The sequence below is a fragment of the Vanellus vanellus genome (assembly GCF_965231255.1).
Source record: "Vanellus vanellus genome assembly, contig: HAP1_SCAFFOLD_185, whole genome shotgun sequence".
NCBI classification, from domain to species: domain Eukaryota; kingdom Metazoa; phylum Chordata; class Aves; order Charadriiformes; family Charadriidae; genus Vanellus; species Vanellus vanellus.
Genome location: NW_028126895.1, coordinates 139553 through 210103, shown reverse-complemented (window position 1 = coordinate 210103; position 70551 = coordinate 139553). Strand labels below are relative to the sequence as shown.

At 52.3% G+C, this 70551-nt stretch overlaps 3 protein-coding genes across 3 annotated transcripts; 2 read left to right on the top strand and 1 right to left on the bottom strand.

Annotated features, from left to right (window-relative positions):
- Positions 1-27364: 27364 nt before the first annotated feature.
- LOC309685671 (olfactory receptor 14A16-like) lies at positions 27365-28294 on the top strand (the record flags this gene model as incomplete). Its single annotated transcript, XM_082501401.1, has 1 exon — positions 27365-28294. The coding sequence occupies one exon, from the start codon at positions 27365-27367 to the stop codon at positions 28292-28294; it is 930 nt and encodes a 309-aa protein (XP_082357527.1).
- A 9616-nt stretch (positions 28295-37910) lies between these two features.
- Positions 37911-38846, bottom strand: LOC309685670 (olfactory receptor 14I1-like; the record flags this gene model as incomplete). Its single annotated transcript, XM_082501400.1, has 1 exon — positions 37911-38846. The coding sequence occupies one exon, from the start codon at positions 38844-38846 to the stop codon at positions 37911-37913; it is 936 nt and encodes a 311-aa protein (XP_082357526.1).
- Positions 38847-54333: 15487 nt separating this feature from the next.
- Positions 54334-67557, top strand: LOC309685669 (olfactory receptor 14A16-like; the record flags this gene model as incomplete). The annotated part of the gene is made up of 2 exons (XM_082501399.1): positions 54334-54403; positions 66953-67557. The coding sequence occupies 2 exons, from the start codon at positions 54334-54336 to the stop codon at positions 67555-67557; spliced, it is 675 nt and encodes a 224-aa protein (XP_082357525.1).
- Between the last annotated feature and the right edge of the window lie 2994 nt (positions 67558-70551).

The window sequence follows — 70551 nt, the reverse complement described above, 5'->3', positions numbered from 1 at the left end:
AGTTTTTTACCCAGCAAAGCGTGTGCCCATCCGAGCCATGAGCAGCCAGTTTCTCCAGGAGAATGCTGTGGGAAACAGTGTCAAAGGCTTTACTAAAGTCCAGATAGACAACATCCTCAGCTTTTCCCTCATCCACTGAGCGCGTGACCACGTTGTAGAAGGAGATCATGTTAGTCAAGCAGGACCTGCCTTTCACAAATGCCTTTGCTAATGTGGCCCTGAGTTCAAACTCTCTGTAATAGATTTTATCTCACAATGAGGGACTGCAAAACTAGAAAGGGCTACTGCAAATGTACTAAGAGAATTAGAAAAAGCCATTAATGAAGAGGCAGGCAGTATGACAGCCTTATAGAAAGAAATCAAATTTTTATCAAAAATGGTAATATAGAATGGCTTAGCTCTAGAGCACCTTTTAGAAGTACAGGACAGAGTAGGTGTGTTCTTGAATAACAGCTGCTGGGGTTTTTATGTCAGTCATATATAGCGGCCTTCCAGTATCTGAAGGGGGACTACAGGAAAGCTGGGGAGGGACTTTTCACAAGGGTAAAGGTACATTAAAAAAATGTAGGGGTAGGACAAGGGGGAATGTTTTCAAGCTGGAAGAGGGGAGATTTAGAATAGGTATTAGAAAAAAATAAAATAATCACATGAGGGTGGTGAAACACTGGCCCAGGTTGCCACGGGAAGCTGTGGCTGCCCCATCCCTGGAGGTGTTCAAGGCCAGGTTGCATGGGGCTTGGAGCAATCTGGTCTAGTGGGTGTCGTGGTTTGGCCTCAGCCAGCAACAGAGAACCACGCAGACGCTCACTCGACTCCCACAGCCGTGGGAAAAATCAGCAGAAAAGGGCAAAACTCGTGGGTTGAAATATTATAATTTAACAGAACAGACAAAGGGAAAAAGAAAGAAAAGAAAGAAAGAAAACCAATAACACCGGTGTCGTGGTTTAGGCCAAATCCACCACTGGGGACCCGAGGGACCCCAGACGGGACCGACAGATGCTCCCCTCTACCCCTCTACAAAGAGAGAGGCAGAGGAGGAAAAAGAGACTTAAGAGTTTAGAAGAAACTAAACTACTTTAATGAAATATTAATAATAAAATAAAAAGAAATAATGAAAAATATATACAAAACCGTATCAAGCTCCCGAGATGACAATCACGTCACCGGCTGGCACTGGGGCAGTCCCAGGCTGGACTCAGTGACGGACGGGAACTGGATTCCGGATCTGGATTCAGGATCGGGATCACAGGTAGACGAACAGAGTCCTCCTCAGATGTCGGCCATTGAAGGAAGAGCCCGTGACCCTTTGATCCCTCAGCTTTTATACTGAGCATGAGGCAGATGGGATGGAATACCCTGTTGGTCAGTTTTGGGTCACCTGTCCTGTCCGCTCCTCCCTGCAGGTGGGACCCCACTATGCTTTTCCGCTTCCGACCCTCCAACGTGGCATATAACCAAGTTGGTTGGCCTTGGGGGTTATAGCAATAAGTATAAGCAGGAGCCTCTCTGCATACCATGCCTGGGCATCAGCTATAAACAATTGGCCTTATCACTCTGAGAGAGTGAACATTGTCTGCACAATATGCAGTTAATTTCAGTTGTTAGAAGAGGCCCAGCTAAGAAGTGAAGTTACTGAACAAAATTGGTTCTGTTTTACCTCAAACCAGGACACTCATCTAAAGTGAAGCTAAGCAGCCTCAGCTCCACAGCTCATCCTCTGGATCTTTTGGAAAGATGCATGCCACGTTGCTTTTTGCAGTTGTCATGGAGTCCCCCAGCCTCCAGGACCTTTCCAAGATGATAGAGAGTGGCCTCACTGTGACATTCTCTTCCTTTCTCAGCACCCTTGCATGCTACCTCTTTTCCCACATACTGGTACTGGTTGACTTTGCCCAAATCACCTTTGATTTGATTCCCATCCAGCCCTGGCTCTTCTCCTCCAGAGTCTTGCCTTGAGGCACCAAGGCCTGGGAGACCTTGCTGGTGAAATATGAGGCAAGACACACATGGAGTATCTCAGTTCTATCTACGCTGGCTCCTACTCAATTCAGCAGTGTCCAGTCAATATCTATGTTTTCTTCTTTAATTGCTCCTGAGGTAGGCAAAGATCGTTATGATTCCCCTGAATTTGCCCTCAGGTTTCAACTGGGTTTTGATACAGACAAATGCTTGGAAGATGCTGTCCTTGAAGACCAGCTGTAGTGAGCTCTGCTGTCCTTCAGTGCTGCTGCTGATTGGATCCCCACTAAAACTGCCCAGAACAGTCCCAAGTCTGCTCTCTAATGCCCAGCATCTGCAGTCTTCTATTCTTGTCCCTCCCTCCCCTCGGGACCTGGGACCCCCCTGTTTCAGGGTCATGACAGCCAATCTTCACATCCCGCATCAGCTCTTCTTTGCTTGCAAGGATCAGATCCGGGTTTGTATTACCCCTGTTGACCCATCTGGTCGCTGTGCTAAGGTGTTGTCCTCAGACATTCCAGAAACTGCCTGCAGTGTGCACGCTGCCGTATTCCCCTTCCAGAAAATGCCCGGGGCACTGCAGTCCCCAGGGAGACTCGGGCTTCTACAGCCAGAGACTTCCTTGGCATGCTGAGCAAAGGCTATGCCCACTTCCTCACCCTGCCTGCAGGTTCCTGAACTCCCACTATGAGAGGCCACTTCTGCTAGCCTCTCCTCTGACCTTCCCTTACAGGGGCTCGTCAAACTTTTCACCTGGTCCACAGAGTAGCTCCATACATCCAGTAAACCTCTTCACTTTCAGTGAACCCCACCCCAGATCCTTCCTGCCTGTCTCTCCTGGAAAGCCGAATCATAGAGTCATAGAATGGCTTAGGCTGGAAGGGACCTTGAAGATCATCCAGTTCCAACCCCCCTGCCCTTGGCAGGGACATGTCCCACTACACCAGGTTGCTCAAAGTCCCATCCAGCCTGGCTTTAAACACCTCCAGGGATGGGGTAACCATAGCTTCTCCGGGGAACCTGGGCCAGTGCCTTACCACCATTGAAATGAAAAATTTCTTCTGAATATCTAATCTAAATTTCCCCTCTTCCAGTTTAAAGCCATACCTCCTGGTCATATCACTATGTGCCCCCTTGTAAAAAGTCCCTCCCCGGCTTTCCTGTAGACCCCCTTTAAGTACTGCAAAGTCACAATGAGGTCTCCCTGGAGCCTTCTCTTCTGCAGGCTGAACAACCCCAACTCTTTCAGCCTGTCCTCAGAGGAGAGGTGCTCCAGCCCTTGGATCAACTTTGTGTCCCTCCTCTGGACCCGCTCTGACAGGTCCATGTCTTTCCTCTGTTGGGGGCTCCAGAGCTGGATGCAGTAGGCTAGGTGGGCTCTCACCAGAGCAGTTCCCTTGACCTGCTGGCCACGCTGCTTCTGATGCAGCCCAGGATGCGGTTGGTTTTCTGAGCTGCAAGCACGCATTGACAGCTCATTTCGATCTTCTCATCAATCAGCACCCCCAGGTCCTTCTCCTCAGGACTGCTTCCAGCCATTCTCTGCCCAGCTTGGATTTGTGCTTGGGATTGCCCTGACCCAGATGTAGGACCTTGCACTTGGCCTTGTTGAACTTCATGAGGTTGGCATGGGCCCACCTCTCCAGGCTGTCCAGGTCCCTCTGGATGGTATCCCTTCCCTCCAGTGTGTCTACCTCACCACACAGCTTGGTATCATGACGGAACTTGCTGAGGGTGCGCTCGATCACACTGTCCATGTCACCAACAAAGATATTGTCCCAGTACCAACCCCTGAGGAATGCAACTCATCACTGCTCACCACTTGGACATCGAGCCATTGACCACAACACTTTGCGTGTGCCTGTCCAGCCAGTTCTTTATCCACCAAGTGGTCCATCTGTCGAATCCATGTCTCTTCAATTTAGAGACCAGGATATCGTGTGGGACAATGTCAAAGGCTTTGCACAAGTCCAGGCAGGTGACATCAGTTGCTTTTCCCTTGTCCAGTACCACTGTAACGCGTTCATAGAAGGGCACCAAATTTTGTCAGGCATGACTTGCCCTTGGTGAAGCCATGCTGGATGCTACCTATCACCTCCTTATTTTCTATGTGCCTCAGCAGAGTTTCCAGGAGGATCTGCTCCATGATCGGGCCAGGCACAGGGGTGAGACTGACTGGCCTGTCGTCCCCCAGGTCTTCCTTATTTCCCTTTTTGAAAACAGGGCTTATGTTTCCCCTTGGCCAGTCAGCAGGAAGCTCACCAGACTGCCACGACTTCTCAAATATGAGGGTCAGTGGCTTAGCAACTTCGTCTCCCAGTTCCCTCAGGACCCGCGGATGTGTCTCATCAGGTCCCATGGACTTGTGCACCTTCAGGTTCCTCAGGTGGTTTATACATGATCTTCACCTACAGTGGGTGGTTCTTCACTTTCCCACTCCTTGCCTTTGCCCTCTGCATCATGGGCAGTGCGGCTGCAGTCTTTGCCAGTGAAGACTGAGGCAAAAAAGTCATTGAGGACCTCAGCTTTGTCTCTGTCCCGGGTGACCAGTTCTTGCATTTCCTTCCGGAGAGGGCCCACATCTTCCCTAGTCTTTCTTTTCTCGCTGACATACTTAAAGAAGGATTTTTGTTTATCTTGATGCCCCTGGACAGATTTAGTTCAATCTGGGCATTAGCTTGCCTAACCTGATCCGGGGCTGCTTGAACAATTTCTCTGTATTCCTCCCAGGCTTCCCGCCCCTGTTTCCACCCCCTATAGGCCTCCTTTTCACTTGTGAGCATGTCCAGGAGCTCCTTGTTCATCCACGCAGGCCTCCTGGCTTTTCTGCCTGCCTTCTTCTTTGTAGGGATGCATGACTCCTGAGCTTGGAGAAGGTGAGCCTTGAATATTAACTGGCTTACTTGGGCCCCTCTTCCCTCCAGCGCTTCATCCCATGGCACTATACCAAGCAGATTCTTCAAGAAGCCACAGTCAGCTCTGCTAAAGCCCAGGGTGGTCAGCTTGCTGCGCACCTTCCTCGCTGCCTTGACAATCTCAAACTTGATCATTTCATGGTCACGGCAGCCCAGGCTGCCCTTGAGCTTAACACTGCCTACCAGCCCCTCCTTGTTGGTAAGGACAAGGTCCAGCAGAGCTCCTCTCCTCGTTGGCTCCTCTACCACTGGGAGAAAAAAGTCGTCGTCAATACAATCCAAGAACCTCCTGGACTGCCTATGGCCTGCTGTGTTACCCTTCCAACAGATGTCAGCAAACTTGCTGAGGGTACACTCTGTGCCCTCATCCAGGACGTTGATTAACATGTTGAACAAGACGGGCCAGTACTGACCCCTGGGGAGCACTGCTATTTACAGGCCTCCAACTAGACTCTGCGCCAAACACTATGCTATCAGCCTCATTCCCCACAGTATTCTTGTGTCCAGTTAGGACATTCTGGTCTGATTGGGTGGATAAGTACATGGGTAATAACTGAGATCAGTACTCGGGCTTGGAGGAACTTGGTGAACGCATAGTGTTCTGCCCAGAGGGATGTATCTAGTTGGGTTCCACCATGTTTCAAGGGCTTTTAATTACCAAAAGGAGATGACAAAATGCTTTTTTATACCATTTGTAGCTGACACTTCATTGAGGAGAGCAGACACTATATTAGAGGGCAGGGTTGCCATCCCAAGGGACCTAGACAAGGACAGGCCAACAGTAACATCATGTTATCCAACAAGGACAGATCTAAAGTTCTTTCGCTGAGGTTGACTAAGGGCCTGAAGTGACAGAGGGCAGGGACTGCCTAGGTTGGTATCAGCACTGCAGGAAAGGCTCTGGTGGTCCTTTGGTTTCATTAGGCAAAATATGGAGCCATCGGCAAAGGCCAAAAGCATCCTGGGTGGTAGGAACAGGAGCACAGCCAGTGGGAGTGATTACCGCCCTGGGCTCAGCACATTTGAGAACAGATCCAGAACACTCCCCCAGGTTCTGACCCCCTGCAATGCCTGAGAGACACTGGTAAACTGGAGCTCATTTAGTGGAGGGCCACCAAGGTGGTCAAGGTTGGAGCACTTGTGCTGTGAGAAGAAGCTGAAAAAGCTGGGCTCGTCCAGCTGGAAGAAAGGAAGATCTTGGGGGAACATGCAGCAGCATGTCCCAGTGGACAACAGGATGCCCATGAGCCAGCAATGTGTCTTGGTGGCCGAGAAGGCCAATGGCATCCTGGGGTGCATCAAGCAGAGTGTGGCCGGCAGGTCGAGGGAGGTCATCCTCCCCCTCTACTCTGCCCTGGTGAGGCCTCATCTGGAGTACTGTGTCCAGTGCTGGGCTCCCCAGTTCAAGAAGGACAGGGAACTGCTGGAGAGGTTCCAGCAAAGGGCTACGAAGATGATGAGGGGATTGGAACATCTCTCTTATGAGGAAAGGCTGAGGGACATGGGGCTTTTTAGTCTGGAGAAAAGGAGACTGAGGGGGGACCCTATCTATGCTTATAAATACTTAAAGGGAGGGTGCCAGGGGGATGGGAACAGTCTTTTGTCAGTGGTGCCCAGTGATAGGACTATAGGGAACAGGCACAAACTTGAATGTAGGAAGTTCCATCTTAACATGAGGAGTAACTTCTTTCCTTTGAGGGTGGCAGAGCACTGGCACAGGCTGCCCAGAGAGGTGGGGGAATCTCCCACTCAGGAGACATTCCAAACCCGCCTGGGCGTGTCCTGTGCAACCTGCTGTAGGTGACCCTGCTCTGGGAGGGGGCTTGGACTAGATGATCTCCAGAGGTTCCTTCCAACCCTGACCACTCTGTGATTCTGTGAAACTGGAGAGATGTGGATTTGAAGGGTGGACTGTTCGGTGGATGAGGAACTGGTTGGATGGTCCCATCCAGTAGTGGTCAACGGCCTCATGTCCAGATGGAGACTGGTGACAAGTGGTGAACCTCAGCGGTCTGTACTGGGACCAGTACTGTTCAATATCTTCATCAATGAAAAAGGCAGTAGGATCGAGTGCACCTTCATCAAGTATGCTGATGATACCATGCTGAGTGGTGCGGTTGACACTCCCAAGGGTCAGGATGTCATCCAGAGGGACCGGGAAAGGCTCAAGAAGTGGGCCCGTATGAACAGCATGAGGTTCAACAAGGCCAAGTGAAGGGTCCTGCACCTGGGTCGGGGCAATCCCTGATATCAATACAGCCTGGGGGATGAAGGGATGGAGAGCAGCCCTGGCGAGAAGGACTTGGGTATACTGGGGGATGAAAAGCTGGACATGAGCTGGCAATGTGTGCTCGCAGACCAGAAAGCCAACAGTATCCTGGGCTGCATCAAAAGAAGCATCACCACAGGTCGAGGGAGGGCATTCTGCCCTTCTGCTCTGCTTTGGTGAGACCCCACCTGGAGTGCTGCTCCAGCTCTGGAGCCCTCAGCACAGGAGAGACATGGACCTATTGGAGTGGGTCCAGAGGAGGCCACAAAGATGCTCCGAGGGCTGGAGCACCTCTGCTGTGAGGAAAGGCTGAGAGAGTTGGGGTTGTTCAGCCTGGAGAAGAGAAGGCTCTGGGGAGACCTTATTGTGGCCTTCCAGTACCTAAAGGGGGCCTACAGGAGAGCTGGGGACAGAGTTTTTAGCAGGGCCTGTTGCGATAGGACAAAGGGTGAGGGCTTTAAACTAAAAGGGGGGAAATTTACACTCGATATAAAGAACCTTTTAACAATGAGGATGGTGAGACACTGACCCAGGTTGCCCAGAGAGACAGGAGATGCCCCATCCCTGGAAACATTCCAGCCAGGTTGGCCGGGGCTTAGAGACAGCTCATCCAGTTGAAGGTGTCCCTGCTCATGGCAGGGGGGTTGCACTATTTGGCCTTTAATGGTCCCTTCCAACCCAAACCATTCCATGATTCGAAACAGAGCTCGTTTTTACTGGGAGGGGACCAAGTCTGTACTGGAAGGGTTTAATGAAATCAAGTTTTAAATGGCACTGTGCCCAGTCGTACTGGGAGGGGATGAGAGGATGCAGTTTATACTGGAAGCGTGCTCAGCCTGTACTTGGAGGGGTGAAAGAGGACTAGTTTGTAGTGGGAGGGGCCAAGTTTGTACTGGCAGGGGTTAAAGCAACCCAGTTTGTACTGTGACAGAGCCCAGACTGTAGTGGGAAGGGGCCAGGGGCTCCAGTTTGGACTGGGAGGGTGGCCCAGTGTACCCTGGGAGGGTCTAAAGGGATAAAGTTTGTACTGGGACAGGGCCCAGTCTGTTTGTACTGAGACGAGGCCCAGACTCTGCTGGGATTGGCTCAGAGGATCCCGTTTCTACGTGGAGAGGGCCCAGTCTGTACTGGGAGGAAACTGGGGGATCCAGTCTGTACTGAGATGAGGCCCAGTCTGTACAGGGCAGTGTTAAAGCGATCCATTTTGTACTGGTACACAGAGCAGTCTGCACTGGGAGCTGGGCTGGGATCCACTTTGGACTAGGAAGAGGCTCTTTCTCTGCTGGGAGGAATTAAAGGGATTCTCTTCATACTGGGACAAGGCCCCTTCTGTACTGGGAGGGAATCAGGGGATGCAGTTTGGACTGGGACAGGGCCCAGTCTGTCCTGGCGTAAGGTAGAAGATCCATATTATATTGGAGGTGGCCAGTTGGTACTGGGTGGGGACCGGGGAGTCCAGTTTGGACTCGGCATTGGCCCAGTTTGTACTGGGAGGGGTTAAAGGGATCCAGTTTGTGCATGGACGGGGCCAGGTCTTCTTGGGCTTGGTTCAAAGGGCCCCATTTTGGACTTGAAAGGGCCCAGTCTGTGCTGGGAGGTTGCCAGGAGATGCAGTTTGTACTTGGATGGTGCCCAGTCTGCATTCTGAGGGGATCAGGGGATCCCACTGACACTGGGATTCGGCGCAGTCTATACTGGGACACGTTAAAATGATCCACTTTGTACTGGACAGGACCCAGTCTGTACTGGGAGGTGTTAAATAAAGGCTGACAAGGCAGATATCGTGGTGGGAGTCTGTTATAGACCACCCAACCAGGATGAAGAGACAGATGAAATATTCTAGAAGCAGCTGGGACAAGTGTCACGATAGCCAGCCCTTGTCCTTGTGGGGGACTTCAACTTACTGGATGTCTGCTGGAAATGCAATAGAGTGGAGAGGAAGCAGCCCAGGAGGTTCCTGGAGTGTGTTGAGGGTAACTTCCTGACACAGGTGGGGAGGGAGCAGAGGAGGGAAACACCCCGCTGGACCTGTTGTTTGCCAACAGAGAAGGGCTTGTGGGGGATGTGAGGATTGGAGGCCGTCTTGGGCATAGTGATCATGAAATGACAGAATTTTCAATTCTTGGAGAAGTCAGGAGGGGGGTCAGCAGAACTGCTACCTGGGACTTCCGGAGGGTGGGCTTTGGCCTGTTTAGGGGTCTGGTTAACATAGTCCCTTGGGAGGAAGTCCTGAAGGGCAAAGGAGTCCAGGAAGGCTGGACATTCATCAAGAAGGAACTTGTAAAGGCACGGGAGCAGGCTGTCACCATGTACCAAAAGACGAGCCATCAGGGAAGAAGACCTGGCTGAACAGAGAGCTTTGGCTGGAACTGAGGGGAAAAAAGGGGTTTATGACAGTTGGAAGAAGTGGCAGGCAACTCAGTTGGACTGCAAGGATGTCATGAGGTTATGCAGGGAGAAAAGTAGAAGGGCTAAAACACACCTAGAAATTAATCTGGCCATGCCATAAAAGACAATGAAAAATGTTTCATAAATACATCATCAACAAAAGGAGGGCTAAGAAGAATCTCCATCCTTTCCAAACATAGTGACCAGGGATGAGGAAAAGGCTGACGTACTTAATGCCTTCTTTGCCTCAGTCTTTAAGAGTAAGACCAGTTGCTCTCTGGGTACCCAGCCCCCTGAGCTGGAAGACAGGGTTGGGGAGCAGAACGAAGCCCCCACAATCCAAGGAGAAATGGTGAGGAACCTGCTACATCACTTAGAAATACACAAGTCTATGGCGCCGCATGAGATCCACCCAAGGGTACTGAGGGAACTGGCGGGAGTGCTCACCAAGCCACTTTCCATCATCTATCAGCATTCCTGGCTAACTGGGGTGGTCCCAGTTGACTGGAAGATAACAAACGTGGCGCCCATCTACAAGAAGGACCAGAAGGAGGACCTGGGGAATTACAGGCCTATCAGTCCGACCTCGGTGCTGGGGCAGGTTATGGAGGAGATCATCCTGAGTTCCATCATGCAGCACATACAGGACAACCAGGCGATCAGACCCAGCCAGCATGGGTTTATGAAAGGCAAGACCTGCCTGAGAAACCTGACCTCCTTCTATGACAAGGTGACCATCTTAGTGGATGAGGAAAAAGCTGTGGATGTTGTTTACCTGCGCTTCATTAAAGCCTTTGACACGTTTTCCCACAGCGTTCTCCTGGAGAAACTGGCTGCTCATGGCTTGGACAGGTGTACACTCTGCTGGGTAAAACACTGGCTGGACGGCCGGGACCAAAGAGTGGTGCTGAATGGAGTTCAATGCATTTGGCGGCCGGTCACAAGTGATGTTCCCCGGGGCTCAGTACTGGGACCGGTTCTCTTTAATATCTTTATCAACGATCTAGACAAGGGGGTGGAGTGCCCCCTCAGTAAGTTCGCAGATGACACCAATTAAGGTGGGAGTGTTGATCTGCCTGAGTGTCAGAAGGCTCTACAGAGGGATCTGGACAAGCTGGATCCATGGGCTGAGGCAAATGGTATGGGGTTCAACAAGGCCAAGAGCCGGGTCCTGTCCTTGGGTCACAACAACCTCACGCAGCGCTACAGGCTTGGGGCAGAGTGGCTGGAAAGATGCCCAGCAGAAAAGGACCTGGGGATGTTGGTGGCTGAATATGAGCTGGCAGTGTGCCCAGGTGGCGAAGAAGGCCCACAGCATCCAGGCTTGTACCAGTAAAAGTGTGGTGAGCAGGACTAGGAAAGTGATCGTCCCCCTGTACTCTGCACTGGTGAGGCCCCACCTCAAGTACTGTGTTCAGTTTTGGGCCCCTCATGACAAGAAGGACATTGAGGTGTTGGAGCGTGTCCAGAGAAAGGCAACGAAGCTGGTGAGGGGTCTGGAGGACAAGTCTTGTGGGGAGCAGCTGAGGGAACTGGGGTTGTTCAGACAGGAGAAGAGGAGGCTGAGGGGAGACTTTCTCGCTCTCTACAGTTCCCTGAAAGGACGTTGTAGCAAGGTGGGGGTTGGTCTCTTCTCCCAAGTAATGAGAGAGAGGACTTGAGGGAAATGGCCTCAAGTTTTTCCAGGGGAGATTTACATTGCGTATTAGGAAAAATTTCTTCAGCTAAAGGGCTTTCGAGCACTGGAACAGGCGGCCCAGGGAAGTGGTTGAGTCACTATCACTGGAGGTATTTAATGGATGTGCAGATGTGGCACATAGGGACATGGTTTAGTGGTGGACTCGGCAGTGTCAGGTTTACAGTTGGACTCTATGATCCTAAAGGTCTTTTGCAATTCTCAATGATTTTGTGATTCTTTTGGGACTCTGGATTTTGTTTTGTCCTTGCCCCTTTTTGGAAGGCCAGGAGGTGTCACAGAATTTTCTTACACTCAGCCTCGCTCACCCTCACACCCCACGGCCACCAGGAAGAGCCCTGAGTCACCAGTGAGGGGCAGGACCTGCCTTCCCAGGGCCTGGGGGTCAGGGGTTGGCCTTTCTGCTGCATCAAACCAAGCCAAGGGGTTCCTCAGCATTACAGCCACCTGCACAATGCCTTTGCCTACCTGCAGCCACAGCCTCCAGTTATCTCCTCTAACGAGTCCCTGGGGAGGCTTTGGCAGTAACGACCCTCAGTGGGGCCAATCAAGGCTTCAAGGTACTTTGCTTCTGACTTGGACTTCTGGAGCACTTTGTTCAATCTTCTCTCAGTGCCTGAGGCTCATGGACTCAGCACCAAATACACCGTGGGGCTCATTAAAAGACAGAAAGCCCTAACAAGGTGTTCATCGTTCTTGTAATTTTCTTCAAATCTTCAAGACTTGTACAGCCAATTAGAGAGGTTTCAGAGTGTAGTTAAGGAGGAGATTTCAAAGCGCACCTAAGAAAAATGTCTTTTTTATTTTAAAGGATATAATGTATTACTCCCAATTATCACTTATGATTAGGATAGAAGCATTCTCTGATTGTTCTGGATACAGGGTGTCCCTTCAGGGGGTCTGGACAGGGAGGAGAAGCAGTCCCTGGAGGTCTGACACTGTAGGACAGCTTTGCTCCTCACCTCCCCACCCTCCCCATTTCTGACATTGGCCACCTGGGACTGACACCCCTGGTCCTTGCATCAGACTTCTCCACTGAAGTCTGCAGCTGGATGTCACAGCTCCATTGCCCCATCTCCCACCTGCGCTCCTCAGAGCCCTGGCTGCACCCAGGCGCAGGAGAACTTTTCCTGTTTGTAAGACAAGAAAAGTAAAGCATAATCAGATTTCCTAAACAATAACACACAGTCCGCAATCACACGCTCAGGACAAGCTACCTCTAATGAGGCTGCCTTTCTACAAGGGAGTTCTTATGAGAAAGAGTTAATTATCTTCCTAGTAACTTGTATGTTGATAATCCCTCCATGTTTTAGTCATTGCTGAGCAGTGCTTGCACTGCCCCGAGGCTTTTTTTGCACCTCACCCCACCCCACCCCACCAGTGAGTAGGCTGGGGGTGCAAAAGAAGCTGGGAGGAGACACAGCTGGGTCAGCTGAGCCCAACTGACCAAAGGGATTTTCCATACCACGGGGCATTGTACTCAGCAATAAAAGCTGGGCCAAGAAGGAGGAAAGGGATACCCTTCAGAGTGATGGGATTTGTCTTGCCAAGTCACCATTACACATGATGAAGCCCCACTTTCCTGGAGATGGCACCATATCTGCCCGCCGATGGGAAGCAGTGAATGAATTCCCTACTTTCCTGTTCTTGTGGGCACGGTGTTTGCTTTACCCGTTCAAGTCTTCTCATCTTGATGCATGTTTTTTTCACTTTACCCTTCCAGTTCTCTCCCCATCCCTCAGGAGAGGAGAGTGAGCGAGCTGCCGGGTCGGGGCTCAGCGGACATGTTTCCCTTTCCACTCAGTGCTGTAACAGTTCCGTGCACTGAAATTTCTCTTCCATCTTGATGACGACAAATTAAATATCATTCATTTTATTCTTGTCCTTCATTCTTACTTCATAAGACAGCTGTAACTTAAGAGCATTTAGATTCAGGCACGAAGTTTTTAGAACAGCCTTTTTCTCTCATTGCAAACTCGTTCTTATCATTTCATGGTAAGACCTCTCCACGGATGTTGCCCCTAATTTATTTTGGCGGTCTCTCTTTCCTCCATATTTCAAATTTGAGAGGAGTTTATTGTTTTACCAAGCAATGTCAAGGGACAGATCCCCAACTGGTGGAAAGCACAAAGCAGGCCAAATTTTTATGTGGTGGAGCCCAGTACACCACCATTATATTCATTTTGGATCTCTGCAGACCTATCCCTTCAGCAGAGCGCCTGGAAGGGCTGAAGTCCCTCCATCTGCCCTTCATATCAGCATTGAAGGTGAAATTATTCCACTCAGAGGTGGTGTTTTGATTCTCATCACAGCCTAAAACACTACACGGGGCAGGAGATATTCCAGGACACCTCAAGGGGCATCACACTCTTCTGGACCGAAAAGTGGAATCTCTGGGGTCATGGCGTATCAATACTTGTGGTCAGGGATCTGGTCAAATGACCCAGCTCCATTTCTGTAATGGTGGTTGAGTTTGCTCAAGTAACCCCTGAGCTGATCCCCAACCACTGCTGGTTGTCCTCCTCCACGGGAGGGGATCACAGGGTGCATCCCCTCAACACAGGGGACATCCCCTGTACTCATGCTTCCTGCCAGTCTCTCCAGCAGGGCCTGTATTCCTCCCCTGCAGAGCCCCACGTGAGCAAGCTGTCCCACCACATCTCATTGAGTCAGAACCCATCACAGTGGGCTCCAGCTCCTCCTGCCTGCCATCCACCTCCTCCTGGCTGGGCACATTTTGGCTGCAGCAGCTCAGCTGTGGCACAAGGGTGGAGCACAGACTCCTCACAGGAAAGCCTAAGCCCTCCTCCTGACCAGAAGAACCATTGTACATCAAGCAGGGTTGGTTTCTTGTAAGGCTCACACTCTCTCAGAACCTTTGGATGCAAACCCTCCGGTCCCATGGACTGGTAAGGGTGCAGTTTGCTCAAGCAGCCCCTGGCCTGATCCTCATCTACTGCTGGTTGTTCTCCTCCAGAGACCTGCCTCCAAGCACAAAGGCCTGGGAGACCTTGCTGGCGGTAACTGAGGCAAAGAGGATGTCAAATATCTCGATCTACCTGCACCTACTCTTACTAAATTGAACCGTTGTCCCACAATATTTCTGATTCTTCTTTAGCTGTTCCTGAAGTAGAAACAGCTCATCTTGTTGCCTTTGAGTCGCCTTTCAGTTTCAATTGAGTTTTGGCATGAACCATTCCCGTGCTTGGAGGATACTTTCTTTGAAAACAAGATGCCTCCAGGCACACCATGAAAATGATTTGTCTGTTCCTCGGCTCTGTCATCATTGGTGTGAGCAAAGACCCCGGTGTGATGTGCTTTGTGTCCATGCAATGCCCACAGCTGTTGGGTAGAGAAGGGACAGACCTTGCCTCACTGATGGCGTCTGACAAGGATGCCTCTGACTGAAGGTATCAGTCAATGGCACGCAGGCTCCAAATCTCATTCCTTGCAATGCCATCTGGGGTGTCTGTCGCACACCCACCCCGAATGGGAATTGCTCTGCTCTTGGTTCTGTGCTGTCCCTGCCAGAGTTGGCATCTCAATTATCTCTGTGGGCCTCCATTTAAAAATTAAATTGAGCATTTAGTTTTGACAGGCAACGTGGAGATGAGCATGAAGCAACTGCCAATCTAGTGAGTGGAGACCTGGTGAACACAGCTGATGGAGAGAGAGACAGAGAGCCAGAGCTCTCCCTGTGGCACATGACTCCAGTTGTTCAAATGAATAACTCTAAAAGCTGCCCTGAAAATAATGAGTGGGGACATGTTCAGTGGCCATAATTTGGGCATCAGCTCTCCTTCCAGCTGGCCAAAGGAAATTCCCAGCAGCCTTTAAGAGAAGTTGCCCTGTCGCTATGAACTGCTCCAGTAGGGCTTGCAGTTGCCTGCACATATCTTCGTCCACCCCCGACACCTTAAATGTCACCAGGCGTTGTGTCTGAACAGCCCAACCCTGCCCTCCACCTCCATTAACCAGCAAGGGAGCTGAGGCAAGGAGCTCACGTGTAGCTGTCGATTTTGTGCACACCTGAAGACCTGAGGCAAGAGGAATGCCACCTCCTGTGGGTTTGTGCTGTGCGTGGGAGGGAGCTGAGCGCCCTTCTGGCCCCAGGACTACAAATGGACAAATGAGATGCGCCTATTGACTCATGTGCATCCCTTCCCTCAGCAGGGGTAAAGGAGATCCCTCCGAGTAGCCGACTGGGTGTCCCGTCAGATGATGGGACTAGGAAAGGTGATTCTCAAACACAAAAATCTTTTCCTAATAGGAGAAATGACAGTGCAGGAAAGAAGTACTTCTGCCCAGCTGAGGGAGGTGACATCAGGGACTCCTTCAGGCTGTTTCCCATCAGGTTCCCCTGGAGCCCCAGGGACACCTCCAGGGAGCCCAGAGGGGACAGAGAGAGTGCCACCGTGGGCTGGTCCTCTGCTGCTGAGCTGGGCCGGGCTGCTGGGCCGGAGGGAGCTCCTGGCAAGCGGGCAGCACTGCAGAGAGACAGCTCTGCCCAGGAGCAGGGCTGGGGGCACTGCCTGCAGGCAGCGAGAGGAGAGGAGCGAGGCAGAGGGAACTTAAAGGCAACTGGGAGCAGGAGGACGCTGAGAGCTCACTGAGGGAGAAATCTTCAGACTTTGACACAGTACATCTCTGGCTGCAGGGCAATGCAGCTCCAGTTCCTGCAAGGATGTCCTAAAACTGGCACATCCCGCAGCTTGTGGCATCAGTAAGGACAACTCGGACAGTTTCTCTGTTGTAGAGGAGGATGTGCTGCAGGTCAGGGACATTTCACTGCACCGTCAGAGGGACAAGAACACGATGACTGCCTTCTCCTAATGTCTGCAGGAGTGTAAAGGTGGATGTGCTTGTGTGGTATCCCAGGGCTGTCCTTGCCAGCAGGGTCCCTGCACCCCAGGGGCTGTGTGCCGGGGCAGGGACTCTGCCGCCTGCCAGGGTCAGCTCTCCGCCTGCCCGGGGAGCTCCCACGGCGCTTCTGTGGGGAGAAGCTGTGGGTGGAAGGAGCATCCCCCAGCAGGGTAGCGTCCTCCTGCTCTTGAGGGTGTCTGCTCACAGGTCAGAGCTGCTCAAGGATGCAAATCACCCCCAGGATATTTCCAAGGGTTTGTCTCAAAAAGAAGATCAAAGCAGGAATCACTATGAAGATAAGGAGCTTTCCTGACTCTGTCTTTTCAGTTTCCTATTCTGGGAAGGGGATGGAGGAAGAGAAAAGTGTACCTGGAAAAGGAGCTTTCAAGTTTTAACAAGTCCCTGAGACTCCTGAAATTAAACTCTGAGGGCTCATTAGAATCTGCCACAAGCCTCCTAAGGTGCCTTCAGCCACTCCTCTGCTTATGGACAGCACCAACATCCCCTCTGCTGGACCTGTCAGGGTTGTCCTGACCTGCCCTTTTCCACCTGCAAAGAGGAACATGCAAACAGGCAGGTTTCTGCCCAGCCCAGGTGAGCACACAGAGTTTGGGATGGGATTTGTGAGCACTCACAGGGAAAAGGCATGGGACAGGGAAACACCTTCCAGGAGGAAAATCTCCAGGCAGCAGGGATATGATCAGGGAATGAGAGGAAACTAAAACCAGAAAGGTGGTGGGAGGGAGAATTCAGAAATCTCCATGTGATCCCCTCCAGTGCAGACCCCTTCCTCTGAGCAAGCCCCCTTGCCTCCTCTCCCACCCAGCAAAGCCTCTGCCCTCAGAGCTGTGGGGTCCAAGGCATGAACCACCTCCTCTGCAGCCAGAGCTCCAGCAGAGCGCGGTGCAGCTCTCCAGCCATGTGCCCGCTGCCCTCTGCAGAGCACAGGGGCTGAGAGCGACTGCCGGGCAGTGCTGGTGTCCGGGAGGTGACGTGCCCGGCTGGGTAAGGGTAAGGCTATCCTGAGTGCCCGGCTGCCTCTCCCACGGCCTCTCTGAGCTCACTGTGGTTTTCCTTCTTCCTCTACGGGTCTGTGCTATTGCTATTGCTATCTTGTTCTGGCTGTCAGGCTCTCTGGGGAGGTGGAGTTTCCGCTGCAGACACACACTGATCTTGTGTGTCCTTTCACTCAGCTGTGTCTATGGGAACAAGTCCCAGATTTCCTGGCACACGTGGAGATGTGGTCAATGCAGTCTGTAGGGCTGGGATATGAGCCGGCTCTTACTTAATGAAATATCATCATAAGGACAACAGGCTTCCTCCCTGAGGTGTCCTTCCAAGCTGTGACCTTCCCTCAGGATGCAAACCTGTCCTCAGAGCACTTCTGTTTTATCTGAAAGCCCCAGATAGAAGCACTGAGATGTTACGATGGAGGAAATGCTGTTGGGTTGGTGAGATGATCCATGTGTGTCCTTGTCTAGAAGTGGGGGGCTGAGACCTTGAGAAAGGGTGAGACATTTAGCGGTCTGCAGTGACCAGTGTCACCACTGGTGACACCAGTGTCTGGTTGACTTCCAGGGTAAGGTGGGAGTGTGATCAACCTCCATGTGAGAAAGGTGGAAGCCCAAGGCTCTGGGAAGAAGATGGAGAGGCAGACACGCTCCTCTCACCCTGCACTGAGCCAGAGGCAATCCTCTTGCCTCACAGGACTCGCTCTGTTCTCCCTGAGCACAGCAAAAATGCTGGGGCTTTCTGCCGTCCAATAACACTCCCCATGTGGGATGAGGGAAGCAGTAAAATACCCAAACCTTGCAACATCCATTCTACCATCCTGGTTCCTTAGCACTGGGAGTGCAGACACTGAAAAGCCCTTCTGCGTAAGAAGTAGGTTCCTCTAAGTCAAGAGCCAGGACTGGCTCCTGCCCCCACCATGCCCACACACCCACTGCTGCAGGGCAGGGCTGACTCCTCAGCAGCCAACAGGCAGAGGCCCTGCTCCTCACAGCACACTCAACCAGCACCAACCAGAGCTGCAGGACCAGTGATGAAGGAAGGTCACCTGGAAAAGGAATGGGGTTTGTGTGTAGCCATCAAGGGTCTAAGGGGAAAGGCTTTGATTTTCATCAAAAAAATCTCCCCTAACTCTTCATTGCCCCTTCCTCTAAGGACAGGACCACATGCCCAGAGGCAGCAAATGTCCAACAGCAGCTCCATCACCCATTTCATCCTCCTGGCATTCGCAGACATACGGGAGCTGCAGCTCTTGACCTTCGGGCTCTTCCTGGCCATCTACCTGGCTGCCCTCATGGGAAACGGCCTCATCATCACCGCCATCACCTGCGACCACCGCCTCCACACCCCCATGTACTTTCCTCCTCAACCTCTCTGTTCTTGACCTGGGCTGCATCTCCACCACTCTCCCCAAAGCCATGGCCAATTCTCTGTGGGACACCAGGGCCATCTCCTACTGGGGATGTGTTGTCCAGTTCTTTTTCTTTGTCTTCTTGATTGTAGGGGAGTATTGCCTTCTCACCGTCATGGCCTATGACCGCTACGTTGCCATCTGCCATCCCCTGCACTACGGGACCCTCCTGGGCAGCAGAGCTTGTGTCCACATGGCAGCAGCTGCCTGGACCCGTGGGTTCCTCAATTCTCTCCTGCACACGGCCAATACATTTTCACTGCCCCTCTGCCAGGGCAACGCCGTGGCACAGTTCTTCTGTGAAATCCCCCACATCCTCAAGCTCTCCTGCTCACATTCCAACCTCCGGAACGCTGGGCTGCTTGTGTTTGGTTTTTCATTATCTTCAGTCTGTTTTGTTTTCATTGTGGTGTCCTACATGCAAATCTTCAGGGCTGTGCTGAGGATGCCCTCGGAGCAGGGACAGCACAAAGCCTTTGCCACGTGTCTCCCTCACCTGGCTGTGGTCTCCATGGTTATCAGCACTGCCACGTTTGCCTACCTGAAGCCCCCCTCCATCTCTTCCCCATTACTGCACCTAGTGGTGGCATTCCTCTATTTGGTGGTGCCTCCAGCAGTGAACCCCCTCATCTACAGCATGAGGAACCAGGAGCTCAATGACGCACTGAAGAAACTTCTTCAATCACTTGTCTTTCAGCAGTGATAAGCAGCCCATGTCTCTTCAAAAGTGATTTTGAATTCCTATCAGCAACCTCCTGTGCTTTGGCATTTTACCTGTGATAGTCCTGTTTGCCCAGGAGTGTCGACATCCACTCCACTTCTCCAGAGGCATGAACCCAGCCTGACCAGTCTGACTCAAAGGCCTTATACGTGTGTCTTTCATGATGGTTAAGTTTTTCTCCCATGCCACAGCTTTCTAATACAAGTGGATTTTCTCAGTCCCAGTGTCTGGAGTTTGAGCTCTTCTTCCAAAGCTGAGGTCAGGAATAGGCTGAAGAGATTGCCTCCATGAGACCATGCTGCTGAGCTGTGGTTCGTCATGGCCTCAGGGGTGGATGGCACGGGGCGATGTGTTGGGGAATGGGTCTGTCCTGAGCCTTTACATGTGGGCGCCCAGTTCCAATGGTAATGATGAATGACCAACAGGGACCTGCCTGGGACTGTCTCCTTGTGGCTTTTGGGCACCGCAGCCCACTCACCCTGCAGAAGAGCACTGCCAGCTCAGGGTCTTGTGGGGACCGTGGGGATGGAGCTGGAGTGGCCAGCCAGGCCAACATGGACGCAGTCCCCCAGGAAAAGGGTCTCTAGGGACAGGGACACCCCTGGACACGAGCAAAGGAGCACCTCCATGCTTCCACAGGGGAGGTAAATGAAAAAGAGACCCGTTTCTGCACACAGCAGCTCAGGGCAGTTTGCACTGTTGCTGGGGCCGCAGGAGAAGCCTGAGGAGCCCCTGGGTCAGGAGTCTTGTGGTGGGGAGAGGGGCTGGCTCAGCGGGGCTGCCAGCAGTTGGTGATAAGGGTCTCTTGGAGACAAATGCAGGGGACAGTGGGAGGCACTGGCCTCTGTCTCCTCATGCTATGGCTGTCCCTCAGCCCTGGGGCTGATGAGGAAGGCTGAGACCACCTCTCTCTGCTCCCCGGGACCTGCTGTGCTCTTCAGAGGGGCTGTGGCTGCGGGGTGAGCGCCCAGAGCTCTGCAGCACCCTGTGGTGGGGATTTCTGTAGGGCCGGCCCAGGCTGGACTTCTCTCCTGGGCTGGTCTGGGCAGGAAAGTGTCTGGGAGAGGAAAACACCCGTGTAGAGCTCAGCTGGTTGGGTGTGCAGGGGAAGGGCACCTAACAGGGTGCCCACAGGGCAGAGCCAGGTGACACAGTGAGGGAAACAAGTCAGCAAAGGTGCAGAAGAGAGGGGCCCGGTCTATGCCATGTTCCCTGGACACCCCGGGGAAGCTGCACGAGAGGCATTCTTTCTGACCACTCCACACACCGGGCTTTCCATCTCTGGCCGTACAGCCCAGCTCTGAGGAGGGGCCTTTGCTTCATGGTCATCCCCATCCTTTGCAGCTTCGTGATACCCAAATACACTGCAATTATTAATAAAAAGGAAACCAGTTTCCTACTGACACTCATCACACACCAAATCCCAGAAGCTCTTGCCACTGCTGGTCCCTCAGCCAAGCCTGTTGTGAGACAGCTCTGGCTCCATCAGGTGCTCATGGCCTTGTCTCGAGAGATATTGCAAATCTACATTGTTGTAGACTCCGCCAAGTTGCCTAGGTCTGTGCTCCAGTGTATGGCTCTGAGAGATTTCTGGAAAGATAAAACAACAAACAAACATTTCTCTCAGCCTTTCCTTGTATATAATGTGCTCCAGGCCTCGCCCATCTTTCTGGCCTTTGCAGGACTTGCTCCCTCCTGTCAGGGTCTTTCTTGTGCTGGGGAGCCCCAGATTGGACACAGCCGTCCTGATGTGGTGGTCCTGTCGTGGGTCAGCCTTGACCAGCTGCCAGACACCCACCCAGCTGCTCCTTCACACCCCAGACTCAAAAGGACAAAAGGAGAAAATAAGATGCAATAGCTCACGAGTCAAGATAAAGACAAGGAGATGACTTACGAATTACTGTCAGGGGCAAAGAAGAGTTGACTTGGGGATGATCAGTTTAATTCATTGCCAATTAAAATAGATTTTGATAGTGATAAAATATAATATAATAAAAATATTAAAGACCATTCTCCTTCCCCACTCCTTTTTCCCAGGCTCAGATTACGCCATCATTCACCGTTCTTCTACCCACCCTGACTCTGAGACATGTGGGGGGTGGGGGTGGTGAATGGGGGGTTATGGTCAGCACAGAACCTCTGCATCTCCTTCCTCTTTACACTTTTACCCTTCCCGGCATGGGTCCTCTCCACAGGATCTCACCCTATTTCTGGTACAGGCTACGTGTTGTTAATTTCCTTCAGTCTTACTTCTCTCCTTTATACTCACAAAATCACAGAAATATGGAGTTTGGAAGAGACCTCTAGATATCACCTAGTCCAGCCTTCCAGCTGAGACAGGCTCAGCTAGATCAGCTTTTTCAGGGCTTGTCTAGGTGGGTTTGGATATTTCCACAGATGAAGACATGCAATACATGTTTCAGACAGATGGGAAATTACAAAATAAGCACAATTAAAGAGTTTGCTAATAACAGAATTAGACTACTGAAAGATAGGCCAGCTTTTAAGTGCCTGAAGCTCAAAGCCACAACTGGATTGTTGAGAGGTGTCTGAATGGTGAAAGAGGAAGGGGAAGGGAAATGTAGAGAGCAATCGCAAGTGCTTCTGTGCAGATGCACTGCTGGAAAGGTGCCTTCAGACATGGTCAGTTTAGTTAGGAAATATGTGAAAGATGAGGAAGATTAAATGCGGAGCCTGAAAGAGGGAGTCCTGACAATGCAAGTACGGGAAAAGATCAATAGCTCTCCTCTTCCTATAAAATAAACTCATTTGATCTTATGGGAAAACACTGATATTTATTACGAGTATTCACTTGTTAAGGTGATGAGGTCATGCTCATATGCATGTTAATATTTCTCAGGCTTCCAGGCAGCGCTCTGCTGCCTGACCATCGGTACCCAGTGGTGACTCCAGAGGGCCCTGTGTCTCTGAAGCACATGCCTGGGCCTGGCCACTGTCCCAGAGGAGCTGCTGGAGACCAGAGCCCCTGGGAAGCTGCAGCTGGAGCCTGGGCAGAGGGCCTCAGGCACCTACACTGGCACCGCGCACCCACATCCTTGAAACTGCATCCCACCCCAGTTTTATGATCACTTGCCTTTGCAAACAAAGGCAGCACACAAAATTGCTGAGAAATCACTTATTAAAACAAGACAAAACCAAGCAAAGAGAATAACAACACCAAAAATGTTTGAAGTTTAGAGTTGCAAGAGGAAATCAACCAAAGCACAAATACGGGTTGGGTGCAGAATGGATAGAGAGAAGCCCTGAGGAGAAGGACTTGGAGGTGTTGGTGTATGAGAAGCTCAACATGAGCCAGAAATGTGTGCCTGCATCCCAGAAAGCCAAGCACATCCTGAGCTTCATTAAAAGCAGCATGGCCAGCAGGTCGAGGGAGGTGATTCTTCCCCTCTACTCTGCTCTTGTGAGACTCCACCTGGAGTACTGCATCCAGCTCTGGAGCCTCCAACAGAAAAAGGACATGGACCTGTTGGAGTGAGTCCAGAGGAGGCTCACAAAGATGATTAGAGGGCTGGAGCGCCTCTCTTCTGAAGACAGTTTGAAAGAGTTCGGGTTTTTCAGCCTGCATAAGAAAAGGCTTCAAGGAGACGTTATAGACCCTTCCAGTACCTAAAGGGGTCCTACAGGAGAGCTGGGGAGGCACTTTTTTCAGGGAGAGGAGGAGTATATAAACATTGCGAGTGTACGTAGGGATGCAACGAGGAAGGCTGAAGCCCACTTGGAATTAAACCTGGCCAGGGATGTCAAGGACAATAAGAAGGGCTTCTCCAAGTAAATCAGTAGTAAAAGGCAGAGCAGGGAAAATGTGGGCCTGCTACTGAATGAGGTGGGTGCCCCGGTGACGGAGGATGCAGAGAAGGCAGAATTACTGATACCTTCTTTGCTTCAGTCTTTACTGGTAAGGCCGGCCCTCAGCAATCCCAGACCCAGGAGCGAAGAGAAAGAATCTGAGAAAATGAAGACTTTCCCTTGGTCGAGGAAGATCAGGTTAGAGATCATTTAGGCAAACTTGACACCCAGCGCCCTGATGAGTCACTCCCAGGAGTGTTGAGGGACCTGGCAGATGTTATTACAAAGGCGCTCTCCATCATCTTTGAAAGGTCAGGGGGACAGGAGAGGTGCCTGAGGACTGGAGGAAAGCCAAAGTCACGCCAGTCTTCAAAAAGGGCAAGAAGGAGGACCCAGGAAATGGCAGGCCGGTCAGTGAGACCTGGAAAGGCTGGAGAGTTGGGTGGAGAGGAACATAATGAAGTTCAACGAGGGCAAGTGTAGGGTCCTGCACCCTGGGAGGAAAAACCCCATGCACCAGTAAAGGTTGGGGGTTCACTTGCTGCAAAGCAGTTTGCTGAGAGGGACCTGGGAGTCCTGGTAGACAATAAGTTGACCATAAGCCAGCAATGTGCCCTGTTGGCCAAGAAGGCCTATAGTCTCCTTGGGTGAATTACAAAAGAGCATGGCCAGCAGGTGAAGGGGGGTCATCCTTCCCCTCTGCTCTGCCCTGCTGAGGCCGAATCTGGAGTAGTGTGGCCAGTTCTAGGTACCCCAGTGCAAGAAACACAGGGAACTGCTGGAGAGAGTCCAGTAGAGGGCTACAAAGATGATCAGGGGACTGGAGCACCTCTCTTATGAGAAACAGCTGAGAGAGCTGCGTCTGTTGAGCCTGGAGAAGAGCAGGCTGAGAGGGGATCTCCTCAATGCTTATCAATATCTAAAGGGAGGGTGTCAACAGGATGGGGCCAGACTCTTTTCTGTGCTGCCCAGAAACAGAACAAGGGGAAATGGGCACAAACTGGAACACAGGAAATTCCATCTGAACACAAGGAAAAATGCATTTACTTTGAAGGCACCAAAGCACTGGAACAGGCTGTTCAGAAAGGCTAAGGAATCTCCTTCCGTGGAGATATTCAAAAGCCGCCTGGCTGCATTCCTGTCCAACCTGCTGAAGGTGACCCTACTTTGGCAGGGGGGTTGCACTAGACAATCTCCAAGGGTTCCTTCCAACCCCTACCATTCTGTGATCCTGTCATTCAGTGGTCTTCTATGTTTTCTGTTGGCCAAAGGGATTCCCCACCAGCATCCAGGACAATGCCCGCAGATGCTGCCCTGTCTCTCACAATTGCTCCATTAGAGCTTGCAGTTCCCTGCAGGTGTCCTGAACCACCTCTGGCACCTCAGATGTCACCCGGTGTTTGCATCGGAAAAGCTCCCTCCTGGCCTCTGTCTCCATTACTCACAGGGCACCTCAGAGGAGGAGCTCACACCGATTTAGGGCAGCTGAGCTGAGGCAAGAGGAATCCCCCCTCTGGTGGGTCTGTGGGGTGCAATGGAGAAGCTGAATGTCCTCCGGCCTCAGGAACATTTCTGAGGAACACTGAACATTGATGCCTCCTGTAGGTCCACACACCCTGGCAGAGCAGAAATTCCTTCCCACCACAGGGATCAGTCCGTCCAGGGTTCAGAGAGGGACAGTTGGTGATGACTTCATTCTGCTTCAAACTCTGCTCCCCAGGAGAGACCCCGCTGCCTTGGAGGAGCTGTCAGCCCTGGAGACGCAGGGACACCTCGAGGGATTGGGGCAGTGTGGGGAGGAGGCAGAGAAAGCCACAGCTGGTCCTCTGCTGCCGAGCTGGGCCGGGCTGCTGGGATGGAGGGAGGTCCTGGCAAGCGGGCAGCGCTGCAGAGAGACAGCTCTGCCCAGGAGCAGCTCCTCTGCACAGCGCAGCAGGGCTGAGGGCACTGCCTGCAGGCAGCGAGGGCAGAGCAGGGAGGCAGAGAGAGGTTGAAGGCAGTCTGGAGAGGGAGGATGCTGAGGGCGAGTGGGGGGAGAACTCTTCCCAAAGCAGAGCTGCTGCAGTAGATGGAGAGATCTCCAACAGCTGTCACCTCCCACAGCCTGTGGGATCTTTCAGGAGGACGCTCAGAACTTCTCTGCTGTGGAAGAAGAGGACATTCTCTAGATTGGGGCTTCCCTGCTGCACCATCAGAGGCACAGGGCATGACGGCTGCCTACTCCCAGGAACGGTCGAAGGGCTGTGAAGATGGGTGTGCAGGCAGGGGTGGGCAAGGCTGTCCTTGCCAGCAGGGTCCCTGCACTCCGGGGGCGTTGTGCCGGGCAGGGACTCTGCCGCCTGCCAGGGTCAGCTCTCCGCCTGCCCGGGGAGCTCCCACGTAGCTTCTGTGGGGAGAAGCTGTGGGTGGGAGTAGCAACCCCTGGTGGGGAGGGGTCATTCTGTTTTTTAGAGGGACATGTGTGGGTCAGGATTGTTTACACCTCCAGATCACCTCTGGGCATTCCTGAGGGCACATTTCATGTTTGAGTTCCCTGAACAGTAGAGGGTCTGTCTTGTGATGTTTCCCATCTTGGTTGGCTGGGTGGGCAGTGGCAGATGTACAATGGGACTTTAAAAGAAAGGTCAAAGGAGGGATCCCTGTAGAGATAAGGAGCTTTCCTGAGGCTGTGTCTTTGTTTTCCAGCTCCGGGGGCTACAGACAGCACCAGCATCCCCTTTCCAGTCTCACCAGGGTCTGTGGCACCTGCTCTTTAGCCCCTGCACACACGCAGAGGCTGCAGGGCAGAGCTGGGCACACGGGGGCTGCCATGGGGTCTGTGAGCACTGGCAGGGAAGAGACGTGGGGGCAGGGAAAGAGCTGCTGGCAGGGAGAGCTCCAGGCAGTGGAGATGGGCAGGGAAGGAGGGAGCTGCTCCTGGAAGCCCTGCTGCAGGGGAGATAGGGGCACCTCCAGCCACCCCTGCAGTGCAGATGCTTTCCCTGAGTCACCCAGCACAGCCCTCAGCCCTCACGGCCATGGGCTCTGGGGTGGGAGTCAGCTCTGTGCCCGGCAGAGCAGCAGGAGAGGCGAAGGGCATCCCTCCTGCCACGTGCCCCATTGCTGCTCCCCAGCGGTGGGGCTGAGGGCACCTGCCCTGCATGATCAGTGTCTGGGTGGTGGCGTGCCCAGCAGGGTGAGGGTAACGCTGCCCTGAGTGCCCGGCTGCCTCTCCCCGTGCCTCGCCCAGTCAGACCCTCATGGGATTTCTCCTGGTTTCTCCACGTGTCTCCTTTAAAGTTACATTTTATTGCTGTCAGCCTCCCTGGGATGGGAATTTCAGCTGCAGAGTCCCACACTGACCTTGTTCATGCACTCCTGACTGTGTGTCCATGGGAACCAGTGTCCCAGCTTTCCTCTGACCTGTGGGGCTGTGGGCAATGCAGGCCGTGGGGGTGGGGAAGGAGTCCATTTTCTCTCACTGAGATCCCATAAATTGGATAAGTCCTTTGGGTGTCCATGGAAGCTGTGAGCTGCCCTCCAGGATGCCAACCTGTCCCATAGCACCTTTGTGATATCGGAAAGCCCCACAGAGAAACACAGAGATTCTGTGACTGAGGAAATGCTGTTGGGTGGGTGAAATGAGCCGTGGGTGTCCTTGGCTAGAGTTAGGGTGCTGAGACCTTGAGAAAGGGTGAGACATTTAGTGGTCTGAGATGGATCCTTCTGCTCTCAGCAGTGTCTGATTGCATAATAGAAGAGGGTAATCCCCCTCCATCTCATGACGGTGCAAGATGGAGGGAAAAAACATCTCCCCTGACTCTGCTCTCTGCCCCAGGCAATCCTCATGTCTCACAGCACTCACTCTGTTCTCCTGAAGTGCAGCACAAATGCTGAGGGTTTCTGACATCCAAGAACAGTGCCCAGGGGAGGTGGGGGAGCTGTAAAATACCCAAAGCCTCTCCAACTGCCTTCTGCCATCCTTGTTCCATAGCAGTGAGTGTTCAGATGTTGAAAAGCCCATCTGCATTAGGTGTGGGTTCCTCAGCCGAAGCAGAACACCAGGACTGGCTCCTGCCGCCACCCTCCCTATGAACTCCCTGCTGCAGAGCAGGGCTGACCCCTCGGCAGCCACTGGGCAGCGCCCTGCTCGTCACGGCACAGGCAGCCAACGCCAAACAGAGCTCCAGCCATGGAGGTGAGGAAGGTCTCCTGGAAAATGAAAAGGGAGTGTATGCAACAGAGACAGAGCCTACGGGAAATGGCTTTCATTTTTCTTACAGAAGTCTGCATTGACTTACTCTGTTTCCCTCCTTGGACAGGTGCCTCTGCCCAGAGGCAGCAAATGTCCAACAGCAGCTCCATCACCTACTTCCTCCTCATGGAGTTCGCAGACACACGGGAGCTGCAGCTCTTGACCTTCGGGCTCTTCCTGGGCATCTACCTGGCTGCCCTCCTGGGAAACGGCCTCATCATCACCACCATCGCCTGCGACAACCACCTCCACACCCCCATGTACTTCTTCCTCCTCAACCTCTCCCTCATAGACCTGGGCTCCATCTCCACCACGCTCCCCAAAGCCATGGCCAATTCCCTCTGGAACACCCAGGATATCTCTTACTTTGGCTGTGCTGTCCAGCTCTTTTTCATGCTCTTTTTTATGTCAACAGAGTGTTCTCTCCTCACAGTCATGGCCTATGACCGCTATGTTGCCATCTGCCATCCCCTGCACTACGGGACCCTCCTGGGCAGCAGAGCTTGTGTCCGCATGGCAGCAGCTGCCTGGGGCAGTGGGTTCCTCAGTTCTCTCCTGCACACGGCCAATACATTTTCACTGCCCCTCTGCCATGGCAATGCCATCGACCAGTTCTTCTGTGAAATCCCCCACATCCTCAAGCTCTCCTGCTCACACTCCTACCTCAGAGAAGTTGGTCTGATTGTGGTTAGTGCCTGTTTAGCCTTTGGGTGTTTTGTTTTCATTCTGCTGTCCTATGTGCAGATCCTGAGGGCGGTGCTGAGGATCCCCTCTGAGCCGGGGCGGCACAAAGCCTTTTCCACGTGTCTCCCTCACCTGGCTGTGGTCTCCCTCTTTATCAGCACTGGAGTGTTTGCACATCTGAAGCCCCCCTCCATCTCCTCCCCATCTCTCGACCTGGTGGTGGCAGTGTTGTACTCGGTGGTGCCTCCAGCAGTGAACCCCCTCATCTACAGCATGAGGAACCAGGAGCTCAAGGATGCCCTGCGGAAACAGGCCCAATGGACGCTGTTTCACTGACAATAACCTTCTGCCCCTTCTCTGCACATTGCCAAAGGCTCATCTTAGGCTGCAATTCTGATTTTTTCTCTCGTGATAATCCCGCTTATAGATAATTTTCTGAGTTTACGCTGCTTGTCTTGAGGCTTGATCCTACTGTGTCTGACCCTTGCACAACACTGAGTCAGGTGTGGCCTGACAGATAACAGCTCTTCAGTAAAAGGGCACCTCCCAAGTGCAGTGCCTGAAGGATGGGCTGTTCCTCCAAAGTTCCTTCCAAGAACATGTTCAAGGAATCAATATTTTAAGGAGTCTGTTCTTGTTTTTTCAATATTTCTGGAGCCAAGCTCACGGTACTATTGGGTTCCACTGCACGAAATATTCTAAATTTAAAAGCGCTCTTCTTGGTGCCCAATAGAAGGGGAGACAGTCCATGAGCTCCCATTATCTCCTCAGTCTTCTTCATGTATGAGAGGACTGACGGCATATACCGGACATTCTGGAAATGAATCTTTTACGGGGGAGGAGAGGCGGGATTAGGGACTCAACACTTGCCCTTGGACTGGAACGGATGGAGACTCCGAAGGTGAAACACCCTCCAAGGTGAAGTCCACCAATATAAAGCACTGAATCAATGTGTCCACGCACAGGGACGCTGCAGTGCCGAGGGAGTCAGCAGGGCCTCATCAGGCACAGGGAGGGGAGAGTGGGGAGATGCAGGAGGTGCCTGAGAGAACCCCAGGGCCAGGTCTGCTGTGCTGTCCTGGGGCGTGGGGCTGACTGGGGAGAGAAGGGGGCAAATTCAGTCAGGGCTGGGGATGAGGCACAATATGAATTCCAGAGAGGCAGAGAGTGACCAGCCTCTTTTTTCTCATTCCCTCAGTGCCAGCACGAGCCCTGGGGCTGATGAGCAGGCTGACCTCCTTGTCTGCCCCCCAGGAGCTGCTGTGCCCTTGGGAGGATCTGGGGCTGTGCGGTGAGTGCCCAGAGCTCTGCATCAGCCTGCGGCGGGCAGTGCTGTGGGGCCAGTCCAGACTGGGCTGCTGGGCTTGGCTGTCCTGGGGAGAGGGCTGGGGAGGTGGGCAGAGCTGGGCAGGGGCTGGGGAGCTATCAGGGTGGCTGAAGTTCCCTCTGAGGACCAGGGCTTGTGAATGTGAGCCTACTCCAATCTGTCTATAGAGGGCCTTATCCACTCGGTCTTCTTGGTACCCCCATGTACTTCTCCCTCCTCAACCTCTCTGTTCTTGACCTGGGCTCCATCTCCACCACTCTCCCCAAAATCATGGCCAATTCCCTCTGGGACACCAGGGTCATCTCTTAGGCAGGACGTGCTACACGGGCCTTGCTGTTTGTCTTTTTCATTTCAGCAGAGTTTTCTCTTCTCACCATCATGGCCTATGACCGCTACGTTACCATCTGCCATCCCCTGCACTACGGGACCCTCCTGGGCAGCAGAGCTTGTGTCCGCATGGCAGCAGCTGCCTGGGGCAGTGGGTTCGTCAATTCTCTCCTGCACACGCCCAATACATTTTCACTCCCCCTCTGCCAGGGCAATGCCCTGCACCAGTTCTTCTGTGAAATCCCCCACATCCTCAAGCTCTCCTGCTCACATTCAGACTACCTCAGGGAAGTTGGGCTTCTGGTGCCTAGTGTCTTACTAGCATTCGGGGCTTTTGCTTTCATTCTCTTTTCCTATGTGCAGATCTTGAGGGCTGTGTTGAGGATTCCCTCGGAGCAGGGACGGCACAAAGCCTTTTCCACGGGCATCCCTCACCTGGTTGTGATCTCCCTGTTTATCATCACTGCCATGTTTGCCTACCTGAAGCCCCCCTCCATTTCCTCTCCATCTCTGGACCTGTTGGTGTCATTTCTGTACTCAGTGGTGACTCCAGCAGTGAACCCTCTCATTTACAGCATGAGGAACCAGGAACTCAAGGATGCCCTGTGGAAACTGATGACTGGTATCTTGTCAGAAGCAGCACTGAACTGCCCATCTTCTAACATATCGCACATGATGTAACTCATTACAGGCCCAGATTGTCTTTAGTACTTTTTTTCCTTTCATTTATTTGTTTTTTAGCTTTTCTGGGTTTTGTTAATGCTGTCAATAAAAGTGAAGAATCATCCTTTATCCTATTGCTATGTCAGGATCCGTCTGTGTTGTGGGAGCCACAGACTTCGCGTAGATAAGAAGCTCTTCTCTCTTTGTTTTTAAAAAAAATGAAGGACCCTGCACTGACTTGTTTGTCTGAGATCCTTTCTCCGAGAACTTCTCTGGAGCTGCAGGGGCCACGTCTGTGTGCTGAGGTGAAGGGGGCAGGAGCCACCCGACCTGGGTCTGCCTCCCAGCCTGACCAGCATGGCCCTGGGCACCACAGACCCCAGCTCTGCAGAGCCGCACCACCAGCTCGGGGGCTGTGGGACACCTGGGGAGGGGTGCAGGAACGGCTGGCCAGGCCAGCACGGATGAGCTCTCTCGGGAAAAGGCTCTGAGGGGAGATGGGCTGTGGTGGGAGAAGAGCAGGGCACCGTGTGTGTGCAGGGCAGCCATGGAAAGAGGAACCCTTTGCTCTGGTGGGACAGCTCACGGCAGGCTGCCCTGTCCCTGGGGCCAAAGGACCTTCCTGAGGGTGCCCTGGGCCAATTCTCTCATGCCATCCTGGGAAGGACGTTTGGCACGGGGGGCTGCAAGCTGCCTGGGGTGGATATCTCCTCAGCATGAAGGCTGGCTGGACCATTGCCAATGAGGCTGCTCTGCTGGTCTGTGCTGGGAGAGAGCAGGAGGTGTCCAGATTCAGGGAGGGTGTGGGCTGGCGGGGCTGGCAAGTGCCCCAGAGAGGAAAACCTCAGGGAAGAGCTGAAGTCGGGGAGTGTGCAGGGTGGGGGCACATAGCAGTGTCCTGGCACAGCCGGGCTCCTGCGAGAGACATGATGGACCAGCAGAGCAGGGTCTGGGCTGTGCCTGTGTTCACTGGACACCCCAGGGAAGTTGTCCCAGCGCCATCATCACAGAATCGCACTATCATGGAATTTCCTATATTGGAGAAGACCTGTAAGATCACATAGTCTAATCATTAACCTAACACAGACAAGCCCATCACTAAACCATGTCCCTCAGCACAATAACTACATGACCCTTAAACACCTGCAGGGATGGGGACTCCACCACTGCCCTGGGTAACGCATTCCAATGCCTGATGACCCTTTCAGTAAAGAAATTCTTCCTGATACCCAGTCAAAACTTCCCTTGGCTCAACTTGAACCATTTCTTCTTGTTCTAACACCCGTTACCTGACAGAACACGTCGACCCCCACCTCTCTGCCACCTCCTTTCAGATATGTTTAGAGAGCGATAAGGTCTTCAATCAGCCTCTTTTTCTCCAGGCTAAACCACCGCAGTTCCCTCAGCCGCTCCTCATAAGACATGTGCTCCAGACCCCTCACCCGTTTCGTTGCCCTTCTCTGGACACGCTCCAGCGCCTCAACGTCCTTTTTGTGGTGAGGGGGCCGAAAGTGAACACAGTACTCAAGATGCGGCCTCCCCAGTGCCCAATACAGGGGGAAAATCACCTCCCTGGTCCTACTGGCTACACTAGTCCTGATACAGGCCACGATGCCGGTGGGCTTCTTGGCCACCTGGGCACACTGCTGGCTCATGTTCAGCTGCTATCAACCAACAACAGAGGTCCCTCTCTGTGAGCAGCTTTCCAGACACTCCTCCCCAAGCCTGTAGCATTGGCGGGGGTTGTTGTAGCCAAAGTGTGAGACGCAGCACTTGGCCTCATTGAAACTCCTACAGTCTGCCTTGGCCCATGGGTCCAGTCTGTCCGAATCCCTCTGCAGAGCCTCCCTACCCTCAGGCAGATCAACACTCCCCCCCAGCTTGGTGTCATCCACAAACTGACTGAGGGTGCGCTCCATCCCCTCATCCCGATCATTGATAAAGAGGTTAAACAGGACTGGCCCCAGCACTGAGCCCTGGGGGACACCACTCCTGACCGCCCGCCAACTGCAATTAACTCCGTTTACCACCACTCTCTGGGCACGGCCTTCCAGACAGTTTTTTACTCAGCAAAGCGTGTGCCCATCCGAGCCATGAGCAGCCAGTTTCTCCAGGAGAATGCTGTGGGAAACAGTGTCAAAGGCTTTACTAAAGTCCAGATAGACAACATCCACAGTCTTTCCCTCATCCACTGAGCGCGTGACCACGTTGTAGAAGGAGATCAGGTTAGTCAAGCAGGACCTGCCTTTCATAAATGCCTTTGATAATGTGGCACTGAGTTCCACCTGTCTATATCAGATTTTATCCCACAGCGAAGGACCGCAAAACTAGAAAGGGCTACTGTGAATGTGCCAAGAGAATTAGAAAAAGCCATTAATGAGGGCAGACAGTATGACAGCCTTAGAGGAAGAAATCAAATTATTATCAAAAATGGTAATATAGAATGGCTTAGCTCTAGAGCACCCTTTAGAAGTACAGGACAGAGTAGGTGCGTTCTTGAAGAACAGCTGCTGGGGTTTTTATGTCAGTCAAGACCAGAAAAACAAAACTGAGAGAAACAAGAGAAAGACTCATTTAAAAATATTACACAAAATAGGGTAGGGATCTCCCCTAAATCTCTTTGGGTGGCTAACCTCTTGGCTCCCAGACTTAAGAACAGGACTGTGAACTGAAAGGATTTGGGTTGTTGTATTCACTCTCTTGTTTTGCTTTCTAATTAGATGGGTGTGTTTACAGTGTAATATTACCTTATGAACTTGACTTACGACTTAAATAATGAAGAGTATAGTGTGACCCTGATGGTGAAAGGAAAAGGAGGGACTGTTAGGAAAATCTCATTCCCGAACTATTTTAACAATTACATTTTAGAGTATGAAATTGTATGAACTTTCTTAAGATATACAGCATTTCTATTGCATACTGCATAGCCATGGTTCAGTCAGCATGACTACAGGACCCAGCTCATTGTCGGGAGGAGAAGACAGCCCCCAGCCTGAAGAAGAAAGGATACTCCAGCACTGCGCGGATGACGCCAGCCTCCCAGCCCCTCTGACACCCCTGTGAAACCCTCCCCTGATCTGGCATCAGAGATAAGGAACTGCAGCAAGACCGACTCCAGGGACGTTTCCATTAGGAGAGCAGCAGGTGGATGATGATGCCACAGCATGAGAGTTGCTTTGCCAAACAGCAGCCTGCGTGTGCGTGTTAAGTAGCGATCACTCAAATTGTGTTGTACCTGAATGCTCTAAAGGTATAAGAACCATGTGTGAAACTGCATTTGGGGTGTCCCAATTTGACTGGGACCACTCGTGCTCGTGAACAGAGAATCACTCATGTAATTCCATACTTTGTGTCCCAATCTCTATCCTGGGACAGCATGGGCAGTTGGAAAGTTTTCATGATGTTATCCTTGAAGGCCGAGAATTGTCCCCAGAGGTGGCCCAGAAGGCACTTGAGTGCCTTTATGGTGCTGTCCTCCCAGGCAATGATCGTTCAGGAAGGACTCTGACTGAAACCATGACTCGAATAGGACTGCCTCAAGAACATGAGAGAGATGTGCCATCCTCCCCTATGCAAGATGGTCCCCCTTTCGAGCCCAGTCGAAAGGAACGGGTGGTTTGCAAACTCTTTTGGGCAAGGATTTCTGATGCTTGTGCAATGCCTCACACAACTGTGGCCTGGGCACTCATAGACAACACATACCTGATCATTTCCATAGTGTCAGTGTGTGTGCCTTCGGAAACCATGCACGTGCTAACAAGCAATGGGATTTGGGTGAGTGGTGTGTATGTACAGTGAATACGAACTACAAATTTATACCCTTGTGAAGGCAGGATTTCAAAAGTTTCAAGCAAAGTCCTTACTGTCCAAAATGCTGAGTTTATTTTTTCTAAGCTAAGAATAACCTAGACTTTCTTTGTTTTAAATAAATGCCCTCTTTCCCCCCTTCCACTCTTCCTTGCCCAGCAAGACTGCAACCTGCTGCCTCCTGTTCTGCGGGTCGTGAGCCATCCATTGCAGAACGGCCTTGAACACGGCCTCTTCTTTCCCACGGAGCTCCTCCTTCTGCAGGACGCACAGGAGGTCATTGACGGAGAGCTCCAGAAACTCTCTCGACACTCTGGTCACCCTTTCCAAGTGATGGGGGATGAACGCGTGGGCTGCTTCCCGCAGGTCAATAATAAAGTCAATAATAAAGGCAGTAGTAATACTCGGTGAATCTCCAGATGCCGACGCAGTTCTCCAAGCACAGCTGGGACTTTAAGAACTCACAGCACAGTCTGACAATGCCCATGATGTTGAACTGGTTGGCCGCTATCAGCAAACGTTCAACGTTGTCGGCCGTGACCGGTACTGTGCTGGTGTAGGCGTACTCGATAATGAGCCGAATCATTTCAGGTGGAGTGCCGGGGATTTTATAGACATCGTTCCCGGCATTGCTCCAGTGGGTGGAAAACAAAGCCCTTTTCAGGGCTTTTTTCAAAGCAAAGCAGTGCTGGGGGAAAAGCATCTTTCTGCATTAAACCCGGACCCCGTTATCCCCTGTGCCTCCTTCCTGGGGCACCAATTTGGGCACACGCAGTAGCCACGCTGGGAGGCTGTGGGGTTTATTAATTCATGTGTTACGAGCCGGTTGTTTTAACAAGGAGTCACCGCCTCCGGCTGTGAACAGAGAGCCACAGGGCCAGTGCCCTCCTTGCTTCAACAAGACCAACAGAGAATGGCGCTGTGTGGGGAAGGAACACCTCCCGCCCCACGGCAGACAAGCCCGGGTGGCCACGCTCCAGCCCTGCACCGCATCTGGGGGTTCGTCAGGCACCGCTTCCAGTGCTGCTGTGAGATCTTGGGTTGGGGATGAATTCCAGTGTCCAAGGAGGCACCAGGACTATGGGGAAGTGCTGGAAAAGAGGTTCAGTGCCGAGGGAAGCACTGGAGAGACACTAAGGCAGCGTGACACAGCCTGGGAAATGCTGTGTGTCCCCATCCCCTCTTGTTCCAAGCACTGACCTGAAGTATTGACTGCAGCTACAGAGGATGTTCTTGTGAGCACTGAACTCAATGCCACCCACGCTGAGAACCACATCGCAGAGTCTCTCCTCCAGGCAAAGTTCACTGAAGGCGGTGCAAAGCACAGCACTCATCTTCCTCTCCCTGGGTGAGGATGAGTGTCGCTGGGAGCCAAGCTATCGCCCACGTCACAGCCTGTGGCAGTGGAAAGTGCTTCTCCTGGAGGTGCTACAGCGCTTTGTCCGTGCCCTCCCTCCAATATCGTCTCCCAACCCCTGCCTGTCTGGTGGCTCTGGAATGTGCCCCAAAGTGAAATCACAGGCGCAGGGGTGACCCGGGACCGGCTGTGAGCCCCCGTGCAGCTGGTGCTTTACCTCCATATTGATTCATGGGTGGTGGCAAATGCTCTGTGGGGGTGGTTACAGCAGTGGGAGCAGAGCAACTGGCAGTGCAGAGGTAGACCCATCTGGGCTGCTGAACTGTGGCAAGACATTGCTGCCCAGATAGAGAATCTGGTTGTGAAAGTACATCATGTAGATGACCACGTACCCAAGGGTCAGGCCACTGAGGAACATCAAAACAACCAGCAGGTGGATCAGGCTGCTAAGATTGAAGTGGCTCAGGTGGACATGGACTGGCAACGTAAGGGTGAACTATTCATAGCTTGGTGGGCCCATGACGCCTCAAGCCATCAAGGAAGAGATGCGACATATAGATGGGCTTGTGACCAGGGGGTGGACTTGATCACGTTCACTATTGCACAGGTTATCCACGAATGTGAAAGGTGTGCTGCATTTAAGAAAGCCAAGCGATTAAAGCTTCTTTGATATGGAGGTCGTTGGCTGAAATATCAATATGGGGAGGCCTGGCAGATTGGTTCTATCACACTCCCTCAAACCCGCCAAGGCAAGCGCCACGTGCTCACAACGGAGGAAGCAAGCACCGGACGGCTGGAAACACACCCTCTGCCCCATGCCACCGCCCAGAACAACTATCCTGGCCCTTGAAAAGCAAGTCTGATGGCGACGTGGCACCCCAGAGAGAATTGAGTCAGACAGTGGGACTCATTTCCAAACAGCCTCATAGACACCTGGGCCAAAGAGCATGGCATTGGGCGGGTGTATCACATCCCCTACCATGCACGAGCCTCTGGGAAAATGAAACAGTACAACGGACTGCTATAAACTACACTGAGAGCCATGGGTGGTGGGACCTTCAAAAGTCGGGATACACATTTAGCAAAGGCCACCTGGTTAGGTAACATTTGAGGATCTGAATATGTTCGGGAAGACAGTCTGGGTTATTCCTGACACAAGCAAAGGCAAAACTATCTGTGGGATTTCTTTATTTTAAGGCCCTGAGTGCGCTTGGTGGGTGATGCTGGAGGATGGGGATGATCGATGTGTTCCTCAAGGGGATTTGATTTTGGTGAGAATGGCCAATGAATCAAATGATATGATATTTATTGCTAAATTACCACTATATGTCATCACTGATACGGTTGCTATATGCTCTATCTATGGCATTGCAGTGAGAGTGACCTAAATTAATGAAGAATGAACTTTGATGAAACTGAGCAAAGTGCAGAAGTGATGGAACCAGAAGTGGCTGCAGCAACTGGCACTTGGGAATTGTCTTGAGATCGACATCTTCAACCCACAGATGATGGGCATGGGCCCTGCCGGCTACACCATCTGTGAGCTCCAGATGCAGCACGCAACAATTCAACATCACACACCACGTCTCCTGCCGGGAAAGACAGTTACAACAGATGGAGCCCAAAGTCATAGACTAAATGAACTCAAGGGACATTTCAGTGGGATGGGCCATGGACTAAGGGAATGATATCTGTGTGCATATATACATATATCAAAGACAGGAAAATGGTAGTGATATATGGAAAAGTGTAAGACCTGGGCATGAGGTAGATGGTATAGAATAAGGGGCAGACGCTGTCCTGGTTTTGCCTGGGATAGAGTTAATATTCTTCCTGGTAGCTGCTGTGTTTTGGATTGACTATGAGAATAACATTGCTGACTCATATTGTTTTAGTTGTTGCTGAGTGATGCTTATATTAAGTCACGGACTTTTTCAACATCCCGTAGAAGGTGGGGGGGCACAGACAAGAAAAGCTGGCCAAAGGAATGTTCCATCTCATAGACGTCATGCTCAGTATATAAATGGGAGTTGGCTTGGGGGAAGGAATCGGTGATCACTTCTCCAGACAGGCGGGGCAAATGATCATTGGGTGGTGACAGTAATATATTTTGCATCACTTTATTCTATATATACTTATTATTATTATTGTTGTTGTTACTGCTAGTGCTTTTATTTTCTGTTACTGTTCTATTAAACGATATTTATCTCAGCCCATGGTTGTTTTTTTTTTTTCCCTGCTTTTCCCTTTTCTCGCTATTCTACCTGAGACATCCCGTTTCATTTAAGAGCTGTTACCTGACCGGCCACATCTGACTCAGTGTTGTGCAAGGGTCAGACCCAGTAGGATGAAGCCTTAGAACAAGTAGTATAAACCCAGAAAAATATGAATAAGCAGGGTTATGACAAGAGGAAAATTAGGCTCATGATCTAAGATAAGCCCTGGGCAATGTGCAGAGAAGGGGTGGCAGGTTATTGTCGGTGAAACAGCGTCCATTGGGTCAGTTTCCATAGGGCATCCTTGAGCTCCTGGTTCCTCATGCTGTAGATGAGGGGGTTCACTGCTGGAGGCACCACCGAGTACAGAAATGACACCACCAGGTCCAGAGATGGGGAGGAGATGGAGGGAGGCTTCAGGTGGGCAAACACTCCAGTGATGATAAATAGGGAGACCACGGCCAGGTGAGGGAGGCACGTGGAAAAGGCTTTGTGCCGTCCCTGCTGTGAGGGGATCCTCAGCACCACCCTCAGGATCTGCACATAGGACACCACAATGAAAAGAAAACACCCAAAGACTAAACAGGCACTAACCACAAGAAGCCCAACTTCCCTGAGGTAGGAGTGTGAGCAGGAGAGCTTGAGGATGTGGGGGATTTCACAGAAGAATTGGTGCAGGGCATTGCCCTGGCAGAGGGGAAGTGAAAATGTATTGGCCGTGTGCAGGAGAGAATTGAGAAACCCACTGCCCCAGGCAGCTGCTGCCATGTGGACACAAGCTCTGCTGCCCAGGAGGGTCCCGTAGTGCAGGGGTCGGCAGATGGCAATGTAGTGGTCATAGGCCATGACGGTGAGGAGAAAATACTCAGCTGAAATAAAAAAGAGAAAGAAAAAGAGCTGGACAGCACACCCTCCGTAGGAGATGGCCCTGGTGTTCCAGAGGGAAATGGCCATGGGTTTGGGGAGAGTGGTGGAGATGGATCCCAGGTCAAGAACAGAGAGGTTGAAGAGGAAGAAGTACATGGGGGTGTGGAGGCGGTGGTCGCAGGCGATGGCAGTGATGATGAGGCCGTTTCCCAGGAGGGCAGCCAGGTAGATGCCCAGGAAGAGCCCGAAGGTCAAGAGCTGCAGCTCTCGTGTTTCTGCAAACTCCATGAGGAGGAACTGTGTGATGGAACTGCCATTGGACATTTGCTGCTTCTGGGCAGGGGGACCTGTCCAAGGAGGAAAAGGCAGTGACAAACTGGGAGAGACTTCTCTGAGGAAATCCCAATGCCATTCCTCACAGAAATCCCCCTCCCACAGCTGAATGAGGAATGACCCAGCTCATTTCCAACCCCACAAACTCAAGTACACACTCCCTTATCAGGTAAAATACTACTTCGACACCTACTTTCCATGAGGACACGTCTGGGGCAGGACTCCCAGAGTCAGAGGCAGAAGAGAAGCTGACCCGCACCCCCTCCCCAGTTCCTGAGATGCAGAGTTCAACAGACGGGTGGGGACACGAGGAGAAATGCGTCTGTGCTCTGAAAAAAGGAAGTGAGGAGAGGCAGTCAGACAGGCGTGCAGTGAAGCCTTCTCCTCAGTGACAGTGTCTCCAGACAGAGACACTGCAGGGTACTTGTTTTTGTGTTGTGCATCATTTGTAGGACAAAAACACTTCTCCTGGACTGGAGGTGCAGCTGCCGAGAAGGCATCTCGGGCCATGGACCCTGTGGCTGTGGGGTGGGCGGGAGAGGAGAGCAGAGGCTTGCTGCGGAGAAGTTGTCTGAAGGTGAGGGGATGGCAGGAGGTGCCGGGATCCCCCCTGCCTGGCCATGTCTCGCAGCAGCTCCCTCTCTGTCACTGCCTGTGTCTGGGCTGCCAGGAGCTGCCCCTGCCTGGAGCTGCTTCTCTGCCCCCCGGGTCTCCTCCCTGCCAGTGCCCCAGAGCCCATCCCACCCGCTGTGTGCTCAGCTCTGCCCTGCAGACCCCTCCTGGCAGCACAGCGCTGCCCGGGGGCATCTCTGGGTGTGCGGGGGCTCAGGAGGGGTTCAGGGAAGTGCTATCGAGAACGGGGGTCTCTGTGCCTTCTCCACAAAGGAGAAATCCACTCCCACCTCCCACTGCCCACCCAGCACCCGAGAGGAGAAATCCCACAGCACAGACTTGTTCTCTTTCAGGGGAAAGGTGCCTCGATGTCCTTCTTCAAAAGGACTCTGTGCAAATGTCCTGGGAGTGATGGGGATCCGGGAGCAGCCCTGACCCACACAGGTCCATCTCAGAAACAGAAGGCATCTGCCTTGCTGGCAGTCACTCCTTCCACCCACTGCTTCTCCCCACAGAAGCTCCGTGGGAACTCCCCAGGCAGGGGCAGAGCTGACCCTGGCAAAGTCCCTGCCCCGGCACACAGCCCCGGGGTGCAGTCCTCCTGACAGAGCCCAGCAGCTCTCAGATGGACCAGCTTGAGGAGATCCCTCCAGGAACTGGAGCTGCATTGCCCGGCACCCTGAGACTTACCACACAGAGGCTGGTGAAGATTTCTGCCCCAGTGAGCTCTCACCACCCCCCACTCCCAACTGCCTTTAAGCTCACTCTGCCTCGCAGGTCTCCCCTCTCTGCCTGCAGGCAGTGTCCCCAGCCCTGCTCCTGGGCAGAGCTGTCTCTCTGCAGCACTGCCTGCTTGTCAGGAGCTCCCTCCGGCCCAGCAGCCCGGCCAAGCTCAGCAGCAGAGGACCAGCCCACGGTGGCACTCTCTCTGTCCCCTCTGGGCTCCCTGGAGGTGTCCCTGGGGCTCCAGGGGAACCGCCTGTGAAAAAAAATGATGCAATCTCTGATGTTCCCTCCCTCAGCTGTGCAGAGACACCTACTTCCAGCAGTGGTATTTCTCCCAGCAGAAGAAGAGCTGGCCATGAGTACCCCCTCTTCTTGTCCCATCAGTAGCACACACAGGGTGTTGGACTGTTAGTACCAGGATTCCTTATGGCAAGTCACCGCTTGCCTGGTGCCACAGCTGGGGGGCTTCAGCCCAAAGGTGCAGCAATGATCTCAGCCAGGGGCACAGACAGGACGAGCTGGAGCCGTTCCTGTGGCAGACAGAGCTGTGACATGGTGGCAGAGCTCAGTCCAGCTGGTCTTCAAGGACAGCCTCCTCCAAGCTCTGCTATAGTCCACATCGCACTTCAATCTAACCCTGAAAGGCAATTCAAGGGCACCAGAATGAGTGCTTACTCCTTCAGGAAGTGTTCAAGGAGAAACAAAGCCACTGTGTGGCCACTGCTGAGTTTCATAGAGCAGGTGGAGCTATATCGGAGATTCTCTACATCCTCTTTGCCTCATTCTGCCCCAGCAAGATCTCCCAGAGCTCTGAGACTCAGGGCAGGAATCTGGAGGAACGCCACCAGCAGTGGATTGTTCCCAAGTCACCTTAACTAAGACAATCCTTACCAGTCTATGGGACAGGAGGGGTGGCAGCTGAGGGAGATGACAGGGTAAGCCAATGTCCCAGCATGTCCAATGACACTCCGTAACCATTGAAAGGCCATGGAGGTTGAGGGAGGGAACTCCCTGATGACTGGCAGCATCCAAATAGTGCATGCTCTTTTAGAAAAATGGCCCACGGATAAGCAGAGGAACTCAAGGATGTGCCCCAGAGTGTGTCCGCTCAGAACCCATTTGTGGGTGTCTGAAACCCTGGATTTACCCAGGGCAGCTTGTGTCCCACCGTTCTCTGCTTCCTGTGATGGAAGAAAACGATTGCTCAGCGCAGGGAGAGCAGTGCTGGTCTTTTAAGTTGGAAGTTAGCAAAGTTTTCAGCATCTTCCCCCACAGTATGCTTGTGCCCGAATTAGGATGTCATGGCTTGCATGGGTAGATAAGTAGATGGGTAACTAACCAGACGGCTGATTGGGCTCAGAGGTCTGTGGTCAATGCGTGGTACTCTGCCTTGAGGCATCTAGCTTGAAACCTCCTGCAAGGGTTTGTCCTGCCACCTGCCCTGTTTATCATGTTTTTAAGGACCTGGAGAAGATGCAAGTGTTCTTTTTCATAGGATTTGAAAACACTACCCTGGTAGGAAAGGCTGGCATGGCAAAGGACATAGACATGTAACATAGACTATGTAACTCGTTCATAGAAGGGCATCAAATTTTGTCATACATGACTTGCCCTTGGTGAAGCCATGCTGGATGCTACCTATCACCTCCTTATTTTCTATGTGCCTCAGCAGAGTTTCCAGGAGGATCCGCTCCATGATCGGGCCAGGCACAGGGGTGAGACTGACTGGCCTGTCGTCCCCCAGGTCTTCCTTATTTCCCTTTTTGAAAACAGGGCTTATGTTTCCCCTTGGCCAGTCAGCAGGAAGCTCACCAGACTGCCACGACTTCTCAAATATGAGGGACAGTGGCTTAGCAACTTCATCTGCCAGTTCCCTCAGGACCCGCGGATGTGTCTCATCAGGTCCCATGGACTTGTGCACCTTCAGGTTCCTCAGGTGGTTTATACATGATCTTCACCTACAGTGGGTGGTTCTTCATTTTCCCACTCCTTGCCTTTGCCCTCTGCATCATGGGCAGTGCGGCTGCAGTCTTTGCCAGTGAAGACTGAGGCAAGAAAGTCATTGAGGACCTCAGCTTTGTCTCTGTCCCGGGTGACCAGTTCTTGCATTTCCTTCCGGAGAGGGCCCACATCTTCCCTAGTCTTTATTTTCTCACCGACATACTTAAAGAAGGATTTTTTGTTTGTCTTGATGCCCCTGGACAGATTTAGTTCAATCTGGGCTTTAGCTTGCCTAACCTGATCCGGGGCTGCTTGAACAATTTCTCTGTATTCCTCCCAGGCTTCCCGCCCCTGTTTCCACCCCCTATAGGCCTCCTTTTCACTTGTGAGCATGTCCAGGAGCAACTTGTTCATCCATGTAGGAGTCCTGGCTTTTCTGCCTGCCTTCTTCTTTGTAGGGATGCATGACTCCTGAGCTTGGAGGAGGTGAGCCTTGAATATTAACTGGCTTACTTGGGCCCTTCTTCCCTCCAGCGCTTCATCCCATGGCACTATACTGAGCAGTTGCATCAAGGAGCCACAGTCAGCTCTGCTAAAGCCCAGGGTGGTCAGCTTGCTGCGCACCTTCCTCGCTGCCTTGAGGATCTCAAACTCGACCATTTCATGGTCATGGCAGCCCAGGCTGCCCTTGAGCTTGACACTGCCTACCAGCCCCTCCTTGTTGGTAAGGACAAGGTCCAGCAGAGCTCCTCTCCTCGTTGGCTCCCCTACCACTGGGAGAAAGACATTGGCAATACAATCCAAGAACCTCCTGGACTGCCTATGCCCTGCTGTGTTACCCTTCCAACAGATGTCAGCAAACTTGCTGAGGGTACACTCTGTGCCCTCATCCAGGACGTTGATTAACATGTTGAACAAGACTGGCCAGTACTGACCCCTGGGGAGCACTGCTACTACAGGCCTCCAACTAGACTCTGCGCCGAACACTATGCTATCAGCCTCATTCCCCACAGTATTCTTGTGTCCAGTTAGGACATTATGGTCTGATTGGGTGGATAAGTAGATGGGTAATAACTGAGATGAGTAGTTGGGCTTGAAGGAACTTGGTGAACGCATAGCGTTCTGCCCAGAGGGATGTATCTAGTCGGGTTCCACCATGTTTCAAGGGCTTTTAATTACCCAAAGGAGATGAGAAAATGCTTTTTTCATAACATTTTATCAACTTTATCAACGATCTAGACAAGGGGGTGGAGTGCCCCCTCAGTAAGTTTGCAGATGACACCAATTAAGGTGGGAGTGTTGATCTGCCTGAGTGTCAGAAGGCTCTGCAGAGGGATCTGCACAAGCTGGATCCATGGGCCGAGGCAAATGGTGTGGGGTTTAACAAGGCCAAGAGCCGGGTCCTGCCCTTGGGTCACAACAACCTCACGCAGCGCTACATGCTTGGGGCAGAGTGGCTGGAAAGATGCCCAGCAGAAAAGGACCTGGGGGTGTTGGTGGCTGAATATGAGCTGGCAGTGTGCCCAGGTGGCCATGAAGGCCCACAGCATCCGGGCTTGTACCAGTAAGAGTGTGGTGAGCAGGACTAGGAAAGTGATCGTCCCCCTGTACTCTGCACTGGTGAGGCCCCACCTCGAGTACTGTGTTCAGTTTTGGGCCCCTCATGACAAGAAGGACATTGAGGTGTTGGAGCGTGTCCAGAGAAAGGCAACGAAGCTGGTGAGGGGTCTGGAGGACAAGTCTTGTGGGGAGCGGCTGAGGGAACTGGGGTTGTTCAGACTGGAGAAGAGGAGGCTGAGGGGAGACTTTCTCGCTCGCTACAGTTCCCTGAAAGGACGTTGTAGCGAGGTGGGGGTTGGTCTCTTCTCCCAAGTAATGAGAGATAGGACTTGAGGGAAATGGCCTCAAGTTTCTCCAGGGGAGATTTACATTGCGTATTAGGAAAAATTTCTTCAGCTAAAGGGCTTTCGAGCACTGGAACAGGCGGCCCAGAGAAGTGGTTGAATCACCATCCCTGGAGGTATTTAACGGATGTGTAGACGTGGCACATAGGGACATGGTTTAGTGGTGGACTCGGCAGTGTTAGGTTTACAGTTGGGCTCTATGATCCTAAAGGTCTTTTGCAATTCTCAATGATTCTGTGATTCTTTTGGGACTCTGGATTTTGTTTTGTCCTTGCCCCTTTTTGGGAGGGCAGGAGGTGTCACAGAATTTTCCTACACTCAGCCTCGCTCACCCTCACACCCCACGGCCCCCAGGAAGAGCCCTGAGCCACCAGTGAGGGGCAGGACCTGCCTTCCCAGGGCCTGGGGGTCAGGGGTTGGCCTTTCTGCTGCATCAACCAAGCCAAGGGGTTCCTCAGCATTACAGCCACCTGCCCAGTGCCTTTGCCTACCTGCAGCCACAGCCTCCAGTTATCTCCTCTAACGAGCCCATGGGGAGGCTTTGGCAGTAACGACCCTCAGTGGGGCCAATCAAGGCTTCAAGGTACTTTGCTTCTGACTTGGACTTCTGGAGCACTTTGTTCAATCTTCTCTCAGTGCCTGAGGCTCATGGACTCAGCACCAAATACACCGTGGGGCTCATTAAAAGACAGTAAGCCCTAACAAGGTGTTCATCGTTCTTGTACTTTTCTTCAAATCTTCAAGACTTGTACAGCCAATTAGAGAGGTTTCAGAGTGTAGTTAAGGAGGAGATTTCAAAGTGCACCTAAGAAAAATGTCTTTTTCATTTTAAAGGATATACTATACTATACTCCTGATTATCACTTATGATTAGGATAGAAGCATTCTCTGATTGTTCTGGATACAGGGTGTCCCTTCAGGGGGTCTGGACAGGGAGGAGAAGCAGTCCCTGGAGGTCTGACACTGTAGGACAGCTTTGCTCCTCACCTCCCCACCCTCCCCATTTCTGACATTGGCCACCTGGGACTGACACCCCTGGTCCTTGCATCAGACTTCTCCACTGAAGTCTGCAGCTGGATGTCACAGCTCCATTGCCCCATCTCCCACCTGCGCTCCTCAGAGCCCTGGCTGCACCCAGGCGCAGGAGAACTTTTCCTGTTTGTAAGAAAAGAAAAGTAAAGCATAATCAGTTTTCCTAAACAATAACACACAGTCCGCAATCACACGCTCAGGACAAGTTACCTCTAATGAGGCTGCCTTTCTACAAGCGAGTTCTTATGAGAAAGAGTTAATTATCTTCCTAGTAACTTGCGTGTTGATAATCCCTCGATGTTTTAGTCATTGCTGAGCAGTGCTTGCACTGCCCCGAGGCCTTTTTTGCTCCTCACCCCACCCCACCAGTGAGTAGGGTGGGGGTGCACAAGAAGGTGGGAGGAGACACAGCTGGGACAGCTGAGCCCAACTGACCAAAGGGATTTTCCGTACCACAGGGCATCGTGCTCAGCAATAAAAGCTGGGCCAAGAAGGAGGAAAGGGATAACCTTCAGAGAGATGGGATTTGTCTTGCCAAGTCACCATTACACATGATGAAGCCCCACTTTCCTGGAGATGGCACCATATCTGCCCGTCGATGGGAAGCAGTGAATGAATTCCCTACTTTCCTGTTCTTGCGGGCACGGTGTTTGCTTTACCCGTTCAAGTGTTCTCATCTTGTTGCATGTTTTTCTCACTTTCACAGAATCACAGAATCACAGAATTTTCAGAGTTGGAAGGGACCTCTAGAGATCATCTAGTCCAACTCCCCTGCTAAAGCAGGATTGCCCAGAGCACATTACTCAGGACTGCATCCAGGCGGGTCTTGAAAATCTCCAGAGAAGGGGACTCCACCACCTCCCTGGGCAGCCTGTGCCAGTGCTCTGTCACCCTCACCGTAAAGAAGTGTTTCTGTGTATTTGAATGGAACATCCTGTGTACTAACTTGTACCCTTTACCCCTCGTCTTGTTACTTGGAACCATTGAAAAGAGCCTGGCTCCATCCTCCTTCAACCCACCCTTTAGATACTTGTATGCCATAATAAGGTCTCCCCTCAGCCTTCTCTTCTCCAGGCTAAAGAGTCCCAGCGCTCTCAGCCTTTCCTCATAAGGGAGATGCTCCAAGCCCTTAATCATCTTAGTTGCCCTTCGCTGGACCCGCTCCAGCAGTTCCCTGTCCCTCTTGAACTGGGGAGCCCAAAACTGGACACAGTATTCCAGTTGTGGCCTCACCAGTGCAGAGTAGAGGGGGAGAATGACCTCCCTTGACCTATTGGCCACACTCTTCCCTATGCAGCCCAGGATTCCATTGGCCTTTTTGGCAACAAGGGCACATTGCTGGGCCATGGATAATTTACTGTCTACCACAACCCCCAGATCCTTCTCCTCAGAGCTACTTCCCAGCAGGTCCGCCCCTAACCTATACTGGTGCCCAGCATTCTTCCTCCCCAGGTGCAGGACCTTGCACTTGCTTTTGTTGAACCTCATTAGGTTCTTCTCTGCCCAGCTCTCCAGCCTGTCCAGGTCACGCTGGATGGCAGCACGGCCCTCTGGGGTGTCAGCCACCCCACCCAGTTTGGTATCATCAGCAAACTTGCTGAGGATACACTCTGTCCCCTCATCCAGGTCATTAATGAATATATTAAACAAAATTGGACCGAGTATTGACCCCTGGGGGACACCACTGGTTACAGGCCTCCAACTAGACTCTGTGCCGCTGATCACAACCCTCTGAGTCCTGTCCCGCAGCCAACTCTCAATCCACCTCACTGTCACCTCATCTAGCCCATACTTCCTCAGCTTCCTAATGAGGATGTCATGGGAGACAGTGTCAAAAGCCTTGCTAAAGTCAAGGTAGATGACATCCACGACTTTCCCCTCATCCAGCCAACCATTTATAACATCATAGAAAGCTATCAGATTGGTCAAGCATGATTTACCCTTGGTAAATCCATGTTGACCACTTCCAATAACTTCCTGTTCCTCAACGTGTTTGGAGATGACATCCAGAATGAGTCGCTCCATTACCTTCCCAGGGACAGAGGTGAGACTAACAGGTCTGTAGTTCCCTGGGTCCTCCTTCTTGCCTTTTTTGAAGATCGGAGTGATGTCAGCCTTCCTCCAGTCCTCAGGCACCTCTCCTGTTCTCCATGACCATTCAAAGACGATGGAGAGTGGTCTAGCAATAACATCTGCCAGCTCTCTCAGCACTCGCGGATGCATGCCATCAGGGCCCATGGACTTGTGAATGTCCAGCTTGGCCAAGTGGTCTCTGACAGGGTCCTCCTCAACTGAGGGAAAATCTTCCTCTCTCCAGACCTTCCCCTTTGCCTTCAGAGTATGGGATTCGTGAGGGACAGCTTTAGCAGTGAAGACCGAAGAAAAGAAGGCATTCAGTAACTCTGCCTTCTCTGTGTCTTCCACTGCTAGGGCTCCTGTCTCATTCACCAGTGGGCCTACATTTTCCCTAGTCTTCCTTTTTCTATTGATATACTGAAAGAATCTCTTCTTATTGTCTTTAACTGCAGTGGCCAAACTGAGTTCTGATTGAGCTTTGGCCCTTCTCATTTTCCCCCTACATAGCTTTGTTATATCTTGATAGTCCTCACTTTACCCTTCCAGTTCTCTCCCCATCCCTCAGGAGAGGAGAGTGAGTGAGCTGCCGGGTCGGGTCTCAGCAGACGTGTTTCCCTTTCCACTCAGTGCTGTAACAGTTCTGTGCACTAAAATTTCTTTTCCATCTTGATGACGACAAATTAAATATCATTCATTTTATTCTTGTCCTTCATTCTTACTTCATAAGACAGCTGTAACTTAAGAGCATTTAGATTCAGGCACAAAGTTTTTAGAACAGCCTTTTTCTCTCATTGCAAACTCATTCTTATCATTTCATGGTAAGACCTCTGCACGGATGTTGCCCCTAATTTATTTTGGCGGTCTCTCTTTCCTCCATATTTCAAATGTGAGAGGAGTTTATTGTTTTACCAAGCAATGTCAAGGGACAGATCCCCAACTGGTGGAAAGCACAAAGCAGGCCAAATTTTTGTGGTGGAACCCAGTACACCACCATTATATTCATTTTGGATCTCTGCAGACCTATCCCTTCATCAGAGCGCCTGGAAGGGCTGAAGTCCCTCCATCTGCGCTTCATATCAGCATTGAAGGTGAAATTATTCCACTCAGAGGTGGTGTTTTGATTCTCATCACAGCCGAAAACACTACATGGGGCAGGAGATATTCCAGGACACCTCAAGGGGCATCACACTCTTCTGGACCGAAAAGTGGAATCTCTGGGGTCATGGCGTATCAATACTTGTGGTCAGGGATCTGGTCAAATGACCCAGCTCCATTTCTGTAATGGTGGTTGAGTTTGCTCAAGTAACCCCTGAGGTGATCCCCAGCCACTGGTGGTTGTCCTCCTCCACGGGAGGGGATCACAGAGGGCATCCCCTCAACACAGGGGACATCCCCTGTACTCATCCTCTCTGCCAGTCTCTCCAGCAGGGCCTGTATTCCTCCCCTGCAGAGCCCCATGTGAGCAAGCTGTCCCACCACATCTCGTTGAGTCAGAACCCGTCACAGTGGTATGACAAGCCGCAGGGCTCCAGCTCCTCCTGCCTGCCATCCACCTCCTCCTGGCTGGGCACGTTTTGGCTGCAGCAGCTCAGCTGTGGCACAAGGGTGGAGCACAGACTCCTCACAGGAAAGCCTAAGCCCTCCTGACCAGAAGAACCATTGTACATCGAGCAGGGTTGGTTTCTTGTAAGGCTCACACTCTCTCAGAACCTTTGGATGCAAACCCTCCGGTCCCATGGACTGGTAAGGGTGCAGTTTGCTCAAGCAACCCCTGGCCTGATCCTCATCTACCGCTGGTTGTTCTCCTCCAGAGACCTGCCTCCAAGCACAAAGGCCTGGGAGACCTTGCTGGCGGTAACTGAGGCAAAGAGGATGTCAAATATCTCGATCTACCTGCACCTACTCTTACTAAATTGAACTGTTGTCCCACAATATTTCTGATTCTTCTTTAGCTGTTCCTGAAGTAGAAACAGCTCATCTTGTTGCCTTTGAGTCGCCTTTCAGTTTCAATTGAGTTTTGGCATGAACCATTCCCGTGCTTGGAGGATACTTTCTTTGAAAACAAGACGCCTCCAGGCACACCATGAAAATGATTTGTCTATTCCTCGGCTCTGTCATCATTGGTGTGAGCAAAGACCCCGGTGTGATGTGCTTTGTGTCCATGCAATGCCCTCAGCTATTGGGTAGAGAAGGGACAGGCCTTGCCTCACTGATGGCGTCTGACAAGGATGCCTCTGACTGAAGGTATCAGTCAATGGCACGCAGGCTCCAAATCTCATTCCTGGCAATGCCTTCTGGGGTGTCTGTCACACACCCACCCTGAATGGGAATTGCTCTCCTCTTGGTTCTGTGCTGTCCCTGCCAGAGTTGGCATCTCAAGTAGCTCTGTGTGCCTCCATTTAAAAATCAAATTGAGCATTTAGTTTTGACAGGCAAGGTGGAGATGAGCATGAAGCAACTACCAGTCTACTGAGTGGAGACCTGGTGAACACAACTGATGGAGAGAGAGACAGAGAGCCAGAGCTCTCCCTGTGGCACATGACTCCAGTTGTTCAAACGAATAACTCTAAAAGCTGCCCTGAAAATAATGAGTGGGGACATGTTCAATGGCCATAATTTGGGCATCAGCTCTCCTTCCAGCTGGCCAAAGGAAATTCCCAGCAGCCTTTAAGAGAAGTTGCCCTGTCGCTATGAACTGCTCCAGTAGGGCTTGCAGTTGCCTGCACATATCTTCGTCCACCCCCGACACCTTAAATGTCACCAGGCGTTGTGTCTGAACAGCCCAACCCTGCCCTCCACCTCCATTAACCGGCAAGGGAGCTGAGGCAAGGAGCTCACGTGTAGCTGTCGATTTTGTGCACACCTGAAGACCTGAGGCAAGAGGAATCCCACCTCCTGTGGGTTTGTGCTGTGCGTGGGAGGGAGCTGAGCCCCCTTCTGGCCCCAGGACTACAAACGGACAAATGAGATGCGCCTATTGACTCATGTGCATCCCTTTCCTCAGCAGAGGTAAAGGAGATCCCTCCCAGTAACAGACTGGGTGTCCCGTCAAATGATGGGACCAGGAAAGGTGATTCTCAAATGCAAAACTCCTTTCCTAATAGGAGAAATGACAGTGCAGGAAAGAAGTACTTCTGCCCAGCTGAGGGTGGTGACATCAGGGACTCCTTCAGGCTGTTTCCCATCAGGTTCCCCTGGAGCCCCAGGGACACCTCCAGGGAGCCCAGAGGGGACAGAGAGAGTGCCACCGTGGGCTGATCCTCTGCTGCTGAGCTGGGCCGGGCTGCTGGGCCGGAGGGAGCTCCTGGCAAGTGGGCAGCGCTGCAGAGAGACAGCTCTGCCCAGGAGCAGGGCTGGGGGCGCTGCCTGCAGGCAGCGAGAGGAGAGGAGCGAGGCAGAGGGAACTTAAAGGCAACTGGGAGCAGGAGGACGCTGAGAGCTCACTGAGGGAGAAATCTTCACAGACTTTGACACAGTACATCTCTGGCTGCAGGGCAATGCAGCTCCAGTTCCTGCAAGGATCTCCTAAAACTGGCACATCCCGCAGCTTGTGGCATCAGTAAGGACAACTCGGACAGTTTCTCTGTTGTAGAGGAGGATGTGCTGCAGGTCAGGGACATTTCACTGCACCATCAGAGGGACAAGAACACGATGACTGCCTTCTCCTAATGTCTGCAGGAGTGTAAAGGTGGATGTGCTTGTGTGGTATCCCAGGGCTGTCCTTGCCAGCAGGGTCCCTGCACCCCAGGGGCTGTGTGCCGGCGCAGGGACTCTGCCGCCTGCAAGTGTCAGCTCTCCACCTTCCTGGGGAGCTCCCCACGGCGCTGTGGGGAGAAGCTGTGGGTGGAAGGAGCATCCCCCAGCAGGGTAGGGTCCTCCTGCTTTTGAGGGTTGCTGCTCACAGGTCAGGGCTGCTCAAAGATGCAAATCACCCCCAGGATATTTCCAAGGGTTTGTCTCAAAAAGAAGATCAAAGCAGGAATCACTATGAAGATAAGGAGCTTTCCTGACTCTGTCTTTTCAGTTTCCTATTCTGGGAAGGGGATGGAGGAAGAGAAAAGTGTACCTGGAAAAGGAGCTTTCAAGTTTTAACAAGTCACTGAGACTCCTGAAATTCAACTCTGAGAGGTCAGTAGATCTGCCACAAGCCTCCTAAGGTGCCTTCAGCCACTCCTCTGCCTAACGACAGCACCAACATCCCCTCTGCTGGACCTGTCAGGGTTGTCCTGACCTGCCCTTTTCCACCTGCCAAGAGGAACATGCAAACAGGCAGGTTTCTGTCCAGCCCAGGTGAGCGCACAGAGTTTGGGGTGGGATTTGTGACCACTCACAGGGAAAAGGCATGGGACAGGGAAACACCTTTCAGGAGGAAAATCTCCAGGCAACGGGGATATGATCAGGGAATGAGACGAAACTAAAACCAGAAAGGTTGTGGGAGAGAGAATTCAGAAATCTCCATGTGATCCCCTCCAGTGCAGACCCCTTCCTCTGAGCAAGCCCCCTTGCCTCCTCTCCCACCCAGCAAAGCCTCTGCCCTCAGAGCTGTGGGGTCCAAGGCATGAACCACCTCCTCTGCAGCCAGAGCTCCAGCAGAGTGCGGTGCAGCTCTCCAGCCATGTGCCCGCTGCCCTCTGCAGAGCACAGGGGCTGAGAGCGACTGCCGGGCAGTGCTGGTGTCCGGGAGGTGACGTGCCCGGCTGGGTAAGGGTAAGGGTCTCCTGAGTGCCCGGCTGCCTCTCCCATGGCCTGTCTGAGCTCACTGTGATTTTCCTTCTTCCTCTACTTTTCCTTCTTCCTCTACAGGTTTGTGCTATTGCTATTGTTATCTTGTTCTGGTTGTCAGGCTCTCTGGGGAGGTGGAGTTTCTGTTGTGGACACACACTGATCTTGAGTGTCCTTTCACTCAGCTGTGTCCATGGGAACAAGTGTCCCAGATTTCCTGGCACACGTGGAGATGTGGTCAACGCAGTCTGTAGGGCTGGGATATGAGCCGGCTCTTACTTAATGAAATATCATCATAAGGACAACAGGCTTCCTCCCTGAGGTGTCCTTCCAAGCTGTGACCTTCCCCCAGGATGCAAACCTGTCCTCAGAGCACTTCTGTTTTATCTGAAAGCCCCAGATAGAAGCACTGAGATGTTACGATGGAGGAAATGCTGTTGGGTTGGTGAGATGATCCATGTGTGTCCTTGGCGAGAAGTGGGGGGCTGAGACCTTGAGAAAGGGTGAGACATTTAGCGGTCTGCAGGGAATCCCTCTGCTCTCACCAGTGTCTGGTTGACTTCCAGGGTAAGGTGGGAGTGTGATCAACCTCCATGTGAGAAAGGTGGAAGCCCAAGGCTCTGGGAAGAAGATGGAGAGGCAACACGCTCCTCTCACCCTGCACTGAGCCAGAGGCAATCCTCCTGCCTCACAGGACTCACTCTGTTCTCCCTGAGCACAGCAAAAATGCTGGGGCTTTCTGCCGTCCAATAACACTCCCCATGCGGGATGAGGGAAGCAGTAAAATACCCAAACCTTGCAACATCCATTCTACCATCCTGGTTCCTTAGCACTGGGAGTGCAGACACTGAAATCCCTTCTGCGTTAGAAGTAGGTTCCTCTAAGTCAAGAGCCAGGACTGGCTCCTGCCCCCACCATGCCCACACACCCACTGCTGCAGGGCAGGGCTGACTCCTCAGCAGCCAACAGGCAGAGGCCCTGCTCCTCACAGCACACTCAACCAGCACCAACCAGAGCTGCAGGACCAGTGAAGAAGGAAGGTCACCTGGAAAAGGAATGGGGTTTGTGTGTAGCCATCAAGGGTCTAAGGAAAAAGGCTTTGATTTTCATCAAAAAAATCTCCCCTAACTCTTCATTGCCCCTTCCTCTAAGGACAGGACCACATGCCCAGAGGCAGCAAATGTCCAACGGCAGCTCCATCACCCACTTCATCCTCCTGGCATTCGCAGACACACGGGAGCTGCAGCTCTTGACCTTCTGGCTCTTCCTGGGCATCTACCTGGCTGCCCTCCTGGGAAACGGCCTCATCATCACCGCCATCACCTGCGACCACCACCTCCACACCCCCATGTACTTCTTCCTCCTCAACCTCTCTGTTCTTGACCTGGGCTGCATCTCCACCACTCTCCCCAAAGCCATGGCCAATTCCCTCTGGAACACCAGGGCCATCTCCTACTGGGGATGTGTTGTCCAGTTCTTTTTCTTTGTCTTCTTGATTGTAGGGGAGTATTGCCTTCTCACCATCATGGCTTATGACCGCTATGTTGCCATCTGTCAACCCCTGCACTACGGGACCCTCCTGGGCAGCAGAGCTTGTGTCCGCATGGCAGCAGCTGCCTGGGGCGGTGGGTTCCTCAATTCTCTCCTGCACACGGCCAATACATTTTCACTTCCCCTCTGCCAGGGCAACGCTGTGGCACAGTTCTTCTGTGAAATCCCCCACATCCTCAAGCTCTCCTGCTCACATTCCAACCTCCGGAACGCTGGGCTGCTTGTGTTTGGTTTTTCATTATCTTCAGTCTGTTTTGTTTTCATTGTGGTGTCCTACATGCAAATCTTCAGGGCTGTGCTGAGGATGCCCTCAGAGCAGGGACGGCACAAAGCCTTTGCCACTTGCCTCCCTCACCTGGCTGTGGTCTCCATGTTTATCAGCACTGCCACATTTGCCTACCTGAAGCCCCCGTCCATCTCTTCCCCATCCCTGGACCTAGTGGTGGCATTCCTCTATTCCATGGTGCCTCCAGCAGTGAACCCCCTCATCTACGGCATGAGGAACCAGGAGCTCAATGACGCACTGAAGAAACTTCTTCAATCACTTGTCTTTCAGCAGTGATAAGCAGCCCATGTCTCTTCAAAAGTGATTTTGAATTCCTATCAGCAACCTCCTGTGCTTTGGCATTTTACCTGTGATAGTCCTGTTTGCCCAGGAGTGTCGACATCCACTCCACTTCTCCAGAGGCATGAACCCAGCCTGACCAGTCTGACTCAAAGGCCTTATACGTGTGTCTTTCATGATGGTTAAGTTTTTCTCCCATGCCACAGCTTTCTAATAAAAGTAGATTTTCTCAGTCCCAGTGTCTGGAGTTTGAGCTCTTCTTCCAAAGCTGAGGTCAGGAATAGGCTGAAGAGATTGCAGCCATGAGACCATGCTGCTGAGCTGGGGTTTGTCATGGCCTCAGGGGTGGATGGCACAGGCTGATGTGTTGGGGAATGAGTCTGTCCTGAGCCTTTACATGTGGGCGCCCAATTCCAATGGTAACGATGAATGACCAACAGGGACCTGCCTGGGACTGTCTCCTTGTGGCTTTTGGGCACCGCAGCCCACTCACCCTGCAGAAGAGCACTGCCAGCTAAGGGTCTTGTGGGGCCATGGGGATCGAGCTGGAGTGACCAGCCAGGCCAACACGGACACAATCCCCCAGGAAAAGGGTCTCTGGGGACAGGGACACCCCTGGACACGAGCAAAGGAGCAACTCCATGCTTCCACAGGGGAGGTAAATGAAAAAAGAGACCTGTTTCTGCACGCAGCAGCTCAGGGCAGTTTGCACTGTTGCTGGGGCCGCAGGAGAAGCCTGAGGAGCCCCTGGGTCAGGAGTCTTGTGGTGGGGAGAGGGGCTGGCTCAGTGGGGCTGCCAGCAGTTGGTGATAAGGGTCTCTTGGAGACAAATGCAGGGGACAGTGAGAGACACTGGCCTCTGTCTCCTCATGCTATGGCTGGCCCTCAGCCCTGGGGCTGATGAGGAAGGCTGAGACCACCTCTCTCTGCTCCCCGGGACCTGCTGTGCTCTTCAGAGGGCTGTGGCTGCGGGGTGAGCACCCAGAGCTCTGCAGCACCCTGTGGTGGGCATTTCTGTAGGGCCGGCCCAGGCTGGACTTCTCTCCTGGGCTGGTCTGGGCAGGAAAGTGTCTGGGAGAGGAAAACACCCGTGTAGAGCTCAGCTGGTTGGGTGTGCAGGGGGAGGGCACCTAACAGGGTGCCCACAGGGCAGAGCCAAGTGACACGGTGAGGCAAACAAGTCAGCAAAGGTGCAGAAGAGAGGGGCCCGGTCTACGCCATGTTCCCTGGACACCCCGGGGAAGCTGCACGAGAGGCATTCTTTCTGACCACTCCACACACCGGGCTTTCCATCTCTGGCCGTACAGCCCAGCTCCGAGGAGGGACCTTTGCTTCATGGTCATCCCCATCCTTTGCAGCTTCGTGATACCCAAATACACTGCAATTATTAATAAAAAGGAAACCAGTTTCCTACTGACACTCATCACACACCAAATCCCAGAAGCTCTTGCCACTGCTGGTCCCTCAGCCAAGCCTGTTGTGAGACAGCTCTGGCTCCATCAGGTGCTCATGGCCTTGTCTCGAGAGATATTGCAAATCTACATTGTTGTAGACTCCGCCAAGTTGTCTGGGTCTGTGCTCCAGTGTATGGCTCTGAGAGATTTCTGGAAAGATAAAACAACAAACAAACATTTCTCTCAGCCTTTCCTTGTATATAATGTGCTCCAGGCCTCGCCCATCTTTCTGGCCTTTGCAGGACTTGCTCCCACCTGTCAGGGTCTTTCTTGTGCTGGGGAGCCCCAGATTGGACACAGCCGTCCTGATGTGGCGGTCCTGTAATGGGTCAGCCTTGACCAGCTGCCAATCACCCACCCCGCTGCTCCTTCACACCCCAGACTCAAAAGGACAAAAGGAGAAAATAAGATGCAATAGCTCACGAGTCAAGATAAAGACAAGGAGATGACTTACGAATTACTGTCAGGGGCAAAGAAGAGTTGACTTGGGGATGATCAGTTTAATTCATTGCCAATTAAAATAGATTTTGATAGTGATAAAATATAATATAATAAAAATATTAAAGACCATTCTCCTTCCCCACTCCTTTTTCCCAGGCTCAGATTACTCCATCATTCCCAATTCTTCTACCCACCCTGACTCTGAGACATGTGGGGGGTGGGGGTGGTGAATGGGGGGTTATGGTCAGCACAGAACCTCTGCATCTCCTTCCTCTTTACACTTTTACCCTTCCCGGCATGGGTCCTCTCCACAGGATCTCACCCTATTTCTGGTACAGGCTACGTGTTGTTAATTTCCTTCAGTCTTACTTCTCTCCTTTATACTCACAAAATCACAGAAATATGGAGTTTGGAAGAGACCTCTAGATATCACCTAGTCCAGCCTTCCAGCTGAGACAGGCTCAGCTAGATCAGCTTTTTCAGGGCTTGTCTAGGTGGGTTTGGATATTTCCACAGATGAAGACATGCAATACATGTTTCAGAAAGATGGGAAATTACAAAATAAGGACAATTTTGTTTGCTAATAACAGAATTAGACTACTGAAAGATAGGCCAGCTTTTAAGTGCCTGAAGCTCAAAGCAGCAGTGGGATTGTTGAGAGGTGTCTGAATGGTGAAAGAGGAAGGGAAAGGGAAATGTAGAGAGCAATCGCAAGTGCTTCTGTGCAGATGCACTGCTGGAAAGGTGCCTTCAGACATAGTCAGTTTAGTTAGGAAATATGAGAAAGATGAGGAAGATTAAATGCGGAGCCTGAGAGAGGGAGTCCTGACAATGCAAGTACAGGGGAAGATCAATAGCTCTCCTCTTCCTATAAAATAAACTCATTTGATCTTATGGGAAAACACTGATATTTATTACAAGTATTCACTTGTTAAGGTGATGAGGTCATGCTCATATGCATGTTAATATTTCTCAGGCTTCCAGGCAGCGCTCTGCTGCATGACCATCAGTACCCAGTGGTGCCTCCAGAGGGCCCTGTGTCTCTGAAGCACATGCCTGGGCCTGGCCACTGTCCCAGAGGAGCTGCTGGAGACCAGAGCCCCTGGGAAGCTGCAGCTGGAGCCTGGGCAGAGGGTCCCAGGCACCTACACTGGCACCGCGCTCCCGTGTCCCTCTCACTGCATCCCACCCCAATTTTATGATCACTTGCCTTTGCAAACAGAGGCAGCACACAAAATCGCTGAGAAATCACTTATTAAAACAAGACAAAACCAAGCAAAGAGAATAACAACACCAAAAATGTTTGAAATTTAGAGTTGCAAGAGGAAATCAACCAAAGCACAAATACGGGTTGGGTGCAGAATGGATAGAGAGAAGCCCTGAGGAGAAGGACTTGGAGGTGTTGGTGGATGAGAAGCTCAACATGAGCCAGAAATGTGTGCCTGCATCCCAGAAAGCCAAGCACATCCTGAGCTTCATTAAAAGCAGCATGGCCAGCAGGTCCAGGGAGGTGATTCTTCCCCTCTACTCTACTCTTGTGAGACTCCACCTGGAGTACTGCATCCAGCTCTGGAGCCTCCAACAGAAAAAGGACATGGACCTGTTGGAGTGAGTCCAGAGGAGGCTCACAAAGATGATTAGAGGGCTGGAGCACCTCTCCTCTTAAGACAGGCTGAGAGAGTTGGGGTTGTTCAGCCTGGAGAAGAGAAGGCTCTGGGGAGACCTTATTGTGGCCTTCCATTACCTAAAGGGGGCCTACAGGAGAGCTGGGGAGGCACTGTTTTCAGGGAGTGTAGCAATAGGATGAGGGGTAATGGTTTTAAACTGAAAGAGGGGAGATTGAGATTAGATATTAAGAACAAATTCATTACTCCAAGGGTGGTGAGGCACTGGAACATGTGTCCCAGGGAAGTGGTGGATGCCCCGTCCCTGGAGGTGTTCAAGGCCAGGCTGGATGGGGCTTTGAGCAAGCTGGTCTAAGTGGGAGGTGTCCCTGCCTATGGCAGTAGGGTTGGAAGTAGATGGTTTTTAAATTCCCCTCCAACCTAAACCATTCTATGATTCCATGAAATATAGAGATGACATAAGCTCTCTGAGAGATCTCCTCCAGTGCTTGACTATCTTGATGGGGAGAAAGATTTTCTTCATGTTTTTCAGCTGATGCCCCTTGGCCTTCCTCCTCCCATCATGCACAACAAGGAAGAGCCTGGCAGCCTTTTAATGCAGGAAGATACTGGGTAAGTCATGAAAGAGGATGAAGAGATTTGTCAAGTGTTGGTGATGTTCCCCATTTGCAGGAGGGGAAACTGCATCAAGGAGGTTTGATTGTCCCCCTCCCCTTTCTTGGCCAGAAAGCCAAGGAGGGATAACATAGCAGGCAGGGGAATTGGTAATGAGCCTGTCCAAGGCAGGTGAGATGAACCTCACTGGGATGGTGGGGGTTGTTCCTGGAGTCAGTCACACAAATGTCAGGGCTGTGAGGTGTCCCCACCTCATTTGGCCTCGTACACTCCTTGTACACACAGGGGTGTTTGGAGACACGAGTCCTTCCCTTCCACAGGCAGAGGCAAAGCACTGCAGCAGTCGTAGTGTCTCCCTGGCCTCCTGTTGCCAGTGCCAGAGGCTGGCCGGCACCTAAGCCCTGTGCTGTGTCCCCCTGCTCTTCACTCATCTGAGATGCCTCAAATCGTGAAGAATGAACAGGGGGACCTCAGTTCAAGGAAGCACATTCCAGTGCTGCATTATGGGGGTTTCCCAGGGGACCTTACTCTCCAGGTGAAGTGACCTCAAGACACCGTCTGTCCCACAGTCCTTCATGGCATCCCTAAGAACAGCTGATGGTGTTTGTGTTCACTTGGGTTCATCTTACCACCCACATGCAATGTGTATGCCTCTGTCTCCTCTGTACAACGCAAACATGGTCTTCACACTTCGTCTTTCAATGTCCCTCTGTGGAGGGAAGAAGAACCTCTCTGAGCTGGGTGAGAGGGCAGTGCTGGAAACGGTGCTTGTTAGTGGGTGCCCTGTGACGATTGCCCCGGGGCAGCTTCCCTGGGGTGTCCCATGAACAAAGGCAGAGACATCACCCTGCTCTGCTGCTCCTGTGTGTCTCTCCCAGGAGCCCGGGCTGTGTGAGGACACTGCTGTGTGCCCCTACCCTGCACGCTCACACACTTTAGCTGTACATTGGTGTTTCTCCCTCCCCAGCGTTTCTGAGCCCAGCCGTCACAGCCCCTTCCCAGCAATCCCCACTCCTCTACCTTCTCCCCAGCCGAGCAGAGCAGCCCGGTCTGGTTGGGCCCTGCAGCAAGGAGGAAACGGAGGTAAGTAGCAGTGTCTCTTCTGCTGTCATGTCCTGGAGATCCCATCCCAGGAAGCGTGCAGCTCCCGTTACCAGCGGCGCTCCCCAGGAAAGCACAGAGTCCTGGCCCCGGCGCTCCTCTGGCAGCTTCTGCTGTCCCAGCCTCAGGGCAACCTGGCCCAAGCTGGCACTCACAGCCAAGTGTTTCTCTTTCCATGTCTCCCCTGCACACACACCGTTCCCTGCTCTTCTCCCAGGACATCCCACCTGCCCACAGAGCCTTTCCCAAGGTCAGCACGTCTGTGCTGGCTCAGCCAGTCATTGCTGCGCCCTGTCCCCATGGTCCCCACAGCCCTCGAGCTGGTGATGCTGCTCTGCAGAGCAAGTGGGCTATGGTGCCCAGGACCAATGGGGTGATTCTGCTGGGCTGTGCTGGTCAGGCTGGGAGGCAGACCCAGCTGATGGTGGTCACTGCCACTGAGCACCTCCCACACAGGCTCTTATGTGGCCATGGAATGTTCTCAGAGGTACTCTGCCTTACTCCAGTGCTGTGAGATGTGTTTGGGTGCTGCGCTGGATCCAGTCTGTGAAAGTTCACTGAGGGTAAAATGAATCACTTGCCAGACTCCTTTCCCTGTGCCAGCAGTCTCCCTCGGGGTTGCAGAGCTCTCATTTGCAGGCTCATACACAGATTTGGTGTGTTGTCTGTGGGTGACACCACAATGGACAGGCTCGTGCTCAGTCGGCACCATTCACTGCTGACTCCCTGGCACACGCTGTCCCTGCAGATCCCTTGTGCTCTTCTGGCAGCTCCCAAGTCCCTCCAGAAAAACGCTGCTCTGCCATCAGCCCTATGAACTGCTGCAGAGCCCCAGGCAGGTTCGTTGGAGACCATTCACTGTCTGCATGGGCCCTGGCCACCAACAAGCAACACCTGAACCAGCCCTAAGTCCCTAGAAGGCCATCCTGGGACCACAGTCTCATCGCACTGAGCCCACAGAGAACAAACAAAGCAACAAGGCTCTTTAGAGTCTATTCCTTGGGCATGTTCTTGAGAGCAACTTTGGAAGAAGACCGAAGCCTTCAAGCACTGTGCTGAGGACATCTCCTGTCATGATGGAGATGCCGTTATAGAGGTCAGCTGTGTCACAGAAGTGCTCATGGCCTGTCCCTGCCTGCAGTCACAGGACTACCACACAGCAGGACTGTGACCCCTGAGGCCTTACACCTACACAAGGGCTCCAAAGGAGATCTTGGAAGTGGCAAGAGAGCAGCTCTGGCAAGACCGAGGCTGGTGCGCCCTGGCAGTGCTGCTGTGCTGGGACTCGTTCCCCTCTACCTCTGCACACAGGCACTGCCCTGTGTCTTTACAGAGGTCTCAGAGGAAGGGTCTAAGACAAACAAGTCGCTGCAAGGTCCTTCCTTTTGTTTGAATACACAGAGAGCACTGCACCTGATTTACACAGTCTGTGGGTCAAATTCTACAGGTACACAATGAGTTAGAAGTGGGAAGAATAATAAAATTTTGCTGAGCACAACATTATAACAAGAAAAACAAAAACACACACACACACCCAGCAAAAACCTGAGAAGACAGGCTGGGCCTGTAATGAGTTACACTCTGAATGCTGTGCAGAAGAAAACAGGCACTCTATTGCTTCTGAAAAACATCCAACCATCATTTTTCTCAGAGCATCCTTGAGCTCCTGGTTCCTCATGCTGTAGATGAGGGGTTTACTGCTGGAGCCACCACAGAGTACAGCACTGACACCACCAGGTCAAGGGATAGGGAGGTGAGATAGACAGGGGCTTCAGGTGGGTAAACGCTGATGTGCTGACAAACTGAAGCCATGAGGAGGTGAGGGAGGAACATGGAAAAGACTTTGTGCTGCCCCTGCTCCGAGGGGATCCTCAGCACAGCCCTGAAGATCTGCACATAGGACACCACAATGAAAACAAAACATCCCAATGCTAAACAGATACTAACTACAATCAGCCCAACTTCCCTGAGGTAGGAGTGTGAGCAGGAGAGCCTGAGGATGTGGGGGATTTCACAGAAGAACTGGTGCAGGACATTGCCCTGGCAGAGGGGCAGTGAAAATGTATTGGCCGTGTGCAGCACAGCATAGGGTAAAACGCTGCCCCAGGCAGCTGCTGCCATGTGGACACAAGCTCTGCTTCCCAGGAGGGTCCCGTAGTGCAGGGGATGGCAGATGGCAACGCAGTGTTTGTAAACCATGACAGTGAGAAGAGAAAACTCTGCTGCAACACAGAAAAAGAAAAAAAAAAAAAAAAACAAACACCTGAAGAGCACATCCTGAGTAAGAGATGGCCCTTGTGTCCCACATCCCACAGAGAATTGGTCATGGCTTTGGGAAGAGTGGTGATGGAGCCCAGGTCAAGAACAGAGAGGCTGAGGAGGAAGAAGTACATGGGGGTGTGGAGGAGGTGGTCGCAGGCATGTGCGGTGATGATGAGGTCATCTCCCAGGAGGGCAGCCAGGTAGATGCCCAGGAAGAGCCCGAAGGTCAAGAGCTGCAGCTCCCGAGTGTTTGCACATGCCAGAAGGAGGAACTGGGTATTGGAGCTGCTATTGAACAGCTACTCTGGGCATGGCGCACTGCTGAAAGAGAAGACATTGACAAGATAAGGGAGACATCTTTGAGCCCATCCTGTGCTCTTTCCCAACAAATCCCCCGATAATGACTTCTTTTTCTTTGGCATACTTTCCTCCATTTCTGGGAGGACATGTGTTGAAGGACATGTGTCTGAACAACATGTGTTGGGTACAAGGACTGAAGGACAGCAGTAAAATGATGAGGCTTCTGGGTCAATACTTCCTTCAGTGAAAACCCTGACACAGTGTCCCAGCCTTCCTTTCCACAAAACCGTTCCGGAGGGGATGATGGCCACAGGGCCATAGTCTCATTGCAATTACAGAGACATGGTGGGATAGCTCGCAGGACTGGAATGCTGTCACGGACGGCTATGTACTGTTTCGGAAAGACAGGCCAGCAGGGTGAGGTGGTGGAGTTGCTTTCTACGGGACAGAGCAACTGGAATGTCTTGAGCTCTGCCTGCAGCTGGATGAAGAACGTGTTGAGAGCTTATCGTTAAGAATTAAGGGACAGGGAAATGTGGGAGACCCTGCTGTGGGTGTTTACTACAGACCACCAGATCAGGAAGAGGAAGTTGATGAGGCCTTCTACAGACAGCTGAAAATAGCCTCATGGTCACAGGCCCTGGTTCTCTCGGGGGACCTCAGCCACCCCGATATTTGCTGGAAAGGGAACATAGCCAGGCACACACAGTCCCGGAGGTTTCTGCAGAGCATTGATGAGAACTTTCTGACACAGTTGGTGGGGAAACCAACGAGGAGAGGTGCACTGCTGGGCATTTTACTGACAAATAAAGGAGGACTAGTTGGGGATGTGAAGGCTGGGGGTAGCCTTGGCTGCAGTGACCATGAGATGGTGGAGTTCTGGATCCTGTGTGGAAGAAGCAGGGCAAAAAGTAGAATTACAAGCCTGTATTTCAGGAGAGCTGACTTTGGCCTCTTCAAAGACATACTTGGAGGAATCCCATGGGCAAAGGCTTTGGCAGGAAGGGGGGTGCAGGAGAGCTGATTAATAGAAAAGCTCCACTTCCTCCAAGCTCAACATCAGTGCATGCCTATGAGTAATAAATCAGGCAGAGGAGGCAGGAAATCTGCATGGACAAGCAAGGACCTTCTGGAAAAACTCAGGTGCGAGAGGGAAGTTTACAGAATGTGGAAAAAGGGAGTGGCGACTTGGGAGGAGTATATAAACATTGCGAGAGTATGTAGGGATGCAACGAGGAAGGCTGAAACCCACTTGGAAGTAAACCTGGCCAGGGATGTCAAGGACAATAAGAAGGGCTTCTCCAAGCACATTAGTGGTAAAAGGCAGAGCAGGGAAAATGGGGGCTTGCTACTGAATGAGGTGGGTGCCCTGGTGACGGAGGATGCAGAGAAGGTGCAGTTACTGAATGCCTTCTTTGTTTCAGTCTTTACTGTTAAGGCTGGCTCGCAGCAATCCCAGACGCTGGAGGGAAGAGAAAGAGTCTGGAAAAAGGAAGACTTTCGCTTGGTGGATGAGAATCGGGTTAGAGATGATTTAGGCAAACTTGACACCCACATATCCATGGGCCCTGATGGGTCACTCCCAGGAGTGTTGAGGGACCTTGCAGATGTTATTGCGAAGGTGCTCTCCATCATCTTTGAATGGTCACGAGGGACAGGAGAAGTGCCTGAGGACCGGAGGAGAGCCAAAGTCATGCCAGTCTTCAAAAAGGGCAGGAAGGAGGACCCAGGAAACAGCAGGCCGGTCAGGCAGACCTGGAAAGGCTGGAGAGCTGGGTGGAGAGGAACATAATGAAATTCAACGAGGGCAAATGTAGAGTCCTGCACCCTGGGAGGAAAAATGCCATGCACCAGTAAAGGTTGGGGGTTCACCTGCTGCAAAGCAGCTTTGCTAAGAGGGACCTGGGAGGCCTAGTGGACAATAAGTTGACCATAAGCCAGCAATGTGCCCTGGTGGCCAAGAAGGCCTATGGTCTCCTGGGGTGCATTACAAAAGAGCGTGGGCAGCAGGTGGAGGGAGGCCATCCTTCCCCTCTGCTCTGTCCTGGTGAAGCCACATCTGGAGTACCGTGTCCCGTTCAAGAAACACAGGGAACCACTGGAAAGAGTCCAGTAGAGGGCTACAAAGATGTTCAGGGGACTGGAGCACCTCTCTTATGAGAATCAGCTGAGAGAGGTAGGTACGTATAGCCTGGAGAAGAGAAGGCTGAGAGGGGATCTCCTCAATGCTTATCAATATCTAAAGGGAGAGTGTCAAGAGGATGGGGCCAGACTCTTTTCTGTGCTGCCCAGTGACAGGACAAGGGGAAACGGGCACAAACTGGAACACAGGAAATTCCATCTGAACACAAGGAAAAACGTCGTTACTTTGAGGGCACCAAAGATCTGGAAGAGGCTGTCCAGAGAGGCTGTGGAGTCTCCTTCTGTGGAGATATTCAAAAGCCGCCTGGCTGCATTGCTGTCCAGCCTGCTGTAGGGGACCCTGCTTTCGCAGGGGGGTTGCACTAGACAATCTCCAAGGGTTCCTTCCAACCCCTAGCATTCTGTGATTCTGTGATTCTGTGATCTTCTTTGTTTTTCGTTGGCCAGAGGGATTCCCCACCAGTGCCCACGGATGCTGCCCTGTCTCTCAAAATTGCTCCATTAGAGCTTGCAGTTCGCTGCATGTGTCCTGAACTACCTCTGGCACCTCAGATGTCACCCGGTGTTTGCATCGGAGAAGCTCCCTCCTGGCCTCTGTCTCCATTACTAACAGGGCACCTCAGAGAAGGAGCTCACTCTGATTTAGGGCAGCTGAGCTGAGGCAAGAGGAATCCCCCCTCTGGTGGGTCTGTGGGTGCACTGGAGAAGCTGAATGTCCCTCCGGCCTCAAGAATACTGCTGAGTAACACTAAACATTGATGCCTCCTGTAGGTCCACACACCCTGGCAGAGCAGAAATTCCTTCCCACCACAGGGATCAGTCCGTCCAGGGTTCAGAGAGGGACAGTCAGTGATGACTTCATTCTGCTTCAAACTCTGCTCCCCAGGAGAGACCCCGCTGCCTTGGAGGAGCTGTCAGCCCTGGAGGCACAGGGACACCTCGAGGGATTGGGGCAGTGCGGGGAGGAGGCAGAGAAAGCCACAGCTGGTCCTCTGCTGCTGAGCTGGGCCGGGCTGCTGGGACGGAGGGAGGTCCTGGCAAGCGGGCAGCACTGCAGAGAGACAGCTCTGCCCAGGAGCAGCTCCTCTGCCCAGCGCAGCAGGGCTGAGGGCACTGCCTGCAGGCAGCGAGGGCAGAGCAGGGAGGCAGAGAGAGGTTGAAGGCAGTCTGGAGAGGGAGGATGCTGAGGGCGAGTGGGGGGAGAACTCTTCCCAAAGCAGAGCAGCTGCAGTAGTCGGAGAGATCTCCAACAGCTGGCACCTCCCACAGCCCGTGGGATCTTTCAGAAGGACGCTCACAACTTCTCTGCTGTGGAAGAAGAGGACATTCTCTAGATTGGGGATTCCCTGCCTTCACCATCAGAGGCACGAGAATGACGGCTGCCTTCTCCCAGGAATGGTCAAAGGGCTGTGAAGGTGGGTGTGCAGGCAGGGGTGTGCAGGGCTGTCCTTGCCAGCAGGGTCCCTGCACCCCGGGGGCTGTGTGCCAGGGCAGGGACTCTGCCGCCTGCCAGGGTCAGCTCTCCGCCTGCCCAGAGAGCTCCGACGTAGCTTCTGTGGGGAGAAGCTGTGGGTGGAAGGAGTGACCCCTGGCTGGGCAATGTCCTTCTGCTTTGAAGAGGGTGCTGTGTGGGTCAGGGCTCTTTACACCTCCAGATGACCTCTGGTCATTCCTGGAGGGACTTTTCAAGATGGAGTTCCCTTAATATGAAGGTAAATTTCTTTTGCTGTTTCTTCTCTTGGTTGGCTGGGTGGGCAGTGGCACATGACCAAGAGGACTTTCAAATGAAAGATCAAAGGAGGGACCCTGTAGAGATAAGGAGCTTTCCTGAGTCTGTGTCTTTGGTTTCCAGCTCTGGGGGCTACAGACAGCACCAGCATCCCTGTTCCAGTCCCACCGGGATCTGTGGCACCTGCTCTTTAGCCCCTGCAAAATCTCTCACTGAGATCCCCAAAATTGGGTAAGTCCTTTGGGTGTTTATGGAAGCTGTGAGCTGCCCTCCAGGATGCCAACCTGTCCCATAGCACCTTTGTGTTATCGTAAAGCCCCACAGAGAAACACAGAGACTCTGTGACTGAGGAAATGCTGTTGGGTGGGTGAAATGAGCCGTGGGTGTCCTTGGCTAGAGGTGGGCTGCTGAGACCTTGAGAAAGGGTGAGACATTTCATGGTCTGAGATGGATCCTTCCGCTCTCAGCACTGTCTGATTGCATAATAGAAGAGGGTGATCCCCCTCCATCTCATGACGGTGCAAGATGGAGGGACAAACCATCTCCCCTGACTCTGCTCTCTGCCCCAGGCAATCCTCATGTCTCACAGCACTCACTCTGTTCTCCTGGAGTGCAGCAGAAATGCTGAGGGTTTCTGACATCCCAGAACAGTGCCCAGGTGAGATGGGGGAGCTTTAAAATACCCCAAACCTCTCCAACTGCCTTCTGCCATCCCTGTTCCATAGCAGTGAGAGTTCAGATGTTGAAAAGCCCATCTGCATTAGGTGTGGACTCATCAGCCAAAGCAGAACACCAGGACTGGCTCCTGCCACCACCCTCCCTATGAACTCCCTGCTGCAGAGCAGGGCTGACTCCTCAGCCACCACTGGGCAGCGCCCTGCTCCTCATGGCATTGGGATTTCCTCAGAGAAGTCTCTCCCAGTTTGTCACTGTCTTTTCCTTGTTGGACAGGTCCCACTGCCCAGACGCAGCAAATGTCCAACAGCAGCTCCATCACCTACTTTCTCCTCATGGAATTCGCAGACACACGGGAGCTGCAGCTCTTGCACTTTGGGCTCTTCCTGGGCATCTACCTGGCTGCCCTCCTGGGAAATGGCCTCATCGTCACCACCATCGCCTGCGACCACCACCTCCACACCCCCATGTACTTCTTCCTCCTCAACCTCTCCCTCATAGACCTGGGCTGCATCTCCACCACTCTCCCCAAAGTCATGGCCAATTCCCTCTGGAACACACAGGATATCTCTTACTTTGGCTGTGCTGTCCAGCTCTTTTTCTTTTTCTTTTTTATGTCAACAGAGTGTTCTCTCCTCACAGTCATGGCCTATGACCGCTACGTTGCCATCTGCCATCCCCTGCACTACGGGACCCTCCTGGGCAGCAGAGCTTGTGTCCGCATGGCAGCAGCTGCCTGGGGCAGTGGGTTCCTCAATTCTCTCCTGCACACGGCCAATACATTTTCACTGCCCTTCTGCCAGGGCAATGCCCTCGACCAGTTCTTCTGTGAAATCCCCCACATCCTCAAGCTCTCCTGCTCACACTCCTACCTCAGGGAAGTTGGACTTCTTGTGGTTAGTGCCTGTTTAGTCTTTGGGTGTTTTGTTTTCATTGTGGTGTCCTACGTGCAGATCCTGAGGGCGGTGCTGAGGATCCCCTCTGAGCAGGGACGGCACAAAGCCTTTTCCACATGCTTCCCTCACCGGGCCGTGGTCTCCCTCTTCCTCAGCACTGGAGTGTTTGCCCATCTGAAGCCCCTCTCCATCTCCTCCCTATCTCTGGACCTGGTGGTGGCAGTGTTGTACTCGGTGGTGCCTCCAGCAGTGAACCCCCTCATCTACAGCATGAGGAACCAGGAGCTCAAGGATGCCGTACGCAAACAGGCCCAATGGACACTGTTTCACTGACAATAACCTGCCGCCCCTTCCATGCACATTGCTCAAGGCTTATCTTAGGCTGTGAGTCTGCTTTTTTCTCTCGTGATAATCCTGCTTATAAATAATTTTCTGAGTTTATGCTGCTTGTCTTGAGGATTGATCCTACTGTGTCTGACTCTTGCTGTGTCTGACCTGACACTGTGTCAGGTGTGTCCTGACAGATAACAGCTCTTCAATAAAAGGTGACCTCCCAAGTGCCGTGCCTGAAGGATGGGCTGTTCCTCCAAAGTTCCTTCCAAGAACATGTTCAAGGAATCAATATTTTAATGAATCTCTTCTCCTTGCGTTTTCAATGTTTCTGGAGCTAAGCTGATGGTATTATTGGGTTCCACTGCACCAAATATTCTGGATTTAAAAGCGCTCTTCTTGGTGCCCAATGGAAGGGGAGACCGTCCATGAGCTCCCATTCTCTCCTCAGTCTTCTTCATGTATGACAGGACTGATGGCATATACTGAACATTCTGGAAATGAATCTTTTAGGGGGGAGGAGAGGCGGTATTAGGGACTCAACACTTGCCCTTGGACTGGAACGGATGGAGACTCCGGAGGTGAAACACCCTCAAAGGTGAAGTCCACCAATATAAAGCACTGAATCAATGTGTCCACGCACAAGGACGCTGCAGTGCCGAGGGAGTCAGCAGGGACTCATCAGGCACAGGGAGGGGAGAGTGGGGAGACACAGGAGGTGCCTGAGGGGACCCCAGGGCCAGGTCTGCTGTGCTGTCCTGGGGCGTGGGGCTGACTGGGGAGAGAAGGGGGAAAATTCAGTCAGGGCTCGGGATCACGCACAACATGAATTCCGGAGAGGCAGAGAGTGACCAGCCTCTTTCCTTGTTTCCTCGGTGCCAGCACGAGCCCCGGGGCTGATGGGCAGGCTGACTCCTTGTCTGCCTCCAAGGGGCACCCTTGGGAGGAGCTGGGGCTGTGCGGTGAGTGCCCAGAGCTCTGCAGCACCCTGGGGAGTGCTGGGGAGTGCTGGGAAGTGCCTGGGAGAGGACAACGGCAGTGTTAGAGCCCTTTCCAGGGAAGACTGAGACAAAGAATTCATTGAGTATCTCAGCCTTCTCCATGTCCCCAGAGACCAGGTCTCCCGGTTCCTTCCCGTGTGGACCCACGTGTTCCCTAATCTTCCTTTTGTCACCCACATACCTATAGAAGGCTTTCTTGTTGCCCCTCATGCGCCTGGCCAGATTCACCTCTACCTGGGCTTTAGCTTTCCTAACCTGATCTCTCGCTGCTCGGACAATTCCTCCCAGGCTACCTGTCCTTGCTTCCACCCTCTGTAGGCTTCCTTTTCCTTTTTGAGATTGACCAGGACCTCCTTGGTCATCCACGCAGGCCTCCTGCTGTCTTTGCCTGACTTCCTCTTTGCCGGGATGTGTTGCTCCTGAGCTTGGCAGAGGTAGCCCTTGGATATTAGCCAACTTTCATGGCCCCCTCTTCTTTCCAGGGCTTTGTCCCAATGTACTCCACCAAGCAGATCCCTGAAGAGGCCAATGTCTATCTCCTGAAGTCCAGGATAGCGAGCTTACTGTGCGCTCTCCTAGCCACCTTAAAGATCCCAGACTCTGCCACGTGAAGGTCACTGCAGCCAAAGCTGCCCTGGACCATGACATTCCCCATGGCCCCCTCTTTCTTGGTCAGGACAAAGTCCAGCATGGCACCTCTCCTCATTGGCTCTGCTGTCACTTGGAGAAGGATGTAATCATTAATGTGTTCCAGAAACCTCCTGGGTTGCCTATGCGCTGGTGTGCTTTCCTTCCAACAGCTATCAGGGTGGTTGAAATTCCCTCTGAGGACCAGGGCTTGTGAATGTGAGCCTACTCCAATCTGTCTATAGAGGACCTTATCCACTCGGTCTTCTTGGTACCCCCATGTACTTTTTCCTCCTCAGCCTCTCTGTTCTTGACCTGGGCTCCATCTCCACCACTCTCCCCAAAGTCATGGGCAATTCCCTCTGGGACACCAGGGTCATCTCTTAGGCAGGACGTGCTACACGGGCCTTGCTGTTTGTCTTTTTCATTTCAGCAGAGTTTTCTCTTCTCACCATCACGGCCTATGACCGCTACATTGCCATCTGCCATCCCCTGCACTATGGGACCCTCCTGGGCAGCAGAGCTTGTGTCCTCATGGCAGCAGCTGTCTGGGGCAGTGTTTTTCCCTATGCTGTGCTGCACACGGCCAATACATTTTCACTGCCCCTCTGCCAGGGCAATGCCGTGGACCAGTTCTTCTGTGAAATCCCCCACATCCTCAAGCTCTCCTGCTCACATTCAGACTACCTCAGGGAAGTTGGACTTCTGGTGCTTAGTGTCTTACTAGCATTCGGGGCTTTGGCTTTCATTCTCTTTTCCTATGTGCAGATCTTGAGGGCTGTGCTGAGGATGCCCTCGGAGCAGGGATGGCACAAAGCCTTTTCCACGGGCATCCCTCACGTGGTTGTGATCTCCCTGTTTATCATCACTGCCATGTTTGCCTACCTGAAGCCCCCCTCCATTTCCTCCCCATCTCCGGACCTGTTGGTGTCATTTCTGTACTCAGTGGTGACTCCAGCAGTGAACCCTCTCATCTACAGCATGAGGAACCAGGAACTCAAGAATGCCCTGTGGAAACTGATGACTGGTATCTTGTCAGAAGCAGCAATGAACTGCCCATCTTCTACATATCACACATGATGTACTCATTACAGGCCCAGACTATCTTTAGTACTTTTTTCCTTTCATTTGTTTGTTTTTTAGCTTTTCTGGGTTTTGTTAATGCTGTCAATAAAAGTGAAGAATCATCCTTTATCCTATTGCTATGTCAGGATCTGTGTTGTGGGAGCCACAGACTTTGTGTAAATAAGAAACTGTTCTCTCTTTGTTTTTGAAAAACTGAAGGACCCTGCACTGACTTGTTTGTCTGAGATCCTTTCTCCGAGAACTTCTCTGGAGGTGCAGGGGCCACGTCTGTGTGCTGAGGTGG